The sequence below is a fragment of the Homo sapiens genome, chromosome Y, assembly GCF_000001405.40.
Source record: "Homo sapiens chromosome Y, GRCh38.p14 Primary Assembly".
Classification (NCBI taxonomy): domain Eukaryota; kingdom Metazoa; phylum Chordata; class Mammalia; order Primates; family Hominidae; genus Homo; species Homo sapiens.
In genome coordinates this window covers 25,057,413-25,129,501 of record NC_000024.10, presented here as the reverse complement: position 1 = coordinate 25,129,501, position 72,089 = coordinate 25,057,413, and the positions used below count along the sequence as shown (strand labels likewise).

The 72,089-nt window shown below is 41.7% G+C and overlaps 1 long non-coding RNA gene across 1 annotated transcript; it reads left to right on the top strand.

Annotated features, from left to right (window-relative positions):
* Window positions 1-29,609: 29,609 nt before the first annotated feature.
* On the top strand, window positions 29,610-66,419 carry TTTY4C (testis expressed transcript, Y-linked 4C). Its single transcript, NR_002177.1, has 4 exons — window positions 29,610-29,770; window positions 56,781-56,856; window positions 58,661-58,768; window positions 65,419-66,419. It is a non-coding gene; the product is annotated as a testis expressed transcript, Y-linked 4C (long non-coding RNA).
* The last annotated feature ends 5,670 nt before the right edge of the window (window positions 66,420-72,089 follow it).

Below are 72,089 nucleotides of genomic sequence, written 5' to 3'. Positions count from 1 at the left end.
TCCCACAGGTGGGATTTTGATATATCACCAAAAACAGTATCCAGTTGATGTGATTCTTCTTTCAGAGTCCTGCCCACAAGATGGATTGTGACATCTCACAGGACCAGCACCCACCCAGGTGATGTGACCTTCCCACTTGCTCTCCACTCACAGCCGATGTTGTGACATATACCTGAGATGAGATAAGAGGACTGACTAATCATGACTCTTAAATATGGAGCCAGGTCATATGCTATATGGTGACTCCCATTCCTGAAGCATTTCACTAATGTTATTGCGACATACACAATTGTCCAGCTCCTGAGTGATTTAATAATCCTGCCAAGGTGTAGTCCACAAGTGAGATTCACCTATATATTTCAGCTGCTCACCTTGGTGATTTGACTCTCCTGTCTTAACAATATCCCCAGGAAGAATTGTAACATGTCTCTGAATCCATCTTCTAGGTTACCTGTCTCCCTGCCTTGCCTCCTCTGCCTGGACTCTGCTTCCACAGGGATTGTAGCATTTTTTTCTTTTCTTTTCTTTTCTTTCTTTTTTTGTTACCTAGGCTGGAGTGCAGTGGTGTGATCTTAGCTCATTGCAACCTCTGCCTTGGGGATTGTAGCATTTCTAAGCACTGCATGCAAATGACATGACTCTCCTGACTGGTTCCTTCAACAGAAGGCATGGTTGCACATCTCTCGGCCAATAATTTAAGTTATATGACTCTCCTCTTCTGCCTAGACACTGCTTAAAAGGGGCATTGTGTCATACATCTGGTTGACACCCCCAAGTTATGCAACTTTTCGTCCAGGAACTTTTCTACAAGTAGAATATTTGAAAAATTCTTGTTCAATAGTTAGGTGACTTGGCAGTCACACCTGCTTCATTACCACAGAGTAAATTGTGATATATAACTAGGCACAACTCACAGGCATAATAATGACTCTCATACCCCACAAATAGGAGTAATTTTGACTCTCACTACTTGCTTTAGAAACATGAGTGATTGAATCTCTCTGCTTTAAAAAAAGGCCACAGAAGATTATAATAGCCTCAGAAATTTTATAAAGCCCTTGGCTTGTACAGAGAGTGCAATAACAGAATACAACAGAGAGTGTGATAACAGAATACAGAGAGTGCATGGTGAGTCTCATACACACACTCAGCTGGCAGTAAAGACTGTCACCATCTCATATATATGAAGCCACATGTCACTCCTGAAAACAGGATATGTGTGGGATTGTAAATCTCATCCTGGGAATTTTCTGTAAGTGTGAGATAAATATTTGCCGAGTACCTTGTGATTGGACTCTCCAAACTTTTTTCATCCCACATATGTAATTGTGATATGTACCTTGAATAACCTCCAGGTGATGTGACTGTCCTGCCTGAGCCTTGCTGTCAGTAAGAATCATGACATACCACTAGATCCAGCACCCTGGTCATGTTACATTTTTGCCTGAGCCCTGCCTACAGAAATCACTGTGACATATCACTGTGTCAACAACTTAGGTCACATAAATCTCCTCATTAGAATGGTCCCTGTGCACTGTCAGGGGCAGTAACATACAGTTGGGCCAGGCACAAAGCTGATGATACTCTTTTGCTAGGGCCATGTCCTAAAAAGGGCATTATGACAAATTTCTGGGTCTTCACATAGGGGATTTTGCTCTACCGCTTGGGTCATGCTTACCTGTATAGTGACATGTTGCTAGGCTAGGCACAAATGTATTGTTATTCTTTCACCAGGGCCAAGTCTCAGGGGGATATTGTGAAATATCTCTGGCCCTATCACTTAGGTGATGTGACTCCCTGCCTGGGTCCTGCCAACATAGAGCATTGAAACATAGGGGCAAAAACTGCACCTATTTGCTCTAACTCTCTTGCCTGGGTCCTGTCCTAAGGGGACCTTGTGAGATAGCTCAGAATCCAGCATCAACGTGATGTAGCTCTTTTGCCTGCTTTCACCCCACATGTAAGACTGTGTCATATACCTAGGGAAGCACCTATATGATATGTGTTATGACTCTTCTCTTCTGCTTGAGCCCTGCCTACTTGGAATATTTGGCCATATATCTGAGCTCCTGTCCTAGGTGATGTGACCCTGCTTTTCTGCCAGAGACTTTACGATGAGGTAATGTGAAATATTGCTAAGCTTGATACTTAGGAGATATGACTCTTCCTTTTTTCCCAAACTGTGCCCGTGAAAAGGAATTCTGACATATTGCTGGGCCCAGCACCCAGATGATGTTCCTCTGCTGCCTTGGTCCTTCACAGAGAATTATGGCATACAGTTGGGCCCCCAACCCCGATGATGTAAGTTCCTGCCTGTGCCACAGCAACAGAAAGTATTTTAGCATATCTTGGTCCCATGTTGTAGGTGTGTTTGCTCTCATGATTTATCTGTTTTTCTTCCATATTCGGGATTGTGTTATATTGCTGGGTCTAGCACCCAGTTAATGTAACCCCCATTTCTACACCCTGCCTAGAGAGGGCATTGTGACACATTGCTTGGCACAATACCTAAATTGTGCTACCTTCTTGTCAAGTTTTTTCCTACAAATTGGATTATTAAATTTACATTCCTTCTATTCAGAGGGATGATGGTCAAATTTTAATTGGGATTACACCAATAATAGATATGTTGCCTCTCATCACTATGCTTATGGCAATAGGTAAGGTTATGAGTTGCATATTTGTACAAAACTCACAGAATGTTACAACACTAACTCATATTCTATAAACTTATTAGGACAAGGCCCAGCAAAAGGTTAAGATCATGATTCTTGGTTTCACATGCAGGTGAGAGCAAAAGTTATCACCATCCCACATTTACAGAGGCCACTGTCAAAGTACTGAGTATAACAAGTAAATAAAGAACAAAGATGGAATTTTGACTTTCATATATGGATCTTGCTACAGATGAGATGGTGGCTCATTTCTGGACCCAGATCACAGGCATAATAATCAGTCTCCCATCTGAACCCAGTCTATAAGAGAGATGCTGACTATCATAACTGGGTTTAAAGCAGTATATAAGATTATGAGTCAATACGAGCATGTATGCCTTAGAGTAGGTTGCTACTCTTATGCATGTTGCATAAAGCCTTCGGATGCTGCAGAATGTGTCATACGATGATCTAGAAAACACATGAGATTGTGACTCTCACATACACACCAAGCTAGCCCTTAAAGGTGTCACCCTAAAAGATGAAGAGATTGTGTCATATCTCTAGGCCCAGTACTCCTAGGTGTTGAGAATTTTCGGCTTAAATTCTTTACCATGGGTGCATTGTGACACATCACTGGGTTAAAATGATGAAAAGGTGACTCTTCCGCTTGGACCCTGGCACCAGGGGATATTATCACATATCTCTGGGTCTATCAGGTAGGTGATGTGTCTCTCCTCCCAGTGCCCTGCCCACAGGGGACACTGTGACATATTGCTAGATACAACATCTAGATAAAGCGAATCTCCTCTGCTGCCTGGATCCTGCCCACTGAAGAAATTGTGACATACCACTGAGTATAAAACCTAGATGATGTGACAGTACCCTTTGTTATGTACTCTGTCAAGAGAGGGAATTTTAATATGTTGTTGAACATGGCACCTGGAGGTGTGACTATCCACTATTTTTTCAACCATGTATACAGTGGGCATGATGACATATTATTTGAGATTGTACCCAAGTGATATAAGCCTCCGGTCTGGGTTGTGCCTACAGAGGAGATTATAAGGTATGCCTGGCTAAGGACCCAGATGATGTGATTCTACTGTCTTGTCTCTGCCCAAACATAAAATTGGGACTTACTCATGAAATCAGTTCATATGTGTAACAAAAACTTTCAAACGTTGACGCAGCCAAGGGAGATATTTTGGTTCTCGTTGCCAGTCTTATGGCCATGGATAAATTCTGAGACCTCCCACCTGTAACAATTCAGAGAAAACTGTGCTACTCAGGTATATCACATAAATCATGAGTGGTACAAAGAGTTTCATAACAGGCACCAACAACCAGGTGCTATTTTGAGTCTTGGATGCACACCCAGCTGACACGATTTTCATTCTCATACATAAACAGAGCCTACAAATGAGGTACTAAATTTCACACACATAAGCAGTTGAAATCTTAAAATTGTAACTCTCATACATGAATCTGATCCGCAGTTGGTTTGGTGGCATTTGAACGATGATTCAGCAAGCCTGTGGTGCTTTGAATCTACTAGTGGAGCACAATCTTCAAGTGGGATTGGGGCTCTTATACATGCATCTTGCCCATTGTTGAGACTCTGATGTCTGTACTTCGACCCAACTCACAGGAGATGTTGACTCTTACACCCGAAGGCAGGACTTGTGTGGGACTATGAAATGTATTTCTGAACATTTTCGAGTGTGTGCTTTAGAAGTATGACTTTGCCCAGTATCTGACTGTTTTGAATCTCCTTTCTAGGCCCACAGCACAGTTCGGATTGTGACATATGTGTGCTAAGCACCTAAGCAATATATGATATCTTCTTTGGCAGAGGGACCAAGGACATCTTTACATATCCCTGAAAGAAGCACCCAGCTGATGCAAAACCTTGGCCGGAAGCTTGCCTACAAAGAGCACTGTGGCTTTCATCAAGGTCCATCATATAAGTGATGTGACTTCCTTCTACTGCCTTGGCCTTGCACTTCTAGTGCATTGTTACACATAACTGGGTACTGCACCCATGTGATGGGACCCTTTGTTTGGAGGGGGTAGATTCTACCAATATAAAAACTGTATAATATATCACTTGGCTCAGCACCTAGGTGATGTTTCTTCTCTCTTGACTGAGCCCTGACCACCAGAGAGATGGTGACATATAGGTGAAACCAGCACAAGGTGAGTTCACTCTCCTGCCTTGGTCATAAACATAGGGGCCATTGTGACATATACCCAAGCCAATTGCCTAGGTGAGGTTTGTGTCCTCTCCTGCCTAAGCCCTGCCCACAGGGGGTTTTAGATATATCACTGAAACCAACATCCGGGTTAAGTGACTCTTCTTCTAGAGGCCTGTACACAGCAAGGATTGTGACATTCAACTAGACAAGCATCCACTCAGGTGATGAGAATTTCCTTTTTTCTCCATGTTCACAGGTTATATTGTGTCATATATGTGAGAGCAGATCAAAGGCCTAATAACGACCATTGCACCTGGAGCCTGAAACTTTTTATAGGTGTTATTGTGACACTTTCCTTTGCCAATCTCCTGAGTGATTTAATAATCCTACTCAGTTATAGCTAACAGATGACATTTTGACATATACCTGGACAAAAGCGTGATGATTTGACTCTCATGTTTTAACAGTGTCCTCAGAAGGGATCATAACATATTGCTGGATTCATCCTCTAGGTTGTGTGTCTCTCCTCTCCTGCCTGAATCCTGATTCTAGTGAAGATTTTAGCATTTCTATGCACTGGATCCAAATGACACAATTCTATTGCATGGGCCCTTTTCAACAGGAGGCATTGTGACATATCTCTGGGGCCATGATTTAGGTGACATGACTCTACTCTCCTTCCTGGGCATTCTCCACAAGGGGTATTATGCCATAGGGCTTTGCTTAAAACCCAAGTTTTGTGAATTTTCTGTTAGTGTCTTGCCTTCAAAGAGAATATTGGAATAATTCTGACTTAAAATTTAGGTGATGTGACTGTCCTGTCTGTTTAATAACCACAGAGGTAATGATGACATTTACCTAGGTACAGCTAACAGGCATGATAATGACTCTAATATGGGAACCCAGGCAATAAGGTAAATTTTGACTTTTGTCACAAGATTTTGAGACATGAGTGATGTTAAGGACCTTCATCTGGTAAAAAGCTCACAGAAAATCATAACAAACACACATAATTTATAACAACCTTGGGTTATATAGAGTGTCATAATAATGCCTAGCAGACAGAGAAAACTATGAGTCTCATATGCACACCCAAATAACAGTAAGGGCTTTCAACATCAAAGATGAATGAAAGCAACTATCCTACATAAAAAGAGGACATGTGTGGCATTGTAAATCTAATTCCTAGAATTTAATTCCATTGTGAATGTGATATAAATCTTTCCCAAGCACCTGTGTAATTTCACTCTTCAGATTGGGTCCAGCCTATATATGGAATTTTGATATCTACCTGGGCCAATTTTCAAGTGATGTGACACTTCCGCCTGGGCTGTGCTCTCAATAAGAATTGTGACATCACTGGATCCAGCACCCAGGTGATGTTACATTCTTGCTGCACTATGCCCACCCCCGATAATTCAATGTTATTTCACGTAGGTTCTTTTCTATTTCCCTAAGTGTTGGCTGGTCTGACAAATAAAGGGAAAGAGTACAAAAGAGACAAATTTTAAAGCTGGGTATCCGGGGGAGACATCAGACGTCGGCAGGTTCCCTGATGCCCCCTGAGCCATAAAACCAGCAAGGTTTTATTAGCAATTTTCAAAGGGGAGGGAGTGTATGAATAGGGTGTGGGTCACAGAGATCACATGCTTCAAGGTCAACAAAAGATCACAAGGCAGAAGGTCGGGGTGAGATCATGAGATCAGGGCAACATTAGAATCACTAATGAACGTCCATGTCCAGCTGTGCACGCATTGTCATCTTAACAGGGTTCAAGGGCAGAGAACCGGTCTGACTAGATTTTGCCAGGCTGGCATGTCCTAATCCTAGCACGCCTGGGGATGCTGCTGGAGACTAGGGTGTATTTCATCCCTATCTATATCTGCATAAGGCAGACACTCCTAGGGTGTCCATTTTAGATGTTCCCCCCTGGGAATGCATTCTTTTCCCAGGGCTGTTAATTATTAATATTCCTTACTGGGGAAAGAATTCAGCGGTATTTATCTTACCCGTTTTCAGTAATAAGAGAAATATGGCTCTGTCCTGCCCAGCCCACAGGCCGCCAGACTTTAAGGTTATCTCCCTTGTTCCCTGAAAATCGCTGTTACCCTGTTCTTAAGGTGCCCAGATTTCATATTGTTCAAACACACCTGCCCTACAAACATTTTGTGCAGGTAATGCAATCATCACAGGGTCCTAAGGTGACATACATCCTCAGCTTATGAAGATGATGGGATTAAGAGATTAAAGTAAAGGCAGGCATAGGAAATTGTAAAAGTATTGATTGGGGAAGTAATAAATGTCCATGAAATCTTCACAATTTATGTTCTTCTGCCATGGCTTCAGCCAGTCCCTCTGTTCGGGGTCCCTGATTTCCCTCAACATCATTGTGACATTTCACTGTGTCCATCACTTAGAAGAGGATGCCAGGGTCATGTAACAAGAGGGCATTTTGACATATCATAGGCCTATCATGTAGGTGATATGGCTCTTCTGCTTGGGACCTGCCCACTTGAATAGTGACACATTGCCAGGCCAGGCACAAAAGTGATTGTACTCTTTTGCCAGGGCCATGCTTTAAAGAAGGCTTTATGACATATCTCTGAGCCTATCACCTAGATTATATGACTTCTTGCTTTGCCTTGTCCACATGGATCTTTGTGATATAAGGGTGGAATCTGCACCTAGGTGATATAACTCTCTTGTCTGGGTCCTGTTCTAAGGGGGACTTATGAACATGTCAGGGCCCAGGACCAGATGATGTGGCTCTTTAGCCTGGTTTCTGCCCACATATTAATTTGTGATATATGCAAAAAGAAGCACCTATGTAATATGACTCTCTCTTTCTGCCTGAGCCTTGGCTACTTGTGACATTGGGCCATATCTGAGCCCATCATGGAAGTGATGTGAATCCCTTCTGCTGCCTGGGTCCTTCATTTACAGTGCACTGTGACACAGAAGTGGGTACTGCACACAGGTGATGTGATTCTCCTTTTTGGGTTCTGCCAACAGGAAGTGATGTAACACATCACTTGGCTCAGCATGTAGGTGATGTTTCTTCACTTTTGCTTAGGCCCTGACCACACGGAGATTGTGGCCTGTTGCTGGACCCAGAAACAATGTGAAGGCACTCTCTAACATTGGTACTGCACATCAAAGACATTGTGAGACATATCTAGATAAATTCCTTAGGTCAAATGAGTGTCCTCTCTTGCTACAGTCCTGCCCACAGACGGGATTTGGATATGTCACTGCAGTCAGCATAAAGGTGATGTGGCTTTTCTGCCAGGGTCCTGCCCAGAAGGTGGATTGTGACATCTCACTGGTGCCACCTCCACATAGGTGACGTGACTTTCTTGCCTTCTCTATGGCCACAGTTGATATTATGCAATATACCAGAGAAAATTACAAAAGTCTAATAACAACTCATATGCCTGGTAATTGTGACAAGTACTTTTGCCCAGCTGCTGACTGACTTAGTATTTCTGCCTCTGTATAGCCCATAAATGAGATTTTGACAAATAACTGTGCCGCACATATTAATGATTGCTTGTGTTATCTTAACAGTGTCCGCAGGGGGGAATTGTTAACATATTTCTGGACACATATTATAGCTTACATGCCTCTCCTTTCCTGCCTGGACCCTGCTTCCTTTGGTAATTGTAGCTTTTCTAAACACTGTATCCAAATGATATGAATTTCTTGCTTGGGCCCTGCCAAAATGAGGCACTGTGACATATATTTGGGCCCACGATTTAGGTCATATAACTCTCCCCTCCTGCCTCGATACTGCTACAAATGACATTGTACCACATAGCTGAACCTAGAACACAAGTTATGTAAAATTTCTGACAGTACCCTGCCTATTAAGAGAATATTGAAATATTTCTAGCCCAGTATTTAGGTGATGTGGCTGTTCTGCCTGCTTCATAACCACAGAGGGAATTGTAGCATATACTAGGCATGGCTCACAGGAATTATGACTCTCATATGTGGGCTCAGCCAATAGAAAATATTTTGACTCATAACTAACTTTAGGGACATGCGTGATGTCTTGGATCTCCTTTTTCTGCAAAGATCACAAGAGATTACAACACTCCACATATTTTACAAGGTCTTTAGTTTATACAGACAGCATCAAAGCAGGGCTTGGCACACAGGTGAAATTGTGAGTCCTGTATACACACCGAGCCGTGTGTAAGGACTGTCATTATTTCACAAGGATTAAGCCAGTTGTCACACATAAAAGCAAGATGTGTGGTATTGTAAATCTCACCTTTGGAATTTTCTGAAAATGTGATTTTGATATAAATTTTTGCCAAGCTCCTGTGTAATTTGAGTCTCCAGGGTGGTCCTAGTCCATATATGGGATTCTGATATCTACTTAGGCCAAACTCTAAGTGATATGACTCTCCTTCACAGGCCCCTCTCTCAGTAAGGATTGTGATATATCACTGGATCTAGCACCCAAGTAATGTTACATTCTTGCCTGTGCCATGCCCACCCAAATTATAGTGACATATTTCTGTGTCCACCTCATAGGTGATGTAACTCCTTTCTCTGGAATGGGCCGTGCACAAAGGAAGGATAGTGACATATTGCAAGGCCAGGCCCACAGGCAAGGATACTCTTTTGGCAGAGCCTTGCCCAAAGGAGGGCATTTTGACATAACTCTGGACCTATCACCTAGGAGATGTGGCTCTCCTGCTTGGGACCTGCCAACCTCGAGGTGAAATATTTCTTGGCCATGCACATAAGTAGTAGTACTCTTTTGCCAGGGCTATGCTTCATAGAGGACATTGTGATATATCTCTGGACCTATCTCCTAGGTGAAGTGACTCCTTTTTTGGGCCCTACCCACATGGAACATTGTGGCATAAGCAGAGAAACTGCACCTAGGTGATGTAGCTCTCTCTGCTGGGGGCTGTTTTAAGAGAGCCTTGTGCTATATCTCAGGACCCAGCACCCAAGTGATGTGGCTATTCTGCCTGCTTTCTGACCACATATTACCTGTGACATATTCCATGGAAAGAACATAAGTGATACGGCTCTTGTCATCTGCCTGAGTCCTGCATCCTGGGGACATTGTGACATATCTCTGAGCCCATGACCTAAGTGATGTGACTCTTTTTCTGCCTGGGCATTCACAGTAGGAGGATTTGGGCACATTACTAAGCCCAGCACTCACAATATGTGACTCTCCCTTTTTTCCTGAATTATGCCACAATAAATGAAATTTTGACCTATTCCAGGGTCCATAGCCCAGATGATGTCACTCTACAACCTTGGTTCTGCATAGAGAGAAAATTATGACATATGGCATATTGCTGGGCCAAGCACCCTTATGATGTGACTCTCCTGCCCGTTCTTGAGCCAATGAAGGTATTTTGACATATCTTAAGTCCATTATCTAGGTGTTTTGGCTCTCATAACTTGACTGGGTTTTTTCTGCATGTGGGATGGTGTCATAATGATGGGTCCAGCACCCAGTTAATTTGACCCAATTTCTTATACCAGACATGGAAAAAGCATTGTTACATATTGCCTGGCAAAGCGTCTAAGTGATGTTACCCTTCTGCCTAGTTTTTTGCTCATATATGGGATTATGACATATGCCTTTCTTCAGTTCACAGGCATAATGATTAAACTTATATTTGGATTCAGCCAATTAAAAAATCTTTTGCCTCTCAGTGTTAGGCTTAGGGCAATAAGTAAGGTCCTGGGTTGCATATTTTTCCAAGCTCACAGAAGTCTACAACACTAACTTATATTGTATAAACTCTGCTGGTAGAGAGCTTTATAACAGAGCCTGGCAAAAAGTTCAGAATGGGACTCTCATTTACACACCCAGATGAAATTAAAAGTTGTCACCATCCCACATTTATAATGCCCACTGTAGAAGTTCTGAGTCTAATGAGGGAATACATCACAAATTTGAAATTGGACCTTTTTTTTTTTTATTTGGATCTGGACACAGATGGGATGGTGACTTATTTCTGAACCGAGCCCACAGGCATAATAATAGGTGTTCCTGGCTGGGTGCGGTGGCTCATGACTGTAACCCCAGCACTTTGGGAGGCTGAGGCAGGTGGATCATGAGGTGAGGAGATCGAAACCATCCTGTCTAATACGGTGAAACCCCATTTCTACTAAAAATACAAAAAATTAGCTGGGCATCGTGGCACACACCCCTAGTCCCAGCCATCTGGGAGGCTGAGGCAGGAGAATCCCTTGATCCCAGAAGGCAGAGGTTGCAGTGAACTGAGATGGCACCACTGCACTCCAGCCTTGGTGACAGAGTGAGAATCCATCTCAGAAAAAAATAAATAAATAATAAAAAATAAATTAAAATAAATAAAATAAAATGGATCTTCTCTTTTAACACTGCCTATAGGAGAGATGTTGAGCATCATAACTCAGTTTAGGATGATAGGTAAGACCGTGAGTCCATATGAGCAAATAGGCCTCAGAGAGGTTTGAAACTCTCACACGGGTTTTATAAAGCCCTTAGATGTTTTTGAGAGTGTAATACATTGGTCCAGCACACACGTGAGATTGTGACTCTAATATACATGCTCAGCTAAAGGTTAAAGTCATCCTCAAAGATGAAGGGATGGTGTCATATCACTGGCCTAGTATCGTGGTATTGAGACTTTTTGCCTCAAATTACTTTCCATGGGTGCATTGTTACATATCGCTAGGTCAGAATCATAATAATGTGCCTCTTCTGCCTGGGCCCTGGTAACAGGGGATATAATCACAACTATCTGGGTCTATCAGATGCGTGGTTTGTCTCTCCTGCCTGTGCCCTGCCCCCAGAGAACATTTTGAAATACCACTGAAACTAATGTCCAAGTAATGTAACCCTCCTCTCTTGCCTGCATCCTCAGCCCAAAAGAATTGTGACATACGGCTGAATGTAAAAGCTAGGTGACATATCTCTCCTCTCTATGCAAGAGTATATGTTTGTGCTGCATTCTATTTCATTACTTCGTATTCTACCTTTATTCTACCAGTGCCAAAGTGCTTTGATTACTCTAGATTTTTGTATGTGTGTGTTTGGAAATTATTATGTGTAATGCTTCTAATATTTTTCTTCTTTTTAAAGTTTGTCAGGCTTTCCGTGGTCCCTTAAGATCTTACATAATTTTGTGAATTTTTTTCTATTTTTGGAAAACTCAAATTTAAAACTGAAAAGGGTCATGTTTTATATGTGGGTTACATTAAGCCACGAAGAAGCATGGACACATCACAATATTATGTCTTCCAACTCTTAAGAAGAGCATGCTCAAAATGTGTTGTTGGCCAGGTGTGGTGACTCATGCCTGTACTCTCAGCACTTTGGGATGCTGAGGAGGGTGTATGGAGACTTCAGGATATTGAGACCATCCTGGACAACATGGTGAAACCCTGTCTCTACTAAACTATAAAAAATATTTGTACTTTATGGTTGTGTGACTGTATTCTCAGCTACTCAGGAAACACGGTGGTTTGCATGCCTTTAATCCCAGCTACTCAAAAGGGTGAGGCTGGGGAACTGACTGAACCCGGGAGTTAGAGGTTGCAGTTAGCTGAGATTGTGTCAATGCCCTCCAGCCTAGGGACAGAGTGATACTCCATCTCAAAAACAAACACACACACACACACACACACACACACACACACACACACACAAACTTTTCTCTGTTACGAATTTCTAGTTTTATTGCATTTGCACTATAAATACTTGTAAAATTTTAATTTAAAAAATTATGAAGTCTTTTGTGGTGTCACACGTGGTCCACCTCACAAAATGATTTGTTAGCTATTGAAAAGAATGTGTGTTCAGTTTTCTATATATATTTGTTAGGTGTAATTATTGCATAGTGCATTCAACTTGTTCCTTCCCTTATTGATATTCTGTCTTGTTTTATTTATTCCTAAAAGCGGGATATTGATGTACCCTTCCATTATTATATTGCTGTCAATTTTGGCTTCAATTTTGTCAATGTTTACTTAATGTGTTTGAGAAAACTTTCATATATTTATAGATTCTCAGTGAATGATCTCTCTTACTAGAATTGAATGTCCTACTTGGTCTCTTGTAAATTGTCTTAAAGAAAATTTGGGGCGGTTCCAAGTGGCCGAATAGGAACAGCTCCAGTCTACAGCTCTCACATGAGTGATGACAAAGATGGCTGATTTCTGCATTTCCAACTGAGGTACCAGGTTCATCTCACTGGGGCTTGTCAGACAGTGGGTGCAGGACAGTGGGCACAGGTCACTGAGCATGAGCCAAAGCAGGGCGAGGCATTACCTCACCCAGGAAGTGCAAGGGATCAGGGAATTCCCTTTCCTAGCCAAGGGAAGCTATGACAGACATCACCTGGAAAATCGGGTCACTCCCAGCCTAATACTGCACTTTTCCAATGGTCTTAGCAAATGGCACACCAGGAGATTATATCCCACGCATGGCTTGGAGGGTTCCACACCCATGAAGCCTCACTCGTTGCTAGCACAGCAGTCTAAGATCAAACTGCAAGGTGGCAGCAAGGCTGGGGGAGGGGGATCCGCCATTGCTGAGGCTTGAGTAGGTAAACAAAGTGGCACAGAAGGTTGAACTGGGTGAAGCCCACCACAGCTCAAGGAGGCCTGCCTGCCTGTGTAGACTCCACCTCTGGGTGCAGGGCATAGCTGAACAACAGGCAGCAGAAACCTCTGCAGACTTAAAAGTTCCCATCTGACAGCTTTGAAGAGAGTAGTGGCTCTCCCAACAAAGAGTTTGAGATCTGAGAAAGGACAGACTGCCTCCTCAAGTGAGGCCCTGACCCCCAACTAGCCCAACAGGGAGGTACCCCCCAGCAGGGACAGACTGCAGCAGGGACAGACTGACACCTCACATGGCCGGGTATCCCTTTGAAATGAAGCTTCCAGAGGAACGATCAGGCAACAATATTTGCTGTTCAGCAATATTTGCTGTTCTGTCACCTCCACTGCTGATACCCAGGAAAACACGGTCTGGAATGGACCTCCAGCAAATACCAACAGACTTGAGGATCCTGACTGTTAGAAGGAAAACTAACAAACAGAAAGAACATCCACACAAAAACCCCATCTGTACGTCACCATGATCAAAGACCAAAGGTAGATAAAACCACAAAGATGGGGAAAAAACAGAGCAGAAAAGCTGAAAATTCTAAAAATCAGAGCACCTCTCCCCCTACAAAGGAATGCAGCTCCTCACCAGCAATGGAACAAAGCTGGATGGAGAATGACTTTGGTGAGTTGAGAGAAGAAGGCTTCAGACTTCTCCAAGCTAAAGGAGGATGTTTGAACCCTCCACAAAGAAACTAAAAAACCTTGAAAAAAGATAAGACAAATGGCTAACTAGAATAACCAGTGTAGAGAAGTCCTCAAATGACCTGATGGAGCTGAAAACCATAGCACAAGAACTACACAATGAATGCAGAAGCTTCAGTAACTGGTTCAATCAACTGGAAGACAGGGTATCAGTGATTGAAGATCAGATGAATGAAATGAAGTGCAAAGAAAAGTTTAGAGAAAAAAGAGTAAGAAGAAATGAACAAAGCCTCCAAGAAGGATGGGACTATGTGAAAAGACCAAATCTACGTCTGATTGGGGAGAAGGGAACCAAGTTGGAAAACACTCTGCAGGATATTATCCAGGAGAACTTCCCCAACCTAGCAAGGCAGGCCAACATTCAAATTCAGGAAATACAGAGAACGCCACAAAGATACACCTTGAGAAGACCAACTCCAAGACACATAATTGTCAGATTCGCCAAAGTTGAAATGAAGGAAAAAATATTAAGGGCAGCCAGAGACAAATGTCGGGTTACCCACAAAGGGAAGCCCATCAAGCTAACAGCTGATCTCTCAGCAGAAACTCTATAAGCCAGAAGACAGTGGGAGCCAATATTCAACATTCTTAAAGAAAAGAATTTTCAACCCAGAATTTCATATCCAGTCAAATTAAGCTTCATAAGTGAAAGAGAAATAAAATCCTTTAGAGACAAGCAAATGCTGAGAGATTTTGTCACCACCAGGCCTGCCTTACAAGAGCTCTTGAAGGAAGCACTAAACATGGAAAGGAACAACTGGTACCAGCCACTGCAAAAACATGCCAAATTTTAAAGACCTTCGATGATAGGAAGAAACTGCATCAACTAATGAGCAAAATAACCAGCTAACATCATAATGACGGGATCAAATTCGAGCATAACAATATCAACCTTAAGTACAAATGGGTTAAATGCTCGAATTAAAGACAGAGACTGGCAAATTGGATAAAGAGTCAAGACCCATCAGTGTGCTGTATTTAGGAGACTCATCTCACGTGCAGAGACACACGTAGACTCAACATAGATGGATGGAAGAAGATCTACCAAGCAAATAGAAAAAAAGGGGGGTGGAAGGGTTGCAATCCTGATTTCTGATAACACAGACCTTAAAACAACAAAGATCAAAGGAGACAAAGAAGGCTGTTGCATAATGGCAAAGGGATGAATTCAATGAGAAGAATTAACTATCCTAAATATATATGCACCCAATACAGGAGCACCCAGATTTATAAAGCAAGGCGTTAGAGACCTACACAGAGGCTTAAACTACTACACAATAATAATGGGAGACTTTTTAACACCCCACCATCAACATTAGACAGATTAATGAGACAGAAAGTTAAAAAGGATATCCAGTAATAGAACTCAGCTCTGCACCAAGCGGACCTAATAGACATCTACAGAACTCTCCACCCCAAATCAACAGATATATGTTCTTTTCAGCACCACATCACACTTATTCCATAATTGACCACATAGTTGGAAGTAAAGCACACCTCGGCAAATGTAGAAGAGCAGAAATTATAAAAAACTGTCTCTCAGACCATAGGGCGATCAAACTAAAACTCCGGATTAAGAAACTCACTCAAAACTGCTCAACTACATGGGAACTGAACAACCTGCTCCTGAATGACTACTGTGTACATAAGAAAATGAAGGCAGAAATAAAGATGTTCTTTGAAACCAATGAGAACAAAGACACAACATATCAGAATCTCTGGGATACATTTAAAGCAGTGTGTAGAGGGAAATTTATAGCACTAAATGCCCATAAGAAATCATGAAAGATCTAAAGCTGACACCCTAACATCACTATTAACAGAACTAGAGAAACAAGAGCAAACACATTTAAAAGCTAGCAGAAGGCAAGAAATACCTAAGATCAGAGCAGAACTGAAGGAGACAGAGACACAAAAAACACTTCAAAAAATCAGTGAATCTGGGAGCTGGTTCTTTGAAAATATCACCAAAATTGATAGACTGCTAAGCAAGACTACTAAAGAAGAAAAGAGAGAAGAATCAAAGAGACACAATAAAAAGTTATATAGGGGATATCACAACCGATCCCACAGAAATGGTAACTACCCTCAGAGAATACTAGAAACACCTCTATGCAAATAAATTAGGAAATCTAGAAGAAATGGATAAATTCCTTGACAAATACACCCTCCCAAGACTAAACCAAGAAGAAGTTGAATCCCTGAATAGACCAATAACAGACTCTGAATTTGAGACAATAATTAATCCCTATGAACAAAAAAAAGTCAAGGACGAGACAGATTCACAGCCGAATTCTGCCAGAGGTACAAGGAGGAGCTGGCACCATTCCTTCTGAAACTACTCCAATCATTAGAAAAAGAGGGAATCCTCCCTAATTCATTTTATGAAGCCAACAACATCCTGATACCAAAGCCAGCCAGAGACAGAACAAAAAAGAGAATTTTAGACCAATATCCCTGATGAACATCAATGGAAAAATCCTCAGTAAAATACTGGTGAACCGAGTTTAGCAGCACATCAGAAAGCTTATCCACCACGATCAAGTTGGCTTCATCCAGGGGATGCAAGTCTTGTTCAACATATGCAAACCAATAAACGTAATACAACATATAAACAGAACCAAAGACAAAAACCACATGATTATCTCAATAGGTGCAGAAAAGGCCTTTGACAAAATTCAGCAGCCCTTCATGCTAAAAACTCTCAATAAATTAGGTATTGATGGGACGTACCTCAAAATAATAAGAGCTATTTATGACCAACCCACAGCCAATATCATACTGAATGTGCAAAAACTGGAAGCATTCCCTTTGAAAACTGGCACAAGTCAGGGATGGTCTCTCTCACCACTCCTGTTCAACATAGTGTTGGAAGTTCTGGCCAGGGCAATCAGGCAGGAGAAAGAAATTAATGGAATTCAATTAGTAAAAGAGGAAGTCAAATTGTCCCTGTTTGCAGATGATATGATTCTATATTCAGAAAACCCCATTGTCTCAGCCCAAAATCTCCTTAAGCTGATAAGCAACTTCCACAAAGTCTCAGGATGCAAAATCAATGTACAAAAATCACAAGCATTCTTATACACCAATAACAGACAAACAGAGAGCCAAATCAAGAGTGAACTCCCATTCGCAATTGCTTGAAAAAGAAGAAAATACCTAGGAATCCAACTTACAAGAGATGTGAAGGACCTCTTCAAGGAGCTCAAATCACTGCTCATTAAAATAAAAGAGGACACAAACAAATGGAAGAACATTCCATGCTCATGGATAGGAAGAATCAATATCGTGAAAATGACCATACTGCCCAAGGTAATTTATAGATTCAATGCCATCGCCATCAAGCTACCAATGGCTTTCTTCACAGAATTGGAAAAAATTACTTTAAAGATCATATGGAACCAAAAAAGAGACTGCATTGCCAAACGATCCTAAGCCAAAAGAACAGAGCTGGGGGCATCACACTACCTGACTTCAAACTATACTACAAGGCTACAGTCACCAAAACAGCATGGTACTGGTACCTAAATAGAGATATAGACCAATGGAATGGAACAGAGCCTTCAGAAATGATACCACACAACTACAGCCAATTGATCTTTGACAAACCTGACAAAAACAAGAAATGGGGAAAGCATTCTCTATTTAATAAATGGTGCTGGGAAAACTGGCTAGCCATATGTAGAAAGCTGAAACTGGATCTCTTCATTACAGCTTATACAAAAATCAATTCAAGATGGATTAAAGACTTAAATGTTCTACCTAACACCATAAAAACCCTAGAAGAAAACCTAGGCAGTACCATTCAGGACACAGACATGGGTAAGGACTTCATGTCTAAAACACCAAAAGCAATGGCAACAAAAGCCAAAATTGACACATGGGATCTAATCAAACTAAAGAGCCTCTACACAGCAAAAGAAACTACCATCACAGTGAACGGGCAACCTACAGAAGGGGAGAAATTTTTTGCAATCTACTCATCTGACAAAGGGCTAATATCCAGACTCTACAAAGAACTCAAACAAAGGTAAAAGCAAAAACAAACGACCTCATCAAAAAGTGGGTGAAGTATATGAACAGACACTTCTCAAAAGAAGACATTTATGCAGCCAACAGACACATGAAAAAATGCTCATCATCATGGCCAAAAAAGAAATGCAAATCAAAACCACAATGAGATACCATGTCACACCAGTTAGAATGGTGATCATTAAAAAGTCAGGAAACTGCATGTGTTGGAGAGGATGTGGAGAAATAGGAACACTTTTACACTCTTGATGGGACTGTAAACTCGTTCAACCATTGCGGAAGACAGTGTGGTGATTCCTCAAGGATCTAGAACTAGAAATATCATTTGACCCAGCCATGCCATTACCGGGTATATACCCAAAGAAGTATAAATCATGCTGCTATAAAGACACATGCACACGTATGTTTATTGTGGAACTATTCACAATAGCAAAGACTTGGAACCAACCCAAATGTCCAACAATGATAGACTGGATTAAGAAAATGTGGCACATATACACCATGGAATACTATGCAGCCATAAAAAAGGATGCATTCGTGTCCTTTGTAGGGACATGGATGAAGCTGGAAACCATTATTCTCAGCAAACTATTGCAAGGACAAAAAAAACAAACACCACATGCTCTCACTCATAGGTGGGAATTGAACAATGAGAACACTTGGACACAGGATGGGGAACATCACACACCAGGGCCTGTCGTGGGATTGGAGATAGGGGGAGGGATAGAATTGGGAGATATTCCTAATGTAAATGATGAGTTAATGGGTGCAGCACACCAACATGGCACATGTATACATACCTACCAAACTTGCACGTTGCGCACATGTACCCTAGAACTTCAGGTATTAAAAAAAGTAAATTTTATGAAATATCAGAGTTTTCAACTTAATAACTTGTTTCCTCTTTTCCACTCATTGGGTTAACACTTACATGGAATGTATTTCTCATCCTGTCATTTTCTGTCTTTTTTTAAATTAGATCTGAAGTGATTCTCTTGAAGACATGACATAGTTGATCTTAATATACATCATGATATAGTGAGAATTTTTTTTTTTTTTTTCGTTTTGAAGGTTACTTTTGCTGGGTGTGGTATTCTTGCTTAGACTCTTTTTTTCAGTGTTTTAACTATGTCATCCTGCTCCCATCTTGCCCAAAAAATTTATGTTCATAAATTTACTTGTAATCTTGCAGAAGCATGCATACAAATAACACATCTCTTTTATCTTCTTGCATTCCAGATTCTCTTCTTGTCTGTGAATTTCAAAATATTGTTTATGTTGTGTCTTATTAGAAATATTTTTGTGTTAATCTTCATTGTTATTTGCTGAGCTTCTTGATTTCTTATATTTTTTACTAATGTTGAAGTCCATGTTAGTTTTTTTTTGGTACTTCTACTCTACAATTTTTATTTCTTTTTGTGATCTTTATCTTTGGTGAATTCCTTTTTGTTATTTCATTTTTTATCTTTATTCTCATTTTCTCTTTCAGATGGTAATATTGATTTTTAGGGTAATTTTTTTCTTTTAAATATAGATCTAGACTTCAATTCAAATTATCACAGCTAATTTTTAAAACTCCATCTTTAAATAATTGTTTTCTGTATATTCCTTTTTATGTTTGATTGATCCATATTATCTTGATGTATTTCAATGTTTGCCTCACTGTCTAGGTGGGGAAGTTATCATGGATGATATTCCAAAATATGTATTTCAAGTTGTTTTCATTCCCCCCATCACTTTCAGGCACTCTCTTTAATCATGTATTTGGTTACTTTACATAATTAAATATTTCTCAGAGGTTTTGTTCATTTCTATTTATTCTTTTTTTACTATTCTTGTCTCTATTATTTCAGAAAGCCAGTCTTGAAACTCTGAAATTCTTTCTTCTGCTTAGCCAATTCTGCAGTAATATGTGTGAATAAATTATAAAGTTTTGTATTCTGTTTTTCAGCTTTATCACACTGGCCACATTTTCCTCCAGATTGTTTGTTTTATCTGTCAGTTTCTGCAATTTTCCCTTCCTTGCATTGGTTTGCAACTTACTTTTGTAGCTCAATGAAGCTTATTTCTATTCACATTCTGAATTCTATTTCTGTCTTCTTAGGTCTTGCTGGAAATGTAGGTTGGTTATTTGGATTAAATAAGTCACTCTAGCTTTTTTTTTTTTTTCCCCAGCAGTTTTGCATTGATTTTGTCTCATCTTTGTAGGCATATATTTGAGGTTGCTGAACTTTGAATGAAGATTTTTTAATCATATTTTGATGTTCTTGAGTATCTGATTGTGGCATAAGGTGCTTTCATCCAACAGGCTTTGTTCTTGGGAGAAGTTTTTATTTTTTTATTTTTATTTTTTATATTTTTTGTGGAGGGGTTGGGGGAAGTGCTCAGCTCACAACTCAGAGGCTTCATACTCAGCGGGAATTGTATTGAGCCCCAACTCTCTTCCCTGTCTCTTTGATATTTGGAGTCTGCCACCCTGTTGGACTAAGTTTCTGCAGCTTCAGCAGAGTGCTAGTGGATATGGAGTTTCTGCCTGTCTTCACTTATTCATCTCAGTAGCAGGAGCAATGTAGCTGGGATGGGAGTAGGTGCACCTGCTGGAGACTGTGTGCTGTTGCAATAAATGTGGTGTTAGCATGTGGTAGGATGCTGACCAATGAAGGTTTGAAGCCTTCTTTTTGCCCCCTAAAGAAGAAGTGATTGTTCAGAATGTGGGAGGATACACTGTTCTCTGCACAGTGTTAGCATAAAGTTAGCAGTGAGTCTTTTTGGCTCTCTGCCCACCAAAGCTTTATCTACAATGGCAGCTGCTGGGTTGGCAGGAGCATACTGCATTCCCGTTTGCTAGTGGGCCAAGCAAAGCCAAATCTGCCTTTGAAGACATGTGCCAGTAAAGTAATATGAGGAGTTGCCATGTTTTCGAGGGAAAGTGCAGTGTGGGAAAGAAACATGTGGGCTGCTGCAGTCATAGGGGCTGCCTAGCTGTTGCTCTTCAGGAGTTATATGTGACCTACCAGTGCAGATGGTATGGTATGGGCTCTCAGTGTGCCTGAGACTGGCCTGTAAGGATCTGGGTGCCTGGGAGAGGCGGTAAACCACGGAGTGCTCAGTTAGACAAGCTTCTGATTTTCAAAGCTATAGTACAGTAATTAGGTCCAACACTTCCCTAGGGCAAAACTCTCTTATGTGAAAAAGTTGCTGGTAGAGAAATGGCCATCACTGGCCACACCTTACTACAGATGCCCTTGCACCAAACCCTCTGGTCACCACATAAGCTGGCTTGCTGCCCTACCTCTTTGCTGGTTTTCTGAAGGCTGCATCTAAGAGAGATGTAGGTCAGCAATCCCTCAGTACAGTCAGCCCATGATGAAAGATCTGTGATTTTGGTCAAGTTAGGGGTCAACTGTCTGGTGAGGAGCAGTGGGTAGTTTGTGGGACCCATGGTGAATGAACTGGCCTCCTCTCCTTGGGTAAACTGAAGCTTGTTTGATGTTTGAATAAGACACTCAGGGTTTTGGATTTTTCACTAGTCTAAGGGTAGCAAGGAAAGTTCTACTATAGAGGCAGTGGCAGAAATATTTTCAGTCGTTACTGGGGTCCCTGTCCAGGGAGTCGCTAAGTTGCTACTATCTCAATACCTCTGGCAGTGATTGGCTAGTGGCCCAGGCCTGGAGAACCTGTCCAGTGAGAATATATGAGAACAGGCACTCACATAACAGTATGGCCACTTTTCTGAAGGGCTGCCTCAGTATGCGAGGTGTCCATTGCCATTCCTAGTCACCTAAGATTTTCCAGTACTTGAAGTTACCACCACTGAATGTTGCTAAACTAAATAATTGCAGCGTGCCTTTTTTTTTCTGGGTGCTCAATCCCAGGGAGGTATAGACCTCTTTCCAACCCAATAGCACCTGTAAGAGGTAGCTGGAATCCCTTGTTGAAATTTCTTACTCAGTAAAGAGAACGTAATTGGGGAGCCACTTAAGAAAGCAGTCTAGCAACATTTTCATAGTACGTCTCTGCTGTGCAGAGGTACCACTTCCATCCACAGTTTATTTGGATTCTCCAAAGCCAGAAGGCTGGAACAGCCAAGTCACACACATAGGAAAAATTGCTGCTCACTCTTCCCTCTAGCAATTATATCACAAAGAGGTTTCAAAATTCCATCGACCAAAGATCGTGGTCTTTGATCACAGCTACTACCAGTGGTGGTAGCTGCTCACTCTGGTTAGGAAGTCCTTTCCAGTTGCAAGAAATGAGATTGGGTACCTGATTTAACAGGCATTCTGGCCATGTCTTTTTAGAGCACCTATACTGTGCTAGGAGATTCTTTATTCCCCACGTTAGCTTGGGCTTTTTAAAGCCTGAAGGCTGGAATGCCTAAGTTGCCCAAGCAGCTAAGGTGGTGTCCCACTCGACTTTCTGATAGCTCCATGCCAGGGAGGTCCAGTGCTGCTACCAATGGGCTGACCAGAATGCTAAGCCAATAAGTCTTACCCTGTGGGGCACTGTGGGCATGGGTCCTAAGACCTAAGACCATGACTGGTCAGCCTCATGGATTCTGCCTCTTTTCTATGAATACTTACAGAAGTACAGATTCCTGCTTTACTGGAGTTGCAACTACTTTTTCTGGGAAGCCTGGAAAAACTGAGTACCTAAAGTTCTTGAATCTCTGCACAGGCCTCAGCAGCTGATCTCTGAGACTCCACGTAGCTCTGTGTGTTCAACTGAAGGCCTTGATGAAGCAGGTTCATGAATAGATCTCCTCACCTGAGGGTTGCAAAGATCTGTGGGAGAATCGTGGGTTCCCAGGGTCACACTTATACCCACTGCTTTATTGAGTGGGAATGTTTTCTTGGTTCCATGTTGTTCCCAGGTGGTTCACTGTCCTGCCTTGCTTTATTCCATTCTCCATAACTTAAGTTGTTTGATTTTTCCCAATGCAAGCACCTGGGTGTTTCAGTTGAAGGTGATGTATTTATGCACAACTTGCATTCCTCTCTATGAGAACTACACAGACTAGCTGCTTCTCATCAGCAGTCTTGATCACTTTCCTATAACAGGGACCTAGTTTTTAATATTAAAATAATTTAATATTTTTCAAAAGCAAATATTGATGTAATTTAACTCTTACATTTGTTGCTATGTCTTCATATCTAAAATATATGGGAAAGAACATGGACAATTGTTGCTCCACCAGAGTTATGAGAGGTTCTTCCATATTAGATGGACAGATTTATCTATTTTGCAATGGAAGACTAAGAAAACTGAAATCTAATATACATGAAAAATTTCTAAGTGAAAAGGGCAAGTACTGGTTGGTTTATAACAGTATCATAGTGACAGGATGATAGGAGTGTGGTAAGTGCTCAGGATAATATTATGCATAGTAATAGGAACAATTTGAATTTTAAACAAAAATTGCTTTACCATTTGCAAATTAAGGTAATTAAAATACAGTGAATTTAAAAATACCTTTTTAATGACAATGTGTGGACTTAATTTTTTTCAAATTAACCAGAATTGTTGTTATTGTGTTAAGGCTATTTTATATTGAATGTGTGTCTTGCCACTGATGTTATCGTATCTTACTCAAAGCTGTAAGTAACAGATGGTGACAATTTGCTATAGGGTCACAGTGAAATAACGTCTGTAGTCATTCTTTTGTCAGTGGTCTTTAACTTAAAATAATTTGGAAAATATGGTTTTTACAACTTACATTTATGTTTTTCTTGTAACTAAAGGTGATTATGATGGCTCTAATGGAGATTATATGAGTATAATGGAGCTACAGTCTTCTGAATTCTGAACAAGTGTTTACAAAATTTTATCCTACTTTTTTCTATTAAACATATGACTTCTCTGGTCTGCTAAACACATAAAGACCTTTAGCTTTAGTTTACATGAATTTAAATATAAGAGATATATTACTGTAAAATAAACTTTAGGTGTGTAACAGATCTATAGCAAGTAATGAGAGTTATTTATGGCTGTGTATCTACTTTGAGAAGGAAAGAAAAATGTTAGAATGCAACAGATAATTTTACAAGTGTTGATAACTTATCACCAAATAAAAAACTTCAACAATTTTGAAAGCAAATCTATTTTCTCAGCTTTGTGTTAAACTCATTTATTTAAAATATTATTGCTCCTGGCTTAGAAAAATCTTGGGCAAATTCTGCTTTTTATGTTTGTCCCTTTGCCTGTTGCTAACTGTAGACATAATGTATAATTCTCTTTTCAGAAAATTCCGCAAAACATTCTTTGGTGTGGGTGCAGTGGCTGACATCTGAAATCTCAGCACTTTGTGAGGCTGAGACAGGTGGATCACCAGAGACCAGGGGTTCAACACCAGCCAGGCCAACATACTGAAAGCCCATCTGTACTAAAAATACAAAAATTATCTGGGTGGGTGCGTGTAATCCCAGCTACACAGGAGGCTGAGGCAGAAGAATCACTTGAAACTGGGAAAGAGAGGTGGCAATGCACCTTCTGGAGCTGCAGGGTGGGCACTGCGCAGTGGCTTGGTAAAAGGAGGGTGAGCAGCCTCTCACTGAGGGGATTTCATTGCCCCTTATTCTGATGGGCAAATTGAGCCCCCAAAGCCACAAGCCAAGAGGGGCAAAAGCACTCATCTGAGGCAAGAACCTTTTTCTTTACAGGCTCCCTTAAGTTTCAGACTTCCCTGGGCTTGCCTGAATCCTCTCTGGGCTTGCCTTTAGAAAAAAGATTCTTCTTCCTTCTGATTGTAGGCAGAGAAGCAACCAGTCAGTTGTGGTAAGCCCACCCACAGCTTCTTTTGTGGGCCAACCTGGGCCTCTACACTCTACTGGACTGTAAAACAGAAATTCTAGAGTCCAGAATTCACATTTTGTTCTAGAACAAGAGTTAAGCACCCAGGCCAGAGCAAAAGTGGGCCTGTTAATTCCGTGGCACAAATCCCAAATCAGAGAACTGGCTTGACTGTCCAGCTACACCCAGGCAGGGTTTGTACTGTTTCAAGTTGGTCCCATTCTCTTCCTGCCTCCTCAGCTACACCCAGGCAGGGTTTGTACTGTTTCAAACAGGTCCCATTCTCTTCCAGCCTCCCGTAACTTGCCATCTGTATCAGCTGTTTCTCTACCCTCCACACCCTATAATTTTTGAAATTCCTCTGAAGACTGCCTGAGCCAAACATCAAGGGTCACAGAGCTCTAGCCTACTCAGGCTGTGCCAGGAAGGGAGAGCTCACAACCTACCTTGACACTTAAGAGTCATGTACAAATAGTAGCAACTCTAGGAGGAGGACTGTCACATACTCAGATCCTTTTCTGGTCTCCATAACAAAAGATATGTCAGAATGGCAAGGATAATAATACACAACCCTGGCAGTTCTCCCTTTTAAAGGGCAGCCTCAGCCTGGTCATTCTGAACCACAATTTTAGGGTTTATTTCAGCATGTCCCACCTTGTAAAATAGTACTGGAGCCCCAGAATGATATGATTGAGTGAAATTCTGGAGAAGGAGCACCTCAGCAGCCTGAATGAACCTATAATAGGAACAGATCCTACCAGCTAAGAAGCCATCTCATTAACTTAGATATCCATACCAGCAACGTGCACACACATCAGCCCCTTAAATAAAATCCTGTCAATGGAGTGATTCAGGTAAAAGCAAAAATTTGTTTATCTAGAGTCTCAGGAAGAAGAACCTCTGTTGTCTGAATCAGAATATATGATGGATGCAACTGACAGTGTTAACTTTACTTGGGGATAGCTGGACATTAACCTTACATTAAAAGTGCTTCTGAGTGTTAAAACTTCCAAGTGACAAAAATCAAATTGTGGCCTGGCTGGGAGCAGTGGCTAATGCCTGTAATCCCAGAACTTAGTTAGTCCAAGCCAGGTGGATCATCAGAGGTCAGGAGTTCAAGATCAGCCTGACCAACATGGAGAAACCTCTTCTCTACTAAAAATACAGAGTTCAAGATAAGCCTGACCAACATGGAGAAACCTCTTCTCTACTAAATATACATCAGCCAGAGATTGTGGAACTTGCCTGTAATCCCAGCTACATGGGAGGCTGAGACAGGAGAAGATCATGCCATTGCACCCCAGCCTGGTCAACAGAGTGAGATTTTGTCTCAAAGAAAAAAAAAATCTAGTAGTGGCCAACCTAGAAGTTATTCTTTACCTATGAGGAACGTCTGAGACCCTGGTCTGTCCTATCCTGTGGCATGGAACACGGGCCACACAGAGGATTGAAGCCCTTTCATTTTTTGTTAAATAAAGGCTGACAGATGAAAGGTTGTTCAGACAAATGTGTTAAATAAAAATACTATACTAACTATAGGCTTTTTGCAAGTGGCTGTTGTTATCCTACTAAGCCCACTGACACTGGACTTTCTCCACTTTATGTAAGTCCAAAGTAAAACTCCATATCTCATTCACTGGTTCTGAGTCTATTCTTTGACATCTTGAACCTCAAAACTCACCAAAGCATCAGCTATAGATGCAATTGTTCTCTTTACTACTCTCATTCAAGCCTCTTTTTTCAGATAAACTTTCAGTGGAATACCAAGAAAGATGAACATGAAACACATCGTGGTCAGATGTAAGATTGATGCCAGAATAGGCAGTGACCACTTTCAAAGCAAAAGGGAGCATTTTTCTTTCCCCATGAGCAGCTCTCAACTTCTGTCATCATTTTCTGGTTTCAGTAATGGTTACATCCTGGCTCTGGAGGAACCATTGGCCCTGGGTAATAAACATCTTCACTTAATCCTGGTGCAAAAAAGCTTTCTTTTGACAAATATGTCCTCTGTGATCACGAGCTTCTAAGCAATCTGGACAATGCCCAAACCAAAAAAAAAAAAAAAAAACTATGAAAGAGAGATGAGTAGGTGTTAGGGAAACAACTTTCCACTTTTTTCTTTTGGCAAATTCAAACAATTTTGATGGTAGACAGATGTGCAGAAGAGGACAGCATAGTATAATTCCTCATCACATGAGTTTACAACCAAGAGTTTTCAGTCCTAACTATGAGAGCTCCAGATGAAAACCAGAAGTTACTTCACTGTACATCTATTAATGTCTGATTGCACAGCTTTTTTTTATCATACTGAGGAGCCTTCACTGAGTATTTTTCCATTGAACATGTAGAGATAAACAGGAAAAGATAAAATAACAACTCCATAAATTTATTAAACAAGGTGTAGAAATGTTTATCTTCTCATATTATTACCATTTTCACACACACATAATTGCATGTATATCTACCCATAAAGCTGAAATTTTCATAATAAATCTGTTATATGTCAAGTTTAAATTCAAAAAATATTTTTCAGTCAGTCGTGGTGGCTCACACCTGTAACCCTAGTACTTCAGGATCCTGAGGTGGATGGATCACTTGAGGTCAGGGGTTTCAAACCAGCCTGGTGAAACTATGTCTCCACTAAAAATCCAAAAAAAAAAAAAAATTTTCTGGGGATGGTGGTACATGCCTGTAATGCTACTTGGGAGGCTGAAGCCAGACAAGTTCTTGAATCTGAGATGTGGAGGCTGCAGTGATCCCAGATTGTGTCACCACACTGCAGGTGGAGTGACACCGCAAGATTCTGTCTCAAAAACAGACAAACAGAAAAATATTTTTTCTTTCTTACAACAAAAAGACACACATGTGTTCTAGATATGCCCTGGTGGAGTGGAGTGGGTGTGGAGCCTGTCTTTGTAAAGAAGGAAGAAGGGCCAGTACCCAGGATTATGTGTGAAGGATGAATTGGCACACAAATAAAGGGGCAGCCAGGCCCTTGGCCTAGCAACACTGAAGCTTACAGGTGGCTTCGGAAAGCAGGATAAATAGCCCGTGGACTTAATGCTAGATGGCTCTGTAACAATGAAACATCTGCCCAGGGATCTTAGCAATCCTGCTAGAAGGCCCTGACTATACCCTGGATTGGAGATACCTGAGGTAGAGTGGCTGCCAGAGAGCCTGAGCAAACACCAGTTTTGACCACTATGGCTGGGTCAATCTAAAATAGCTTATCTCTTCTGATTTACAATACAAAATATAGAAAAATAAAGTGAAAAAAGTAAAATCAAGAGAAAAAAATTAAAAAATAAGTTTAAAGTAATTAAAAATAGTAAAGACAAATAAACTGAAACAAAATAGAGAAAAATAAAGAGAAATGTAATTAAGATCAGGGAAAGTAAATAAAATGAAGATGAAGAAAATAAATACAATAAAATTAAGAGAAATAAACAGAAATGAAACAATTTGCAATAGAATAAAATAAAACTTTATGAATCAGGAGAAAAAATAAAAGTAAAAATAAAGATAAATATGGAGAAATAAAATAAAATAATATAAAGGGATAAGAATGGGAGTAAATAAGATAAAAAAGAAATTAAATAAAATGTTTCAAACAAGACACAAATTGGAGAACATTTGAAATGAAGAGACAATAATATAAAAAATAAAAGATAGAAACAAATTTAAATGCATAGAAAAAATGAAAGTAAATAAAAAATAAAAAAGAAAAAGAAAAATATATAGAAAAATAAAAGTTAAAGAGCAAAATAAGACCTGGGGATAATCTACAAAATGTTTCACCCAACAATTGCATAGTACATATTTCTATATACATTTGGCATGTTTTCTTAGATAGGCAAACTTTTAAGCTAGAATGCAAGTTTTAGCATATTTAAACTGACGGTAATCACAAAAAATATTATTTCTGACTACAATAAAATATAACTGGAAGTAAAAACCAAAAGAAAACTAGTATATCTGCATATACATGAAACCTAGACAAATTCTTGAGCATACTATTTTTCAAGAGTTAGAATAGGCAAGTTTCTTTAGATGTTAATTGTTTGGATTCACTCAGGCCGCTGGCAGAAATATTACAGGGAAGTATTAGGAAAAGTTATAAGGAATAGTAACAAACCTTTTTGGCAGGCTAAAAGGCTAAAATTATTATATAGCTTGTAATAATTGAACAGGCTGAAGGCAACCTCTTCTTACCTTAAAGCATTAGGTCATAGGGTAAATACTAGGGACAACTGAGGCTTCTCCAGTTAAGTCTGTTTACTCTACCTCCACTAACTAAGATGGCTCTCTCCAGGGAGTTCGACCAGAGAAATTGCCCCCAATGGTATTTACTTTAGACTGTGGTAACTGAGGTTTAATCATTCACAGAACTATTCTCTTAACAATGTTAATTATCCACAAGTGTGTTTACTCAAAGCTTCTGTGATTAATTCTATACTAAATAAATGCCTGGAGGGTGAGTTGCTCAGGGTGGGCCTCCATTCTTTACAGGACTCTCCGTGGAGTCTGGGAGTGGCCTCGGACCCTCTGCTGCTGGCAAAGCAGGATATCTGTGTGTCAGGTAGTTTATTCACCCATCGCCAGGTCTGCAGTTGGAGCCCATTGTGTGAGGCAGTCTGTGAAGGAAGTGTGAGAACCACCCTCATGAGGAAAGCTGTAGAGGAAGAGTGAGGAATGCGACAGACTCCCTGAAAGCAAAGGTGGAAAAAGAATTCACGTGGTGAAGTCAGTGACTAATCAGTAAGTCATTGGTGCCCACTCGAGGTTACCAAGTTCTGGGAGAAGTTGGGTCAAGCTGAGGTATTCTCATGGGACAACATTTATCAGCTCAACAGAAACAGTATATAAAAGTGTTGAAACAGTTGCTTAAGGCTAGTGGAGCATCAGTTTTGCAGGCTCAATTAGGGGACATAATGCAAACTGTTGTAATCCTGAGAGGTAAAACTGGCTGGGCTTTGGGTGGGGTGGGGACTTGGAGAACTTTTCTATCTAGCTAAATGATTGTAAATGCACCACTCAGTGCTCTGTGTAGAGCTAATCAGGTAAGGGACTTGGAGAGCTTTTCTGTCTAGCTAAAGGATTGTAAATGCACCAATTGGTGCTCTGTGTCTAGCTAAATGTTTATAAATGCACCAATCTGCACTTGCTAAAAACAGACCGATCAGCACTCTGTAAAATGGAACAATCGGCAGGATGAGGGTGGGGACAAATAAGGGAATAAAAGCAGGCCACCTCAGCCAGCAGTGGCAACCCACTCAGGTCCCCTTCCACACTGTGGAAGACCTGTTCTTTTGCTCTTTGCAATAAATCTTGCTGCTACTCAGTCTTTGGGTCCACACTACCTTTATGAGCTGTAACACTCACCATGAAGGCCTGCAGCTTCACTCCTGAAACCAGCAAGACCACAAACCCACCGGGAGGAACAAACAACACTGGATGCACCACCTTTAAGAGCTGTAACACTCACTGTGAAGCTCTGCAGCTTCACTCCCGAAGTCAGCGAGACCATGAACCCACTGAGAGGAACAAACAACTCCAGAAACACCAACTTTAAGAGCTGTAACACTCACTGTGAGGGTCTGCAACTTCACTCCTGAAGTCAGCGAGACCATGAACACCTGAAGGAACAAACTCTGGACACACTGTCTTTAAGAACTGTAACAGTCACCGTGAGAGTCCATGGCTTCATTCTTGATGTCAGTGAGACCAAGAACCCATGGGAAGGAATCAATTCCAGACACACTTTGGTGACCACAAAGGGACTATTGCCTATTGCCAAGCAGTGAGTACCATCGACCCCTTGTGCTTGCTATTCTGTCCTATTTTTCCTTAGAATTCTAGGGCTAAATAGCAGGCACCTGTCAGCCAGTTAAAAGCAACTAGCTTGGTCACTGAACTAAAGACATGGGTGCCAGGCTTTCTGGGAAAGGGCTCTCTAGCAACCCCAACTCTTCGGAGTTGGGAGTGTTGGTTTGCATGGAACTAGCTTCCACTTTCCCTGTACTTCTGGGCTGAGATGAGGGTTGATAGGAAAACCATTCAGCTCCATGGTCCCAACAACAAATTGGTTGACCCTGCAGCCATGGCGGAACTCTTAGTCATGTCGCCCAAGCGAGACTCTCCCATCTATCCTATCTATCCTGAGCCTTGCCTCCTGGGTCCTAAAGCCTGTCAGACAATCTTCCTCTTGCTTCTGTTCTCTGAGGCTAGTCCTGCTTCTAAAAACCACTCCCTGTCTCTGGTGCTTTTCTAGTTTCTCCTGTAAGAACTATTTCTGGTATAAACTCCAGGACTCTATTCCCTTCTCCTGGCACTCAGGCTCAGCAATCAGAAAGAGAGAATTTTTGCCCAAAGCCCCATTTTAAGGGGGACTATCTGGAATTTTAGGATCCCTCCTCAGACAAACAGGCTTAACAAAACCTATTCCTGAAGCTAGGATATGGGACGCCTCAGAAATTGTATCTTTCTTATTCATATAAGTGAGGACAAAAGGCATCACTCTTCTGACTCTGGTGATCTCTTCCCTCCCTCAGGGTATGGCCCTCCACTTCATTTTTGGGGCATAACATCTTTATAGGACAAGGATAAATTCCCAATATTAACAGGATAATGCTTAGGACTCTAACAGGTTTTTGAGAATATGTCAGTAAGGGCCACTAAATCCGATTTTTCTCAGTCCTCTTTGTGGTCTGGGTGGACAGGCAAGGCTGCAGGTTTTGTTGTGGTCCAGGAGGAAAACCAGTGTTTCTGCTGCTGCATCAGTGAGCACAACTATTCTGATCAGCAGGGTCCAGGATCCATTGTGGGTTCTTGGGCAGGTGGAGAAACAAACAAACAAAAAGAGTGGGCCGTTTTCTCTTTCGGATGGGAAACACTCAGGCATTAACAGACCCACTCTTGCAATGCATCCTAAGCCATTGGGACCAATTTTACCCACAAACCCTGAAAAAGTGGTGGCTTATTTTTTTCTGCACTATGGCCAGGACCCAATATTCTCTCTCTGATGTGGAAAAATGGCCACCTGAGAGAAATATAACTTACAATACTATACTGTAGCTTGACCTTTTCTGTAAGAGGTAAGGCAAAAGGAGTGCAATACCTTAAGTCCAAGTTTTCTTTTCATTGAAGGAGAATACAAAACTATGCAAAGCTTGCAATTTACATCCCACAGGAGGAACACTCAGCTTACCTGCATATCCTAGCCTCCCTATAGCTCCCCTTCCTATTAATGATAAGCCTCCTCTAATCTCCCCTGCCCAGAAGGAAACAAGCAAAGAAATCTCCAAAGGAACACAACCCTTCCCCGGGCTATCGATTACATCCCCTTCAAGCTCTAGGGAGAGGGGAATTTGGCCCAACCTTGGTACATGTCCCCTTCTCCCTCTCTGATTTAAAGCAGATCAAGGTAGACCTGGGAAAGCTTTCAGATGATCCTGATAGGTACATAGATGTCCCACAGGATCTAGGGCAAAGCCTCGATCTCACTTGGAGAGATGTCATGCTATTGGTAGATCAAACCCTGACCTTTAATGAAAAGAATGTGGCTTTAGTTTTAGCCTGAGAGTTTGGAGATACCTTGTATCTTAGTCAAGTAAATGATAGAATGACAGCTGAAGAAAGGGAAAAATTCCCTACGGGTTGGCAAGCCATTCTCAGTGTGGATCCCTATTGGGACCTTGACTCAGATCATGGGGACAAGAGTCATAAACATCTGTTCACCTGTGTTCTAGAAGGACTAAGGAAAATTAGGAAAAAGCACATGAATTATTCAGTGATATCCACCATAACTCAGGGAAAGGAAGAAAATCCTTCTGCCTTCCTTGCGTGGCTAAGGGAGGCCTTAAGAAAATATACTGCCCTGTCACCCAAATCACTCAAGGGTCAATTGATTCTAAAAGATAAGTTTATTACCCAATCAGCCACAGACATCAGGAGAAACTCCAAAAGCAAGCCCTGGGCCCTGAACAAAATCTGGAGGCATTACTAAACCTGGCAACCTTGGTGTTCTATAATAGGGACCAAGAGGAACAGGCCCAAAAGGAAAAGTGAGATCAGAGAAATGCTGCTGCCTTAGTCATGGCCCTCAGACAAACAAACCTTGGTGTTTCAGAGAGGACAGAAAAGGGAGCAGGGCAATCACCCGGTAGGGCTTGTTATCAGTGTGGTTTACGAGGACACTTAAAAAAAAAGATCATCCAGGCCGGGCGCGGTGGCTCACGCCTGTAATCCCAGCACTTTGGGAGGCCGAGGCGGGCGGATCACGAGGTCAGGAGATCGAGACCATCGCGGCTAAAACGGTGAAACCCCGTCTCTACTAAAAATACAAAAAATTAGCCGGGCGTAGTGGCGGGCGCCTGTAGTCCCAGCTACTTGGGAGGCTGAGGCAGGAGAATGGCGTGAACCCGGGAGGCAGAGCTTGCAGTGAGCCGAGATCCCGCCACTGCACTCCAGCCTGGGCGACAGAGCGAGACTCCGTCTCAAAAAAAAAAAAAAAAAAAAAGATCATCCAATAAGAAACAAGCTGCCCCCTTGTCCACGTCCACTATGTCAAGGCAATCACTGGAAGGTGCACTGCCCCAGAGTACAATGGTTCTCTGGGCCAGAAGACCCCAACCAGAGGATCCAACAACAGGACTGAGGGTGCCTGGAGCAAGTGCTAGCTCATGTCGTCACCCTCACTGAGCCATGGGTATGCTTATCCATTAATGGCCAGGAAATTGGCTTCTTCCTGGACACTGATGCGGTCTTCTCGGTGTTAATCTCCTGTCCTGGACGACTGTCCTCAAGATCCGTTACCATCTGAAGAATGCTGGGACAGCCTGTAACCAGGTATTTCTCCCAACTCCTCAGTTGTAATTGGGAGACTTTGCTCTTTTCACATGCCTTTCTTAATATGCCTGAAAGTCCCACACCCTTATTAGGGAGGGATATATTAGTCAAAGCTGGAGCTATTATCTACATGAATATGGGGAGCAAGTTACCCATTTGTTGTCTGTGGCTTGAGGAGGGAATTAACCCTGAAGTTTGGGCATTGGAAGGACAATTTGGAAGGGCAAAATGCCTGCCCAGTCCAAATCAGGCTAAAAGATCCCACCACTTTTCCTTATCAAAGGCAATTTCCCTTAAGGCCTGAAGCTCATAGAGGATTACAGGATACTGTTAAACATTTAAAATCTTGAGCCTCAGTAAGGAAATGCAGCAGTCCCTGCAGCACTCCAATTCTAGGAGACCAAAACCCAGTCAGTGGAGACTAGTGCAAGATCTTAGACTCATCAGTGAGGCAGTAATTCCTCTATATCCAGTTGTACCCAACCCCTATACCCTGCTCTCTCAAATACCAGAGGAAGCAGAATGGTTCACAGCTCCGGACCTCAAGGATGCCTTCTTCTGTATTCCTCTGCCTCTGACTCCCACTTTCTCTTTGCCTTTGAGGATTCCACAGATCACACGTCCCAACTTACATGGAACGTCTTGCCTCAAGTGTTTAGGGATAGCCCTCATCTGTTTGGTCAGGCACTGGCCCAAGATCTAGGCCACTTGTCATGTCCAGGGACTCTGGTCCTTCAGCTTGTGGATGATTTACTTTTGGCTACTGGTTTGGAAGCCTCATGCCAGCAGGCTAGTCTAAATCTCTTGAACTTTCTAGCTAATCAAGGGTACAAGGTGTCTAGGTCAAAGGCCAAACTTTGCCTACAGCAGGTCAAATATTTAGGCCTAATCTTAGCCAGAGGGGCCAGGGCCCTCAGCAAGGAATGAAAACAGCCAATACTGGCTTATCCTCACCCCAAGACATTAAAACAGTTGCGGGGGTTCCTTAGAACCACCCACTTTTGCCGACTATGGATCCCCAGATACAGCAAGATGGCCAGACCACTCTGTACGGTAATCAAGGAGACCCAAAGGGTAAATACTCATCTAGTAGAATGGGAACTAGGGGCAAAAGTACCCTTTAAAACCTTAAAGCAGGCGCTAGTACAGGCTCCCGGTTTAAGCCTTCCCACAGGACAAAACTTCTCTTTATATGTCACCAAGAGAGCAGGGATAGCTCTTGGAGTTCTTACTTAGATTTGTGGAACAATCCCCCAACCAGTGGCATACCTAAGTAAGGAAATGGATGTAGTAGCAAAAGGCTGGCCTCACTGTTTATGGGTAGCTGTAGCAGTGGCTGTCTTAGTGTCAGAGGCTATCAAAATAATACAAGGAAAGGATCTCACTGTCTGGACTACTCATGATGTAAATGGCATACTAGGTGCCAAAGGAAGTTTATGGCTATCAGACAACCACTTGCTTAGATACCAGGTGCTACTCCTTGAGGCACTGGTGCTTCAAATATGTACATGCGTGGCCCTCAACCCTGCCGCTTTTCTCCCAGAGGATGGGGATCCAATCAAGCATGACTGCCAACAAATTATCGTCCAGACTTATGCCGCACAAGATAATCTCTTAGAAGTCCCCTTAGGTAATCCTGACCTTAGCCTATATACTGATGGAAGTTCATTTGTGAAGAATGGGATACAAAGGGCAGGTTATGCCATAGTTAGTGATGTAACTATACTTAAAAGTAAGTGTTTTCCCCTAGAGACCAGAGCCCAGTAAGCAGAAATACTGGCACTTACCCAAGCCTTAGAACTGGGAAAGGGAAAAAGAATAAATGTGTATACAGATAGCAAGTATGCTCATCTGATCCTACATGCCCATGCTGCAATATGGAAAGAAAGGGAGTTCCTAACCTCTGGGGAAACCCCCATTAAATGCCACAAGGAAATCATGGAGTTATTGCACACAGTGCAAAAACCCACGGAGGTGGCATGGCACTCTTACACTGCCAAAGCCATCAAAAGGGGAAGGAGAGGGGAGAACAGTAGCATAAGCAGCTGGCAGAGGCAGGGAAAGACCAGCAGAAAGGAAAAAGAGGAAGAGACAGAAAGTCAGAGGGAGAGAGAGAGAGGAAGAGACAGACAGACAAAGAGGGAGTCAGAAAGACAGAAAGAGAGAGATGAAGGAGAAGTCAAAGAGAATGAAAGAGATATGGAAATAGTAAAGAAAAAACAGTATACCCTATTCCTTTAAAAGCCAGGGTAAATTTCTAAATATCTACCCAGCCAAGGCATATTCTTCTCCTGTGGAATGTCAAACTATATCTGCCTCCCCACTAACTGGACAGGCACCTGCACCTTAGTCTTTCTAAGTCCCAACATTAACATTGCCCCAGGAAATCAGGCCCTATCAGTGCCCCTCAAAGCTCAAGTCCATCATTGCAGGGCCATACAACTAATACCCCTACTTATAGGGTTAGAAATGGCCACTGCTACAAGAACCAGAATAGCAGATTTATCTACTTCATTTTCTTACCATCACACACTCTCAAAGGATTTCTCAGATAGTTTGTGAGAAATAACAAAATCTATCCTTACTCTACAATCCCAGCTAGATTCTTTACCAGCAGTGACACTCCAAAACTGCAGAGGACTAGACCACCTCACTGCTGAGAAAGGAGGACTCTGCACCTTCTTAGGGGAAGAGAGTTGTTTTTACACTAACCAGTGAGGCATAGTACGAGATGCTGCCTGGTGTTTACAGGAAAAGGCTTCTGAAATCAGACATCTTTCAAACCCTTATACCAACCTCTGGAGTTGGGCAACATGGCTCCTCCCCTTTCTAGCTCCCATGGCAGCCATCTTGCCATTACTTGCCTTCGGGCCCTGTATTGTTAACCTTCTTGTCAAATTTCTTTCTTCTAGAATTGAGGCTATCAACCTAGAGATGGTCTTACAAATGGAACCCCAAATGAGCTCAACTAACAGCTTCTACTGAGGACCCCTGGACCAACCTCCTGGCCCTTTCTGTGGCCTAAAGAGTTCCCCTCTGGAGGACACTACAACTGCAGCATAATTCTTTGCCCCTATCTAGCAGGAAGTAGCTAGAGAGGTCATTGGCCAATTCCCAACAGCAGTTGAGATGTCCTGTTTAGAGAAGGGATTGAGAGGTGAAGCTGGCTGGGCTTCTCAGTCAGATGGGGACTTGGAGAACTACTTTGTTTAGATAAAGGATTGTAAATGCACCAATCAGCACTCTGTGTCTAGCTAAAGGTTTGTAAATGCACCAATTAGTGCTCTGTGTCTAGCTAATTGGGTAGGAGACTTGGCGAACTTTTCTGTCTAGCTAAAGGATTGTAAATGCACCAATCACGCTCTGTGTCTAGCTAAAGGTTTGTAAACACACCAATCAGCACTGGATAAAAATGGATCAATCAGCACTCCGTAAAACAGACCAATCAGCACTCTGTGAAATGGACCACTCAGAAGGATGTGGGTGACACCAGATAAGAGAATAAAAGCAGGCCACCCGAGCCAGCAGCAGCAACCTGCTTTGGTTCCCTTCCATGCTGTGGAAGCTCTGCTCTTTCACTCTTTGCAATAAATCTTGCTGCTTCTCGCTCTTTGGGTCCGCACTACCTTTAGGAGCTATAACACTCACTGTGAAGGTCTGCATCTTCTTCTTGAAGACAGCAAGACCAATAACCCACTGGAAGGAATCAATTCTGGACACAATCCCAAGATCATGGTTCCCAGAAAAAGGAACACTGGATGTAGTACTCTGAGAACAAGTGGGGATAAATCTTCAACATCAGACACAAAGGCAACAGGTCCCAGCTGTTATGGGCTTTCATTACAGCAGCCCTGTCTCCATTATACACAGAACAGACTATAAAGGGGAACGAGGAGGAAATGTCACCTGCCTTATCACCTCCTCTTCCGTCAGCCCTAATATTACTGAGCCAAAATAACAAAGAAGAAACAGATATTTTACCTGAGCCTTTTTCTTCAATACGTAAGAAAAAGGACCAGGAATACCCTCCAGTTATTAGTCCCTGTCTTCAGCTGGCAGCAATAAAAGGAGAGTTATTAGCCTGCCCGGTAATGCAAAATCAGCCAAGTAATCAGGTACATAAAGGGTTAAGAATAATCACTAAAAGCCAGAGCCACAGGGCCAGGACAAGGAAGCAGTAAGTAGAAAGAAAAACTCCACCCACACTGTGACAGAAGCAACAAAGAGCCAAGCTGCAGCCAGAGCTAGCCTGCTGCGAGTGGAACAGAAGCACACGTGACAAATTCCACCCAGGCCACATGTGTCCCACAGCTGGGGAAGGGAGCCAGCACAGGCAAAAAATGGCACAGGCAAAAATGGCGACTTTATAAATGTAAAGCAGTCACAGCGCCGGGACCTGCCTGCTCCTTTCTCTAACTCCACAGGCTATCCAAGACAAAATCTCATGTGCTGCTTGTTTACAAGCAACATCACAGATTATAGTTCTCAGCTAAAATTTAAGTAAAATGTAAGAATTAGAAAACCTCTTTCTAATAACCTCCACTGTTGTCATCTCTCTTCCACCCTGATGAAGCTCACCAAATTCAAGTAAAACAGTAACGTTTAAAGGTTGAGACATTACAAACAACCCATGAGTTAGTTTAGAAGTAGTTAAAAGCAAACTTTGTTTTTTAACTAGTAGAAAAAAAATTCCTGATTACATGATTATTCATTTTATGGATGATATTTTACTAGCAGCCCCAACGGAGCCAATACCTTTAAATTTGTTTACCTCTGTCATAAGGAATACACAACTGAAAAGTTTAGTCACTGCACCTGAAAAAGTACCCATGTTCCCTCCTTGAAAATATCTTGGATATCTGTTAATCTCCTGGTCAGTAAGACCTCAAAAGTTTAACCTAAGTACTAACAACTTACACACATTAAATGATTAGCAGAAATTATTGGACAATGTTACCTGGATTTCTCCCATTGTTGGAATTCCTACCAATAAACTACAAAACCTGTTCTCTATCTTAAAGGGCAACCCAGCCCTCAATTCTCCCAGATATTTAACCCTTGCAGCAAAAAGGGAAATCAAGGAAATTGAGCAAGCCGTCTTTCAAAGGAAGCTAGATCGCATTGATCCACCGTATTCCAATCAGCTATTTATTTTTTCCACCTAACACTCCCCTACAGGGTTACTAGGACAAATGACTCCCAGGCTATGTTTCCTAGAATGGGTTTTTTGCCCCCATACCGGGACTAAAACACTGTCTCCTTATACTCAGTTAATTACTAAAGTCATCTATTCAGGTCACAAACGTTAAAAATCAGTTGCGACATAACCGATATCATCATGATTCCTTTAAGTAAAGAGCAATTCAAAGCTTCATTATCTTTGTCAATACACCCACAAATAGTTTTATCTCATTACACAGAGCAAATAAAGCACATCCTCCCTGCTGATAAAGTCTTTCATTTCTTATCTCATACTCCGGTAATAATGCCTACAAAAAGAGTTTACTCCCCTGTAACTAATGCTTTAACACGGTTTACTGATGGGTCCGCAAACATGGAAAAGCAGCAGTCTGGTAGAGACCATATAATTCAATCATGCAATCTGAGTTTACTAGCAAACAGAAAGCTAAGGTTACTCTGTTTATTTATTAAAGAAGTTTTACAGCCTTAACTCTATTCTGGAGCCAGGACGGTTTACTCTTTCTCCAACTTCAGCAATTGGCTAGATCAACATACAAGTCCCATTTTTATTACACATATTTGAGCCCACAGCTTACTTCCTAGCCCATTGGCTTATGAGCAGTGATCAAGCAAACCTACAGGTTAAGCCATCACTGCTAGACCAAGCCACCCAATCGCATGAATTTTTCCATCCAAATTGAAGAAACTTATCAACTTACTCAGAGACTGGCTAAATAAATTATCCTACAATGCCCAGATTGCCAGCTCACAGGTAAGTCCCCTCCTTCAACAGGTGTTAACCCTAGGGAAACAGAACTTAACCTGCTATAGCAAACAGATGTTACACCCATACTTGAATTTGGAAAACTTAGATATGTACAAGTATCTATTGATACCAACACTCATTTAATTGCTGTCCAAGATCAGAGAGAAACAGAAAGGTTAAAGAGAGAAATAGAGGGGAAAAAAAAGAAAGACTAGAAAAACCAGAGGTCAAAGTCACAAAAAGTAAGACAAAGAAAAGACATAAAGAGAAAGAAATGTTAAGAAAGTTATAACCATTAGACTGCACCTTTATTAAGGAAGGTTATGAAAGAAATAAAGTTAAGGCATGTTGAAAATTGTCTGTGGAAGTCATAAAAACATTATAAAAAGAAAACTATTCAGGACATGTTGTATAATTTTGTTTTGAAAGTCTAAGCAAGTTTTAAAATGTTAATTGTTAACAAAATTCTCTGAGTAAACATATTGACTAAAGTTAAAGATGTGTCATCCAACAATCATAGACTGGATTAAGAAAATGTGGCACATACACACCATGGAATACTATGCAGCCATAAAAAATGATGAGTTCATGTCCTTTGTAGGGACATGGATGAAATTGGAAATCATCATTCTCAGTAAACTATCGCAAGAACAAAAAACCAAACACCGCATATTCTCACTCATAGGTGGGAATTGAACAATGAGAGCACATGGACACAGGAAGGGGAACATCACACTCTGGGGCCTGTTGTGGGGTGGGGGGAGGCGGGAGGGATAGCATTGGGAGATATGCCTAATGCTAGATGATGAGTTAGTGGGTGCAGCACACCAGCATGGCACATGTATACATATGTAACTAACCGGCACATTGTGCACATGTACCCTAAAACTTAAAGTACAATAATAAAAATAAATTAATTTAAAAAAGATGTGTCATCCAGTTTTTCTGTAAACAAGACATTAAAAGCACAAGTTTTTCTTAAAGCACTAACCTGCTCTTTAACAAAGATTATGAGAGATATCTTAGCACAGACACAATCTCTACAATTTCCAATACACAAGCACCAGCCAAGACACTGCATCCTCATCAAAGGATTAAAAGAAGAAAAAACTCGAGCCAGCCTAGGAGAGACCCTGCAAGATGATGCAGCTTTATCAGAGAAAGATGACTCAGAAGGCTATGCAAATCCTGCTTCTTTTTTATTCTCTCACTTTGTCTACTACCTGTATCTGCCAAGCTCTATTAAGCCCATCTTGTAACCTCCTTTGTTCTACCCTAGTACTTAGACTAACACCCCCTTTCCAGCTTCTAACAACATCACTGCTTAAATAAAAGGAAATCAACATTCCCCCAGTGAGGTTCCTCATTAATAGCACAGAGTGAACTCAGATGGCAAGTAACTCTGCAAGTCACTCTGACTGGAAGAAGTGTTGTTAATTATACTCATGATTGTTTTGTGTTATTTGCTATTTATATGATGCAAAGCTGGAATAAGATCAGTGACCACCTCACCTGACAAACCTATGACTGCACATATCTGTGCTCTGCAATCAAAAACCTGATGCAGAAAAGAACAGAGAGGAGGATTTTGAGATTCACTCAGGAGGATGGCAGAAATATTAAAAGAAAATAATTAGGGAAAGTTATAGGGAATAGTCACAGACTTTTGGAAGGCTGAAAGGTTGCATAGCTTGTAATAATTCAAGGGGCTGAAGGTAGTCGGTTTTAACCTTAAAGCATTTGGTCATAGGGTAAATGCTAAGGACAATAGAGGCTTCCCCAATTAAGTTTTTTTACCCCACCTCCATTAACTAACCTTTAAGCCAGATGGTCCTTTCTGGGGAATGTCAACCAGGGAAATTGCCCCCACTGGCATTTACTTTAGACCGTGGTGCCTGAGGTTTCGTTATTCACAGAACTATTCTCTTAACCAGGTTAATTATCCACAAGTGTGTCTACTCAAAGCTTCTGTTAATAATTCTATACTAAATAAATGCCTGGAGTGCAAGTTGCTCAGGGCACAGCTGCCACTCTTTACAGGACTCCCTTTGGAGACTGTTAGTGGCCCCAGACCCTCAGCTGGACTTGAAAAGCAGAATATCTGTGTGACAGGGTACTTTATTCATCTGTCGCTCGGTCAGGGGTCTGCAAGGGACAGACTCCCTGCAGCTAATGCCCTCATGAAAAGAGTGGTGCCTCAGTTAATGGTATTAGAAATGATCTACAGGTCAATGAGAACTCTTTCAAAGAGCCAATAGTTTTTTTTGTTGTTGTTGTTTTTGTTTTTGTTTTGCAGAAGTAGTAAAATATTCTAAAATGTTTGAGTCAATATTTAGCTGTGTCACCCAGGCTGGAGTGCAATGCTATAATCATGGCTCACCATAGCCTTGACACATCAAGCTCAATTGATCCTCCCACCTCAGCTCCAGAAGTAGCTGAGACTGCAGGTGCATGCCACCATGCTCAGCAAGTTCTTGTATTTTTTGTAGATACAGGGTTTCACCATATTGCCCAGGCTGGTGTCAAACTACTGGGGTCCTGCAATCCACCTTCCTTGGCTTCCCAATGTATTGGGATCACAGGAGTAAGCCCTCAAATATTGCACTATAATTTATGTAAACACTCAAAAACAAACAAAACAAAAAAAGTAGCAAAACAACTTTGGAAAAAAAGAATATACTTAGATAAATACTTTTTATTTCAAAACATATTGCCAAGTTACAGTAATCAAAATAGTGTGGTGCTGGCATAAAGACAGTTAAATCAATGTTAAGGCAAATAACAGAGGCCAGAATGAAACCCACATGCATAAAATTCAGCTTATCTTAAACAAACGTTCTAATTCCTCATGTTGCAGAACGTTCTCCTTCAGCAAAATTGGGTTCTTGTCACATGACTAGGAAAGATTAGGCTCAGGGACACTCCTGAAGGATAAAGAGTAGAGCTGATTGGGTAAAAGAAAAGAAAAAAAGAAAAACTCTCAACGAAGTGAGTGGGAGTCGTGTTTACCAGGCCCCCACTTCACGGATTGCTGAACACCAGACCATCACACAGGAACTGATGAAGCCAGGCTCCTCCTCCCTGCACAAGGGGTAAAGTTTCCATGGCCTTCCAAGCCTCCACTCCCTTCCCCCAGTTTTCAGATGGAAATTATTCAAAGAGAATCTGTTGGAAAAAGGCAGGCTTCATCTAGCACAAGCACTCGATTTTTCAGCCTTCAGGCTGTTTTAGGCTTGAAGATGGGGTTTTGTCCAAGACACTTGGCTGTTTTCTAACTCTGTTATTTTCCACTGTCAATAAGTATATCTAACTGCTGTTAGAATAAGGATAAAGATGAGGACAAAAACCACTTTTAAGTGCTTCCTGATGACAGGGGGCACTGTTGTGAAATAAATGGCAGTCAGTTATTCCTTAGAGGCCTAAGTGTCTCCAGTGAAAGGGGCCATTGTCTCAGCCTATGGTAGTGTGACTGTTTGAAGTTTGATAGCCTGAAGGTGAGGAGAATCAAACTGTGTTACTAAAAAGCACGTATTAAAATGAACCAAGGGAAATGTGGAAGAGACAGCTCAAAAAAAATCCAGGGTTTTCACCAGTTTGCATAGGTAGAGGGAGGCCAAAAGCCCAACAGGAAAAAATAAAAGAAAGAAAGAAAAAGAAAAGAAAGAAAGAAAGAAAGAAAGAAAGAAAGAAAGAAAGAAAGAAAGAAAGAAAGAAAGAAAGAAAGAAAGAAAAAACTTTTACCCTTTTGACGGCATATGAGACTTCTGGGTTCTTTTCTCCTGGGTCCAATCCTAAGCTGTCCAGTTTAATGTTTGGGAAATTAACTCTTCCAAACTTGGAGGATGCATTGAAGAGGAATGTCCCAAAACATGGAGATGTGATTACCTATCTCTAAACAGCAAACGGAGGAGAAAAAATGAAAAGTTAGCATTTTTTCAAAGGAGTTCCAAGGGTTCAGGATGCATTCAAAATGGGTCTAGACTAAAAATGAATGGTTACTTATCTTGAAAGAGATAGAGGAGCAGGAGTCCCTGGCTCCTTTCTCTTCCTAGCAATTACCCAGGGTGTGTTGAGCTATAGGAGAAAGAATATTCTTTTTCCCACTTCAATCCTTGTATCCCCAAGTCCCACTGATTGTAACAGGGTGCCTCCCATGGGTGTCGAGGCAGCTTTCACCAATGTTAACAGGGAGGCCTAAGGGGGTGGATATATCTGCTCTTACACATGTGTACCCTTTCTTCCCTGCTGTCAGTAGCTCTGGAGTTCACTGGACCTCATTTATGGCATGGATAGTAGCATAATCTTTATCCATGAAATCGGGGGCTTGGCTTAATCCCTGGGAATTAGTTATGCTCACCAGCATTGTGCTTTTTTACCTCCATTATCACCTGCCTCTGGATTTCTCAAATTTTTTACTTTTTTCTATGGTGTCAAACAGAAGCTTAGAATTGAGGCTGGGGCAAAAATGTGTCTCAGGGCATTGCATGGACTCTTTATCATGAGCTGAATGCTAAGATGAAGCTGTGGAATTGAGTTCTTCTTCTACAAGGGTGAGAAAAGAATGACTGTGACATACTGAGGAAACTAGTGGCTATAGTTGTGCTTCATAAAATTTAGGTGGGCACCCTATATATTCCCATCACTCTGCAGAATTTGCAGGATAATTGTCCAGAATTATAATGTTAATCCAGATTTTCATGTGTACCAATTCATTTTTGTTTATTGTGGGCTGCAGTTGAAGATCATTAGTGGGGTCACAGAAATAAGCAAGATTGTTCTAAAAAGTAGGCAACAATGCAAAACTTGTGAGTTTAGAATTTAATGACAAATATATAATAAGTTGTGAAACATAAACTTTATCCAGTCCTCTTCTATTAAAAAATAAATCATGATAGGACTGAGTTGTTTGTAAAATAAACTTTATTCTGATACTGGGCCTGATTATTTGCATAAAATGCAGCAAGAATAATTATTTCTAGATAGGTCTTTTACATTGGCTTTGATGGAACTCTGTTCCACAAGAAATTTCAGATGGGACTTTCTAAAGTCAAGCCCAGCCACGGGTTTGTACAATCAGATAATTTTTAGTTGGGTGATTCTCTGCTCTTATGGTCCCAAGATAAACTTGGAGCTCCTGGGCCTGTCAGAAAGTGTCATTATTTAGTTACCACAGATCAGGAACCCTGCTAAAGGACTGTTTAGATGAGGTATAAAGCCAATTTTTCCACTGGGATTTTCTTGGTTCTGCAAGTTGATCTTGACTCCTTAAAGGGAAGCTTATTTTTTAGTCAAGGCCTTGTTCAAACAACCAGTTTCTCCAGTTGTGTTCTGTTGGAAGAGAAATTGGACTGTTATTGCACTGATACAAACACCTATATTGCCACAAGTTAAGAACACTCACAACTATTTTTCGAATTCAGGAGAAGTCCTGCCGAGAAAGGCAAACGTGATCCAAATTGTGCACACATGAGTACACCTTGCTCACATATTAAAGGCTGTAAGTATCTCAAGATGTTTCCTTGACTCTGGTAAATAATACAAGAATGAGTAATGTCTCAAACAAAAGTCAGAAGGGCTACTTCAATTTTCTATTAGTCCGGTCCATTCAGTCAACTCTTCTTTTGTTTGATATTCATACATATTTTAGCTCTTTGAGAGTCCTGTAAGTTTTTCCTGTATTTCAATGTCACAAGCTCCAAAGTTATCGGAAGCCTGCAATTGAGAGCACCTATTAAAGATCTATAGCTGATTAAAAAGCACTTCATAAAAAAATCAAAAAAGGAATAATTATCTGTGTATTACAAAGTGTGCAAGGTAGTTACAGTCAGAAATATGACAAAAATTTTCGTTATCTATATGGTTTGCAATAAATTAACCTAACAACCTTAATTGTGGATGATAGCATATACTTCAGACATTAGAATTTTAGAAATCCCATATAATTTTAGAACATGTATTAGTATTAGTCACCAAAATATCACCTAAAAATATTGAACACCATTTGGCAATTCCGTGTAACTAATCATGCCATATAATCCTGTTTATCTCTCTTGTTGATACTCTATGGGCCCTCTGTAGCATCCAAAAGCTAGAAATAAAGAAAGATAATTTTGTAACTACAGTGTGGTTTTGAGAAGGATGTTACAACTTAGAGGTTTAAAAATCCTGAAATAAAATTCCAGATTTTCCTAAATTACTTATTTAACAAAAATGATGACTTAGAAATGGAAAAGATAATTTTTATAAATTATTTTATAATTCTTTACAAATGTTGGTAAGGAACAGATTAGTGCCTTAAGAGTACCTTGTTGGGCTTTTATTTCAATGTTCAATTTACAAACATCTCACAGACATGGTAATGACTGTCATATGTGGGCCTCACACATAGAAGTATTTTCAACTTCCATAAATTGCTTTTGAAACATGAATGATTAAATCTCTTTCTGGTAATAAAAAAGTTCAAAGAAGACTATAGCAGCCTCAAGTATTTTATAATGTCCTCAGCTTGTACAGAAATTGTTATGATGGAATGCAGCAGAAAGGCATAATTCTGAGTCTCATATGCACACTGATCTGACAGTAAGGAATGTCACCATCTTAAATATATGAAGCCAACTGTCACTCATAAAAACAACTAATGTGTGGTATTGTAAATCTTACCCTGGGAGTTTTCCGCCAGTGTGCTTGTGATTTAATATTTTGTGAATCACCCATATGATTTGACTCTCTGGAAGGGTTTCAGCCCACATATGTTATTGTGGTATCTACCTGGGCCAACCTTGAGGTGATGTGACTCTCCCATCTGGGACCTACTCCCAGTAAAAATCACGAAAAATCACTACCTCCAGCACACAGGTCATGTTATATTTTTGCCTAAGCTATGCCCACAGAAATTATTGTGACATATCACTGTGTCAGCCCTGTAGGTGATGCAACTCTCCTCATTAGATTGGGCTGTGCACAGAGTATGGTATACTCACATATGGCTGCACTAGGGTCACAGATGATGGAACTCCTTTGCTGGGACCTTATCCTAAAAAGGGTATTGTGACAAATCTCTTGGCCTATCCTCTAGGTGATATAACTTGCTGCTTGAGTCCTGCCACATGGAGCATTGTGACATAAGTGTGAAAACTGTAACTATTTGTTGTAACTCTCTCACCCATGTCCTGTCCTAAGGGAGCATTGTGACATATCTCAGGAACCAGCATAAAGGTGAAGTGACTCTTTTGCCTGACTTCTCCTGATATGTTAGATTGTGTTATAAACCTAGGGAAGCACCTAGGTGATATGACTCTTCTCTTCTGCCTCAGCCCTGCCTACTTGAGACATTGGGTCATATATCTGAGCCTGTGTTCTAAGTGATGTGTCTGTTTTCTTCTGCCTGAGCCCTTACCGTGGGATGCTGTGACATATTGCTAAGCCCAATACTTAGATTAAATGACTGTTCTTTTTCCAAATCATGCCAATAAAATAAATTTTGCTGTATTGCAGGGTACAGCACCCAGATGATGTACCTTTTCTGCCTGAGTCCTGCAGAAAGAGATAATTATGGCACATTGCTGGGCCCATCACCCTGAAGATATAACTCTCCTGCTTGTACCAGAGCAACTGAAAGTATTTTTATATATCTTGGGCCCATCCTGTAGGTGTTTTTGCTGTCCTTATTTGTTTGGGCTTGTTTTTCCACATTTGAGATTGTGTCATATTGCTGGGTCCAGCACTCCAGCACCCAGTTAATGTAACCCTCATTTCTAGACCCTGCCTAGAGAGGGTATTGTGACATATTGCTTGCCACAGCATGTAAGTTGTGCTACTTTTCCACTAAGTTTTTTTTTCTACAAATGAGATTATGATACTTACATTGCTTCAACTCAGTGGCATCATGATCAAACATAATTGGCATTCCACCAATAGTAGACTTTTCCCTCTCATAGCTGTGCTTAGGGCAATAGTTACAGTTATGAGATGCATATTTGCACAAAGCTCACAGAAATTTACAACACTAACTCATAGTCTATAAACTTGGGTGGTACACAGAGTTTTATAATAGAGCTCAGCAAAAGATTAAAATTGTGACCCTTGATTACAAATGCAGGTGAGAGAAAAAGTTTTTAGCATCTCATATTTATAAAGCCCACTGTTGAAGTTCTGACTCTAAGAAGTAAATAAAGTACAACGATGGAATTGTGACTCTCATATGTGGATCTTGCTACAGATGAGATGGTGACTCATTTCTGGACCCAGATTATAGGCACCATAATGGGTTTTCTGTCTGAACCCAGCCTATAAGAGAACTGTTGATTATCATAACAGGGTTTACATCAATATGTATGTTTTGGGTCAAACGAGCATGTAGGCTTCAGAGTGGTTTGTAACACTAAGGTATTTTGCATAAAGCCTTCAGATGTTGTAGAGTGTCTCATAAGATGACTGAGAACACACTTGAGATTGTGACTCTTACATACATAACAAACTAACAGTTAAATGTGTCACCTAAAGGATAAATTGATAGTGTCATATGACAAAGCCCAGCACCCCGGTGTTGAGAGTCTTGGCTTAGATTCTTTCCCATGGGTGTATTGTGAAATATTGCTGGGTTAGAATCATAAAAAGGTGACTCTTCTTCACGGATCCAGCCAACAGGGGATATTGTAACATATCTCTGGGCCTATCAGCTAGGTGATATGTCTCTCCTCTCACAGTGTTCTCTCACAGGGGACACCGACATTTTGCTGGATATAGTATCTAGGTAATGTGCTCTCCTCTCCTGCCTGGATCTCACCTACCTAGGAAATTGTGACATACCACTGAGTGCAAAACCTAGGTGGTGTGACTCTCCTCTTTGTGCTGGAATCTGCTATAAGAGGGAATTATAACATATTGCAGAGCCCAGCACCTAGGGAATGTGACTACCCTCTATTTTTTCAACCCTGTATACAATGGTCAAGATGATATATTATTTGAGACTGTACCCAGGAGATATGAGCCTTCTGACTGGATCCTGCCTAAAAAGAAGATATAATGTATTTCTGGCTAAGGACACAGATGATGTGACTTTTCTATCTTGTCTATGTCCAAAGATGAAATTCTAACATATACCTGGATTCAGCTGATATGCACAATAATAACTCATGCATGACCCATCCAAGGGAGATATTGTGAATCTCAGAGCCAGTTTATGGCCATGAGTAAAGTCTCAGATCTCTGTAAAATTAGATGTCTGTAAAAATTCAGACAAATGTATCCTACTCAGGTGTATCATTTAAGGTCTGTGTGGTACAAAGTGTGTCATAACAGGCACCAGCAACCAGGTGTTACACACATCGAATTGTCACAGTTGTCATTTTCACACATGAACAGAGCCTATGAATGAGTTAAAAAATCTCACACACATAAGCAGTTGAAGCTGGAATTTGTTACCGTCATATATGAATCTGATCCACAGATGCTGTGGTGAAATTTACCCATGATTCTCCAGACCAGTGGTGCTTTGACTGTCCTACTGGAACACAACCTTCAATGTGATTGGGGCTGTTACACATGTATCTTGCCCATTGTTGAGATTATGACTTCTTTACTTCGACCCAACTCGTAGGAGGTGTTGACTCTCATACCCGAAGCCAGAAGTTGTGTGGGCCTGTAAAATTTATTTCTGAACATTTTCAAGTGTGTGATTGTGAAGTTTGACTTTGTCCAGCATCTGAGTATTTTGACTCTCCTTTCTAGGCCAAGCCTAGAAATTGTGACATACATGCACCAGCACCTAAGCAATGTATAACAACTTTTTGTCAATGCAACTAGGGGCCCTTTTACATGTTACTGGTACCAGCAACCAGCTGGTGTGAAATGTTGGCCTAAACCCTGCCTACAAAGAGCATTATGGATTTTATCCAGATCCATCATGTAAATAATGTGAGTTCCTTCTACTGCCTTGGCCCTGCAATTATGCTGTATTGTGACACACTGCATTCAGGTGATGTGAGAGTTTTTGAGGGGAGTTCTGCCAATAGAAAGCTATGTAACAAATCACTTGGCTCAGCCCCTAGGTGCTGTTTCTCCTCTCTTGCCTTGACCCTGACCACCAGAGAGACTTTGACATATTGCTTAGCCCAGCACCAAGGTGAGTTCACTCTCCTGTCTTGATCCTGCACACAATGGCCATTGTGACATATATCAAGGCCAATTGCCCATGTGCAGTTTGTCTCCTCTCTTGCCTAAGCCTTGCCAACAGAGAGGATTTAGATATGTCACTGAAGCCAGCATCCAGGTGATTGACTCTTCTCCAAGAGTCCCACCCACAAGGAGAATTGTGAAATTTCACTGGACGTGCACACACTTAAATGATGTGACTTTCCTTACTTTCTTCTCCTTCCCCACAAGTGGTAATGTGCCATATACTTGAGAACAAATAAAAGGTCTAATAATGACTCTTGTACCAGGAACCAGGTCACGTGCAGGATTGTGACTCTCAACACTGAACCTTTTCACAGGTGTTATTCTGACGTTTATTTTTGCCCAGCTCTTGAGTCACTTAATAATCCTGCCTATTTAGAGTCCAGATGTGACATTTTTACATACAATTGGGCCAAAACCTTGGGGATTTGACTTTTGTCTTAACAGTGTTCTCCGAAGGGATCATAACATATCTCTGGACCTATGATCTAGGTTATGCGACTTTCCTCTCCTGACTGCACGCTGATTAAAGCAAAGAGTGTGGCATTTCTAAGCACGCATCCAAATGATATGACCCTTTTTCCTGGGCCATTACAACAGAAGGCATTATGATATATCTCTGCACCCATCATCTAGGTGATATGACTCTCCTCTCCTGCCCGGACACTCTTCACAAGTAACATTACAGCATAGAGCTTGGCATAACACCTAAGTTCTGTTACTTCTCCGTTAGGGCCTTGCATACAAAGAGAATATTGGAATATTTCTGGCTTAGGATTTAGGTGATGTAGTGTCCTGCCTATTTAGTAACCACAGAGGGCATGGTGACATATACCTAGGCACAGCTAACAGGCATGATAATGACTCTCATATGTGGACACAGCCAATAGGAGAAATTTTGACTCTTACAACTAGGTTTAGAGACATGAGTGACATGAAGCATCTCCTACTGTTAACAATGTCACAGAAGATTACAACACTCACACCTTCTTATAACACCTGTAAGTAGTATAGAGAGTGTCATAGCAGGGCCTAGGATAAAGAGGAAATCGTGAGTCTCGTTTGGACACCCAGCTGACTGGAAGGATTTTCACAATCACAGATGTATAAAAGCTACTGTTCTACATGAAAACAAGACACATGTGGCATTATAAGTCTAATCCCTAGAAATTTATTTTATCATGACTGTGATCTAAAACTCTTCCATGCGCTTTTTTGATTTCACTCTTTGGACTGGTTCCAGCCTACACATGGAATTTTGATATCTACCTGGGCCAACATTGAAGTCTTGTGATTCTTCTGCCTGGCCTGCTCTCAGGAAGAATTGTGACATCATTGGATGCAGTACTTAGGTGACGTTACATTCATGCTTGCCCCATGCCCACACACATCCTTGTGACATATTATGTTGTCCATCACTGAGGTGATATAACTTTCCTCTCTGAAACGGGCCCTGCACACAGGGCAGGAGAGTGACATATTCATAAGCCAGGCACACAGGTAATGATACTTTTCTTTGCCAGGGCCATGCACAAAAGATAAGATTATGACATGTTACAGGGCCTATTGTATAGGTGATATGGCTCTCCTGCTTGAAAACTGCCCACTGGAATAGTGACATATTGCTAGACCAGGTGACAAAGGTGATTGTACTCTTTTGCCAAGACCATGGTTTCAGGAAGGTTATGTGACATATATCTGGGCCTATCACCTAGGTGATGTGAATTCCTTCATAGGCTGCCCACATGGAGCATTGTAACATAAGGGTGGAACCTGTTCCTAGGTGATGTAACTCTCTTGCCTAGGTCCTTTTCTAAGGGGGATTTGTGAATATCTCAGGACCCAGGACCAGGTGATGTGATTCTTCAGCCTGGCTTCTTCCCACATACTAAATTGTGACCTATACCTAAAGAAGCACCTAGGTGATACGACTCACTTTTTTTGCCTGAGCCCTGCCTACAAATGACTTTGGGTCATATCATTGAGCCCATGACCTAAGTAATTTGACTCACTTCTTCTGTCTGTAGTTTTACAGTGGGAGAATTGTGATGTATTGAGAAGCCCCGTACTTAGGTTGTGTGACTCTCATGTTCTTGCTAAAGAGTGCCCATGAACAGGGCTTTTGCTGTATATCAGGACCCAACACCCAGATAATATTACTCTTCTGCCTAGCTCATGGATAAAGAGGGAATTGTGGCATATTGCTTGGCCCAGGACCCTAAGAATATGACTCTTCTGTCCATGCCAGGGCCACAGAAGGTATTTTGACATGTCTTTTGCTCATTCTGTAGGTACTTTGGCACTAACCAGTTTGCTGGGTTTCTTCCACGTATTTTTGTGTCACATTGTGGGTTCCAGCCCCCGGTTAATGTGACCCCATTTCTTAGGCTCTGCCTAGGGAGGGCACTATGATATATTGCTTGGCACAACACCTAAATGGTGTTAACCTTCTGCCTAGTTTTTTGCCCACAAATGGGATTATGACATACACTTTGCTTCAGCTCCAAGGCATGATGATCAAGCTTATTGTGGGATTAAGCCAATAGGGGACATTTTACCTTTTACCCCTAGGTTTAGGTCAATAGTTAAGGACCTTCATTTCATATTTGTTCAAAGATCACAGAATTTTACAACATTAACTCATATCCTACATTCACAAAGCTTATTGCTGAAGTCCTGAATTGATCAAGTCAATAGAACCGAAAGTTTGAATTGTGACTCTCATAAGTGAATCTGACTACAGGTGAAATGGTGGATCATTTCTACACCCATCTCACAGGCCTAATAATGGTCTCAACCCTGATGCCAGCCTGTAGGAGACATGTTGCCTGACATACCTCAGTTTAGGGCAATATGTAAGATTATGAGTCCATATAAACATGTAGCCCACAGAAAGTTTTGCAACACTCATGCCTGTTGCGTAAAGTTTTCAGATGTTGTAGAGAGTATCATACAATGGCAAGCACACTTGGGAGATTGTGACTGTCATATACACAACTAGATAACAGTTTATGATGTCATGCTTAAAGATGAGGAGATTATGCCACATCCCTTGGCTTAGTATACCGGTATTGAGACTTTTTGGTTTAAATTCTTTTCCATGAGGTCATTGTTACATATCACTGGATCAGAACCATGACAATGTGACTCTTCTATCTTGGCCCTGCAAAGAGCAGATATTTTCACATATCTCTGCATCTATTGGCTAAGTGACATTTCCCTCCTGCCAGTGCCCTGCCCACAGGGGACACTGTGACATATTGCTACATATAGCATCTAGGTAATGTGACCCTCCTCTCCTGGATGGATCCTGTTGACTGAAGAAATTGTGACATACCACTGAGCACAAAGTCTAGGTGACATGGCTCTCTTCTTTGTTGTGTACTCTGCCAAAAGAGGGAATTATTACATATTATTGAGCCCAGCATGCTCGTGGTCTAATTCTTTTTTTTTTTTTTTTCTTTGAAGATGTCTACATTGGGCATGGTGACATATTACTTGAGGCTATACCCAGGTGATGTGGCTCTTCTTCCTGGTTTCTGCCCACATGTTAGATTGTGACATATAACTAGAGAAGAATATAAGTGATATAACTCTTCTTTTCTACCTGAGCCCTGCATACAGGGGCACCGGGATGTTTCTCTGAGCCCATGACCTAAGTGAAGTGACTCTCTTCTCCTGCCTGGTCTTTACAATGAGAGGATGGTGACATTGGTGACATATGGCTGAGCCCAGCACTCGGGTTATTAGACAAACAAAGATTTTGACCTATTGCAGGGCCAAGCATGCAGATAACATTACTCTTTTGCCTGGGTCCTGCACATATGAGGGATTATGGCATATTTCTGGGCCCAGCACCCTAATAATGTGACTCTCATGGCTGACCCAAAGCCACAGAAGGTATTGTGATATATCCTGGGCCCATTCTGTTGGAATTTTGGCTTTCATTTCTAGGTTGTCTTTTTCCACATATGGGATTTTGTCATATTGCAGTTCCAACACCCAGTTAATGTTACTCTAATCCCTATACCCTTCTTAGAGAGGACATTGTGACATGATGCTTGTCACAGCACCCAAGTGATGTTACCTTCCTGACTCACTTTTTGACCACAAATGGGACTATGTCCTACACCTTACTTCAGTTCACAGGCATGATGGTCAAACTCATGCTGGGATTCAGCCAGTAGGATACATTTTGCCATTCATTACTAGGCTTAGGGAAATAGATGAGGTCCTGGGTTTCATATTTGCATCAAACTCAAAAACTTTACACTAACTCATAATGTATACATTTCTTGGGTTGTAAAGAGAGTTTTATGAAAGAGATCATCAAAAGTTTAGATTAGGACTCTCCGTTAGACACCCAGGTGAAAGCAAATGTCGTCACCATCCCACATGTACAAAGCCCACTATTAAGTTCCTAAGTCTAAAAGTGAATAGAGAACAAAATTGGAGTTGTGATCTTCATATGTTGATCTGGCCTCAAATGGGAGGGTGACTCACTTCTGGATCCAGCTTACAGGCAAAATAAGGGGTCTCATCCCTGAACCTAGCCTACAGAAGATATGTTGACTATCGTATCTGGGTTTATGGCAGTATATAAGATAATGAATCCATACAAGCATGTTGGCCTCAGAGTGGTTTGCAACTCTCACGAATGCTGTATAAAGCCTTTGAAAGTTGTAGAGTGTGATACAATGATCCAGGAAACACATGAGATTGTGTTTCTCATATTCACACCCAGCTCACAGTGAATCATGTCACTCTGAAAGACAAGGAGTTCTGGCATATTACGAAGCCTGTTACCAAGATGTTGAGACTTTTTGGCTTAAATTCCTTCCCATGGATTCACTGTGACATATCACTGGGTTAGAATCATAATAATGTGACTCTTCTGCCTTGACGCTGCCAAGAGGGAATATTATCACATATCTCTGGGTCTATAAGCTAGGTGATTTGTCTCTTCTTTTTGTGCCCTGTCCCCAGGGGACATTGTGAAATATCGGTTTACATAATATTTAGAAAATGTGACTATCCTCTCCTGCCTGGGCCCTGCTCACCATAGAAGTTGTGACATACCGCTGATTGCAAAATCTAGGAGATGTAGCTCTCCTTCATATTCTAGACTCTTCCAAAAGAAGGATTATTACATATTGCCGAGCTCAGCATCTAGGTGGTGGAACACTCCTCTTTTTCTTCTTTCCTGTCTTTAGTGGGCTTGGTGACATACTGTTTGAGGCTGTACCCAGGTGATGTGACTCTTCTGACTAGGCCCAGCCAAAAAATGAGTATATACTGTATCACTGGCTCAGCACTCAGGTGATGTGATGTTACCCTTCTGATTAGCCCCAGACTACAAACAAGATTATACTATATAACTGGCTCAGCACCCAACTGATGTGACTCTCCTGGCATTTTTTCTGCTCACAGATCCAGCTGTGACATGTACCTTGTTTAAGCACACATGCACAATAATAATTCTCATACCTGGACCCATCCAGTAGAGATAACTGACTCTCACAGCCAGTCTCACAGCCATTGGTAAAGTCCTGGGCTTTTCACTTGTATAAATTTCACGAAGGATTATAACACTCAGGTATATCACATAAAGCCTTAATGATACAAAGAGTGTAATAACAGAAAGCAGCAATGAGGTGAGAACACTTGTATGTACACCTAGCTGACACGATTGACATTCTCCCACATGAACAGGGCCTAGGAATGAGGTAATAAATCATGCACATAAAAAGCAGTCAAAGATTGAAATAATTACTCTTATACATGGATCTGATTCACAGGTGGTTTGGTAACATACGAACCATGATTCAACACACCTGTAGTGCTGACTCCCCTACTGGAAAACCATCTTCAAGTGAGATTGGGGCTCTTATACATGAATCTTGCTCGTTGCTGAGATTGTGACTCCTCTGCTTCAACCCAACTCACAGAAAAATTGAATCACTTACACAAAAGAAATACTTGTGTGGGATGTGGAACTTATTTCCAAATCTTTCTGAGAATATAAAAGGGAGAGGTAACTTTGCCTAGCACATGAATCGTCTGACTCTCTTTTCTAATCCCAGACTAGATTTTGCCATATGTGAAACAAGCACCTAAGAAACATATAATAGTTTCCAGAACTCCCACTGCAAAGGTCACTTTTATATATCACTGGGACAATCACCTAAGTGATGTAAATTATCTGCTGAAAACTGCCTACAAGAATTGTGTCTTAAATCTAGGTACATCACATAAGTGTAGTGAGTCCCTTCTACTGTCTTGGCCCTGCACTTACACTGAAATGTGACACATAACTGGGTGCTGCACCCATGTGACATGATTCTCCTTTTTGAGCTCTGCTAACAGGAAGCATTGGAACATATCACTTGGCTCAGCACCTAGGTGATGTTTCTTCATATTTTCTCTGGGCCCTGACCATGGGGAAATTGTGACATATTGCTGCACCCAGCACTAAGTTGTGGTCACTCTACAGCCTTGGTCTTGCACATGAGGGTCATTGTGACATATATCTGCACCAGTTGCCTAGGCTAAGTGGTTCTCCTCTCTTGCCAAAGTTCTGCCCACATAGTGAGTTTTGATATGTCACTGCAAGCAGCATGCAGGTGATGTGGCTTTTCTGCCAGGGTCCTGCCCGCAAAGTGTATTGTGACATTTTACTGGACCCGCACACACATAGCTGATGTGACTTTCTTGGCTACTCTCTGGCCACAGGTTACATTCTTGTCTGCAGCATGCCCACAAAAATTATTGTGACATATTTCTGTGTCCACCTCATAGGTGATGTAACTTTCCTCTCTGGAATGGGCCCTGCTCAAAGAAAAGGTAGTGACATGATTCAAGACTGAGAACACAGGTGAGGCTACTCTTTTGCCAAAGCCATGCCCAAAGGAGAGGATTCTGATGTATCTCTGGTTATGTGGCTCTCCTGCTTGGGTATTGCCAACCTGGAGCGTGACATGTTTCTAGGCCAGGCACACAGGTGATGGTACTCTTTTGCCAGGGCCATGCCTCATAGAGGACTTTGTGACATATCTCTGGCCCTATCACCTAGGTGTAGTCCATTCCTCCTTAGGCACTACCCACATGGAGCATTGTGGCATAGGCAGAGAACCTGCATGTAGGTGACGTAACTCCATTGTCTGGCAGCTGTTCTAAGAGAGCCTTGTGAAATATCTCAGCATGCAGAACCCAAGCTATGTGGCTCTCCTGTCTGTTTTCTGCCCACATGTAACATTGTGATATATTCCTCAGGAAGCACCTAGGTGATATGAATCTCCTTGACTGCCTGAGCCCTGCCTACTGGGGTCATTGGGATATATCTCTGAGCCCATGACCAAAGTCATATGGCTCTCTTGTACCAGGGCCTTTAAAATGGTGGGATTGTGACATGTTTCTGAGCCCAACATTTACATCATGTGACTCTACTCTTTTTTCTGAACCGTGACCGCAAAGAAATTTTGACCTATTGCACTCAGATGATGTTATTTTTCTGCCAGAGTCCTGAATAAAGATAAAATTATTGCAGATGGTCAGCTGAGCACCCTGATGATGGTACTGTCCTATCTGTGCCAGAGCCACAGAGAGTATTTTTGACATGTCTTCGGCTTTTTCTGTAGGAGTTTTGGCTCTTATCCCTTGGCTAATATTTTTCACATGTGGAATTCTGTAATATTGCTGGGCGCAGCACCCAGTTAATGTAACACTCCTTCCTAGGTTCTGCCTAGAGAGGGCATTGTGACATGTCGATTGCCATATCGCCTATGTGATGTTACTCTTTTTCCTAATTTTTTGCCCACAAATGGTATTATGACATATACCTTGCTACAGCTTACAGGTATGATGGTCTCTTATATTAGGATTCAGGCAATAGAAGATATTTTGCCTCTCATCGCTAGGCTTAGGGCAACATGTAAAATTCTGGGTTGGAAATTTCTTCAAAGCTCACAGAAGTTTACAACACAAATTTGTCTTGTATAAACTACTTGGGTGATACAGGGTTTCATAACAAGGCCCAGCAAAGAGTTAAGATTGTGACTGTCAATTACACACCTAGGTGAAAGTAAAAGTCGTCACTATCCCACATTTACAAAGCCCACCGTTGATGTACTGAGTCTAACAAGTGAAAAGAATATAAAGATAAAATTGTGGCTCTCATATATGGATCTGGCCACATGTGCGATTGTGACTCATTTTTGACCAAGCTCACAGACATTCCTGACATCAGCCTAAATAAGAGATGTTGGCTATCATACCTGTGCTTAAGGCAATATATAAGACTGTGATTTCATATAAGCATGTGGGCCTCAGAGTAGTTTGCAACTCTCACGCATGCTATATAAAGCCCTCAGACATTACAGAGGGTGTCATAGCATGGCCCAGCACACACGTGACATTGTGACTCATATACACACCAAGCTAACAGTTAAAGGTGTCACTCTCAAAGATGAGGAGATTGTGTCTTATCGCTGGTCCTAGTACCCAGGTGTTAAAACCTTTGCATAAATTGTTTCCCTTGTTTGCATTGTGATATATCCTGGGTTCAGAATCATAATAATGTGACTGCTCTACCTGGGCCCTGCCAAAAATGTATATTATCACAGATCTCTGAGCCTATCAGCTAGGTAATTTGTCTATTTTGCCCATGCTTTACCCTCAAGGAACATTATGACATATCTTGAAGTAACATCTGGAAGTGTGACGCTCGTCTCCTACCTGGGTCCTGACCGCAGAATGAATTGTGACATACGACGGAGTACAAAACCTAGGTAATGCAACTCTCCTCCTTGTTCCAGAGTCAGCCAAAAGAGGTAATTACTACATATTGCTGAGCTCAGCACCTAGGTGGTGTGACTCTCCTTTTTTTCTTCAAACCTGTCTACAGTGGACATGATGCCGTAGTACTTGATACGGTACCCAGGTGATGTGACTCTTCTGACTTGGCCCTGCCTTTGAAGGAGTTTATAATGTATCCTGAGCTCAGAATCCACCTTGCTTCTGCTCACAGGTTAAATTGTGACATATAACTGGGTTCAGCTCACATGCACAAATAAAATTGTCATACCTAGAACCAGAAAGGAGAGATTTTTTGACTCCTATAGCCAGTCTTATGGCCACAAGTAAAGTACTGGGTCTCCTAATGGTATAAAGTTCACAGAGGATTATGACACTCTGGCATATTATATAAAGCCTGAGTGGTAAAAACAGTGTTATAACAGGGAACAGGAAGGAAGTATCATTGTGACTCTTGAATGCACAGCCAGCTGACCCGGTAGTCATTCTCTCACAAGAACAGGGCCTGCAAATAAGGCATTAAACCTCACAAAGAGAGCAGTCAAAAGTTAAAATTGCTCCTCTTCTATATGGGTAGTTTGGTGATGCACGATTGAGCACATCTGTGAGGCTGTGACTCCTCTGCTGGAACACATTCTTCAAGTGGAATTGGGCATCTTATACATGAAGCTTGCCCACTGTTGAGACTGTGACTCCTCTGCTTTGACCCAACTCACAGGAAGTGTTGACTCACATACAAAAATCCAGAACTTGTGTGGGACTGTGAAACTTATTTCTAAATATTTACTATCATGTGGTCAGGACATAAAAGTTAGCTGATCCCCTGAACAATTTGACGACCAAACACCTAAGTATAGATGCCTGGGTGTGCATACAAAGGGCAATTTTACATATTACAGGGATCAGCACCCATGTGATGTGAAATATTTGCCTTATCCCTGCCTATAAAAGACTTTGTGGCTTATATCTAAGTTCATCATGTAAGTGATGTGACTGCTTTCTACTGCCTTGGCCCTGCACTTATAGTGCATTGTGACACATAACTGGATACTGCACCCAGGTGATGTGACTCTGCATTTTGGGTTCTGCCAACAGAAAGCTTTGTAACATATCACTTAATTCAGCACCTAGGTGATGTTTCTCCTTTCTTGTATCACCCTGACCGAAGGGGAGATTGTAACATTGCTAAACCCAGCACCAGGTGAGATCACTTTTATACCTTGGTTTTGCACATAGCGGCCAGTGTGACATATGTCTAAGCCAATTGCCTAGGTAAAGAGGGTCTCCTCACTTACCTAAGCCCTGCCCACATGGGGGATTTTGATATATCACTGCAACCAGCATCCAAGTGATGTGACACTCTTTCCAAGGCCCTGCTTACAAGAAAGATGACTACATCTCACTGGACCAGCACCCACCCAGGTGATGTGACCTTCCTCCTTGCTCTCTGTTTACAGGTGATATTGTGCCATATACCTGAGACCAGACAAAAGGACTAATCACGACTCTTAAATCTGGACCCAGGTCATATGCAAGATGGTTATTCCCATTCCTGGAACTTTCAACCAGTGTTATTGTTATATATACTTTTGCCTAGCTCCTGAGTGATTTAATAATCCTGCCTAGGTGTAGCCCACAAATGAGATTTGGAAATATACCTCGGGTGATCACCTTGGTGATTTGACTCTCCTGTCTTAACAATATCCTAAGGAAAGATTGTAACATGTCTCTGGACCCACCATCTAGTTACCTGACTCTCCTCTCCTGCCTGGACCCTGCTTCCACTGGGGATTATAGCTTTTCTAAGCACTGCATCTAAATGATATGACTCTCTTGCCTGGTCCTTTCAATGGGACACATTGTGAAATATCTCTGGGCCTATTATTTAGGTGGTATGAGACTCCTCTTCTGTCTAGACACTGCCCACAAGGGGCATTATGCCATACATCTGGGTGTAACACCCAAGTTACAAAACTTTTCTGCAAGGAACTTGTCTACAAGAAAAATAATGGAAAATTTCTGGTTCAGCATTTAGATGACTTAGCTGTCATGCCTATTTCATTACCACAGAGTAAATTGTGACCTATACATAGGCACAACTTACAGGTATAATGACTCTTTTATGTAGACCCCACAAATAAAAATAACTTTGACATTTCTAACTTACTTTAGAAACACGAGTAAATTATCTGGTCGTGGTGGCTCAGGCCTGTAATCCCAGCACTTTGGGAGGGTGATTCAGGTGGATCACAAGGTCAAAAGATCGAGACCATGCTGACCAACATGGTGAAACACCATCTCTGCTAAAACTACAAACAGTAGCTGGGTGTGGTGGTGTGCGACTGGAGTCCAAATTAGTCAGGAGGCTGAGGCAGATGAATTGCTTGAACCCAGGAGGTGGAGGTTGCAGTGAGCAGAGATTGCAGCACTGCACTCCAGCCTGGGTGACAGAGCCAGACTCTGTCTCAACAACAACAAAAACAACAACAAAAACAAGAGTGAATAAATCTCATAAATCTCTTTCTGGTAAAAAAGAAAAAAAAAAGGTCAAAGAAGATTATAACACCCTCAGATATTTTATAATGCCCTTGGCTTGTACAGAGAGTGTAAAAACACTATTCAGCAGAAAGGTGAAATTGTGAGTCTCATATACACACCCAGCTGACAGTAAATACTGTCACTGTCTGAAATATGTGAAGCCAGCTCTCACTCATGAAAACAAGACATGTGTGGTAGTGTAAATCTCATTTCAGGAATTTTCTCCCAGTGTCATTTTGAAAAAACATCCTTGCTGACCATCTGTGTGACTTGACTCTCCAGACTGGTTCCAGCCTGAGGTTGTTATTGTGATTTCTACCTGGTCCAACATCTAGGTGATGTGACTCTCCTGCCTGGGTCCTGCTCTCGGTAAGGGTCATGACATATCACTAGGTCCACCACCCAAGTCATGTTAAATTTTTGCCTGTGCCATTCCCACAGACATCATTGTGACATATCACTGTGTCGTATGTCATACAACCACTTAGGTGATGTAACTCTCCTCATGACAATGGGCCCTGCACACAGTGGGGGATAGTATCATATGGCTGGGTCAGGCACGTAGATGACAGTAATCTTTTATTAGAGCCGTGTCCTAATGAGGGCATTGTGACAAATCTCTGGTACTATCACTTAGGTGATTTTGCTCTCCTGCCTGGGCCCTGCTTACCCTGATAGTGACACATTACTAGGCTAGGCAAACAGGTGATGGTACTCTTTTGCCCGAGCCATGCCTTAAGAAGGATATCGTAACATATCTCTGGCCTATTACCTAGGTGATCTGACTATCTTTTTGAGCCCTGCCCACGTGGAGCATTGTGACATAATGGTACAACCCGCACCTATTTGTTATAACACTCTTGCATGGGTGCTGTCTTAAGGGAGGCTTGTGTGATATATCTCAAGAGCCCACATCAAGGCGATGTGGCTCTTTTGCCAGCTTTCACCTCATATGTTAGATTGTGTTATATACCTAGGGAAGCCCCTATGTGATATGACTCTACCCTTCTGCCTGAGCCCTCCTTACTTGAGACATTGGGTCATATATCTGAGCCTGTGTCTTAAGTGATGTGAATCTTTTCTTCTGCCTGAGTCTTTGCAATGGGGTGATTTGACATACTGCTAAGCCCAATACTTAGGTACTATGACTCTTTTTTCCCCAACCATGCCCAAGAAAAAGATTTTTGAGGTATTGCAGGGCCCAGCACCCAGATAATCTTTCAATTCTACCTGGGTTCTGCATAAAGAGATAATTATGGCATATTGCTGGGCCCCTCACCCTGATGATGTAACGCTCCTTCCTGTGCCAGAGCAACATAAAGTATTTTTACATATTATAGACCCATTCAGTAGGAGTTTTTGGTGTCATCATTTGTCTGGGTTCTTTTTTTTTTCCACATTTGGGATTGTGTCATATTGCTGGGTCCAGCCCCCATTTAATGGATCCCTCACTTCTATATCATGCCTAGAGAGGGCATTGTGACATATTGCTTGACACAGCACCTAAATTGTGCTACCCTCCTGCCAAGTTTTTTTTTCTACAAATGGGATTTTGAAATTTACCTTGCTTCATTTCAAAGGCATAATAATCAAACTTATATTGGGATTGCACCAATAGTAGACACTTTGCCTCTCATTGCTACACTTAGGGCAATAGGTAAGGTTATAAGTTGCATATTTGCATAAAGCTCACATATGACAACACTAATTCAAATTCTGTAAACTTTTTGGCTGGTACACAGAGTTTTATAACAGGGCCTAGCAAAAGGTTAAGATCGTGACTCTTGATTACACATGTCATGCAGGAGAGAGATGAAGATTTCATTATCCCACATTTAAAAAGACCACTGTTGAAGTCCTCAGTCTAACAAGTAAATAAAGTACAAAGATGGAATTGGGACTTTCATATGTGTGTGTTGCTACAGTTGAGATGGTGATTCAGTTCTGGACTCAGATCACAGACATAATAATGGGTCTCCTGTCTGAACCCAGCCTATAAGAGAGATGTTGTCTATCATAACTGAATTTAAAGCAATACATAAGATTGTGAGTCAACAGGAGCATGTAGGCCTCAGAATGGATTGCAAATCTCATGCATGTTACATAAAGCCTTTGAATATTGTAGAATGTGTCACACAATGACCCAGAACACGTTACATTGTGACACTTACATACATACCAGTAAAAAGTGTCACCCAAAAAGATAAGGAGATTGTGTCATATCACTATGCCTGGTAACCCTAGGTGTTGAGATTAGTGGCTTAAATTCTTGACCATAGGTGGATTTTGAAATATCGCCGGGTTAGGATCATAATAATGTGTACTCTTGTTCTTGGACCTAGCAAACAGGAAATATTATCACATATCTCTAGTCCTGTTTGCTAGGTGATGTGTCTCTCCTGCCAGTGTCTTGCCCACAGGGAACACTATGACATACCACTAGATATAGCATCAAGGTAATGTGACTCACCTCTTCTGCCTGGATCCTGCCCACTGATGAAATTGTGACATACCCCTGAGTGCAAAACACAGGTGATGTGACTCTCCCCTTTGTCCTGGACTCTGTTAAGAGCAGCGATTATATCATATTGCTGAGCCCAGCACGTAGAGGATGTAACTATCCACTATTTTTTCAACCCTGTATGCAGTTGTCAAGATGACATATTATTTGAGATTGTACCCAGTGATATGACCCATGTCACTGGCTCCTTACCACAGAGGAGATTATAGTGTATCCATGGCTCAGTATGCAAATGATGTGACTCTTATGCCTTGTTTCTGTCCAAAGGGAAAATTGTGATACATACCAGAAATCAGCACACTTGCACAATAATAACTCTCATACATGAACCCAGCCAGGGGGAATATTTTAACTCTCATAGTCTGTCTTACAGCCACGGATAAATTCCAAATCTCCCACCTATAAGAAATCACAGAAAAGTAGCCTAGTCAGGCATATCATATAAATCCTGAGTGGTACAAAGGGTGTCATAACAGGCACCAGTGACCACGTGCTATTGTGACTCTTGGACGCACACCCAGCTGGCATGTTTGTTATAAACAGGGCCTATGAATGATTTACTAAATCTCCCTCCCATAAGCAGCTGAAGCTAGAAATTGTTACCTTATATATGAATCAGATCCATAGGTGGTTTGGCGATGTTTGAACCACAACTCAGCAGACCTTTGGTGATTTGACTCTTATCCTGACACACAATCTTCAAGTGGGATTGGGGCTCTTATACATGCATCTTGCCCATTGTTGATATTGTGACTCCTGTACTTTGACCCAGTCATAGGAGATGTTGAGTCTCATGCATGAAGCTCAGACTTGTGTGGGACTGTGAAACTGATTTCTGAACACTTTTTAGTGTGTGAATGAGAAGTGTGACTTTGCCCAGCATCTGAGTGTTTTGACTCTGCTTTCTAGGCCCAGAGCAGAGTTGAAATTGTGACATACATGCAACAAGCAACATATAACACCTTTAGCAACGTGACAGGGGGCACTTTTACATGACACTGAAACCAGCATTCAGCTGATGTAAAATCTTGGCCTGAGCCCTGCCTGCAGACAGCACTGTGGCTTTTTTCTAGGTCCATCACATAAGTGATATGACTTCTTTCTACTGCCTTGGCACTGCACTTATGGTGCATTGTGACACATAACTGGGTACTGCACTCAGGTAATGTGACTCATTTTCCTGTGGCGCTCTGCCAATAGGAAGCTTTGTAACATAACACTTGGTTCAGCACCTCAGTGATGTTTCTTCTCTCTTGCCTGAGCTCTAACCACTAGAGAGATTATGAAATGTTGCTGAACCCAGCACCAAAGTGAGGACACGCTCCTGCCTTGGTCCTGCACATAGGGGCTATTGTGACATATCTCCAGACCAATTGCTTAGGTGAATTTTGTCTCCTTTCCAGCCTAAGCTCTGTCCTTAGGGTGGATTTTCATATATCACTTAAACCAGCATCCAGGTGACGTGACTCTTTTCCAGGAGTCTTGCCCACAAGGAGGATTGTGACATTTCACTGGACCAGCACCCACTGAAGTGATGTGACTTTCCTTTCTTCTCCTTGCCCACAGGTGAAATTATGCCATATACCTGAGACAGATCAAAGGAATAATAACAACTTTATACCTGGAGCCAGGATGTGCAGAATGGTGACTCTCATTCCTGAACATTTCCACCAGTGCTATTGTGACATACACCTTGGTCCAGCTCCTCAGTGATTTAATAATCCTGCCTAATTATAGCCTGCATATGACATTTTGACATATACCTGGACCTAGAACCTTGGTGATTTGACTCTCCTGTTGTAGAGGGTCCTCAGAAAAAACTATAACATATCTATGGGCCCATCATCTAGGTAATGTGATGTTCCCCATTTGTCTGAACCTCCTTTCAGTGAAGAGTGTGGCATTTCTAAACACTGCATCCAAATGACATGACTCTCTTGCCTGGGCCATTTCAACAGGAGGCCTTGTGACATATCTCTGAGCCCATCATTTTGGTGATATGACTCTCCTCACCTGCCTGGACATTGTCCACAAGAGGCATTATGCGATAGAGCTGGGACTGGCACCAAAGTTTTCTGACTTTTCGGTTAGTGCCCTGCTGACAAAGAGAACGTTGTAATACTTCTGGCTTAGAATGTAGGTGATGTGTTTGTTCTATCTCTTTTATAACCAAAGACGGGATGGTGACATATAACTAGGCACAGCTAATAGGCATGATAATGACTCTCTTATGTGGACCCAGCCAATAGAAGAAATGTTGCCTCTTATAACTAGGTTTAGGGACATGAGTGATGTAGAATCTCCTTCTGGTAAAAAGGTCACAGAAGATTGCAACACTCACACATATTTTTTAACACCCTTGTGTTGAATAGAGGGTGTCACAAAGCACCTAGCACACAGAATAAATTGTGAGTATTGTATGCACACCCAGCTGACAGCAAGGAATTTCACCATCACAGGTGGATGAAGGCATCTGTCCTACATGAAAACAGGACATGTGTGGTATTCTAAATCTAATCCCCAGAATTTTATTTCTTCAAGACTGTGATATAAATCTTTGCCAGTTACCGGTGTGATTTCACTCTTCAGACTGGTTCAAGCCTACATATGGCATTTTGATATTTACCTGGGCCAACCTTGACATGATGTTACACTTCTGCCTGGGCCCTGCTCTCAGTAAGAATTGTAACATCACTGGATCCAGCATCCAGGTGATGTTACATTCTTGCCTGTACCATGACACACACGTTATTGTGACATATTACTGTGTCCATCACTTAAAAGAAGTAACTCTCCTCTCTAGAATGGGCCCTGCACACAGGGCAGGATAGTGACGTACTCCTAGGAGTGGCACAGAGGTGATGATACTATTTTGACAGGGCCACGCCCCAAAGAGGGCATTTTGAAATATTGCAGGGCCTATCATAGAGATAATATGTCTCTTCTGCTTGGGACCTGCACACTTGAATAGTGACATATTGCTAGGCCACACACAAAGGTGATGGTACTCTTTTGCCAGGGACATGCTTTAAGGAAAGCTTTGTGACATATTTCTATGCCTATCACCTAGGTGATGTGACTTCCTGCTTGGCCCTGCCCACATGGAACATTGTGACATATATGTGGGACCTGCACCCAGGTGATGTAACTCTCTTGACTGGGACCTTTTCTAAGGAGGGCTTGCAAATGTCTCAGGACCCAGGACCGTGTGATGTGGCACTTCAGCCTGGATTCTGCCCACCTATTAAATTGTCTAGGTATGTGAAATATACCTAAACAATTGACATATTGTGACATATTGAGCCCACCACTTAGGTAATGTGACTCTCGACTGGTTGCCGAACAACGCCCATGAACAGGCCTTTTGCCATATTTTAGGGCTCAGCACCCAGATGATGTTACTCTTCTGCCTAGGTCGTGCATAAAGAGGGAATTATGGCATACTGTTTGGCCCAGCACCGTAATGATGTGACTCTCCTCCCTGTGCCAGAGCCACAGAAAGTATGTTGACATATCTTTGGCCAAATCTGTAGGTATTCTGGCTCTCATCACTTTGCTTGCTTTCTTCCATGTGTGGTTTTATCATATTACAAAGCTCCATCCCCCAGTTAATGTGACCCTCTTTACTAGCCCCTGCCTAATGAGGGCGTCATGATATATTACTTCACACAGAACCTAGGTGATGTTAAACTTCTGCCTAGGTTTTGCCCCCACAAAAATTGGATTATGACATATACCTTGCTTCAGTTCAAAGGCATGATGATCAAGCTTATATTCAGCCAATAGGACATATTTTTCCTCTCATCACTAGGTTTAGGTCAATAGGTAAGTTCTTTCATTGGATATTTGTACAAAGCTCACAGAAGTTTACAGTATTAACTCGTATCATAAATACTTCTTGTGTGGTACAGGGAGTTTCATAACAGGGCTCATCAAAATATTAAGATTGTGACTCTCAACTACACATTGAGGTGAAAGTAAAAGTTGTGACCATGCTATATTTACAAAACTCATTGTTGAGGTCCTCAGTCTAACAAGTGAATACAGTACAAAATTGGAATTGTAATTTTCGTAAGTGAATCTGGCCACAGGTGGGATGGTGACTCATTTCTGGAGCCAGCTCACAGGCATAATAATGGTCTCATTCCTGAAGCCAGCATATAAGACAGATGTGGACTGTCATACCTTGGTTTAGGAAAATATCTAATATTGTGAGTCCATAGAAGCATGTAGGCCTCAGAGTGGTTTGCAATGCTCATGCATGCTGTTTAAGGCCTTCAAATGTTGTAGAGGGTCATACAGTGGCCCAGGAAACATGTGAGATTGTGACTATCAGATACACAACCAGCTCACAGTTAATGGTGTCACCCTCAAAGACAAAGAGATTTGGCATATTGCTAGGCAGAGTACCAAGGTGTTGAGACATTTTGGCTTAAATTTCTTCCCATGGGTTCATTGTGACATATCGCTGGGTTAGAATTCATAAAAATGTGACTCTTTTGCTTGGACCCTGCCAAAAGAGGATAGTATCACATATCTCTGGACCTATAATCTTGGTGATTTGTCTCTTCTGCCTGTGCCCTGCCCCCAGAGGACATTGTAAAATATCATTTGGCTTAACATCTAGGTCATACTACCTACCTCTCCTGTCTGGGTTCTGCTCACCAAGTAAATTGTAACATACTGCTGATTACAAAACCTAGGGAATATGACTCTCCTTCATATTCCTTGTTAAGAGAGGGGATTATTACATATTGCAGAGTGCAGCACCTAGGTTGAGTGACTCTTCTCTTTTTCTGTCAATCTCCGGATTAATGACATACTATTTCAGTCTGTATCCAGCTGATGTGACTTCAGACTATGCCCAGCCTACAAATGTGATTATACTGTGTAATTGGCTAAGCATCCAGGTGATGTGACTCTTCTGGCTTCTTCCTGCTCATAGGTGGAATTGTGACAAATGCCTGGGTTAAGCAATCCTGCACAATAATAACTCTCATACCTGGACAGAGCCAGTATGTTGTGATTCACTCAGGTTTGTGGCAGAAATATTAAAAGGAAATACTGGGGAACGTAATAAGGAAGAGTCACAAAGCTTTGGAAGGCTGAAAAGTTACATAGCTTGTAATAATTGGACAGGCTTAAGGTGGCCAGTTCTTACTTGAGAATATTAGGTCATAGGGTAAAATGAGGGACAATATAGGCTTCCCCAGTTAAGTCTGTTTATTTTACCTCCATTAACCAGTCTTTGAACCAGATAGCTCTCTCAGTGGGGAGCTCGACCAGGAAAGTTGCCCCCTAATAGTATTTATTTTAGACCATGGTACCTGACCTTAATCATTTGTAGAACTACTTTCTTAACCATGTTAATTATCCACAATTGTGTTTACTCAAAGCTTCTGTTGTTAATTCTATATTGAAGAAATGCCTGGATTGCAAGCTGCTTAGTGCCAAGTTTGTCATTCTTCACAGGACTCTCCTCAGAGTCTGAGTGGCCTGGGAGCCTCAGCTGGACTGGCAAAGCAAAATATCTGTGTCATTCTCACACATGCACAATTGTCATTCTCACACATGCACAGGGCCTACTAATGTAGCCCTTGAATCTCACACATAAAGAAGCACTCAAAAGCTGAAATAATTACTCTCATAAAGGAATCTGATTCACAGGTGGTTTGGTAACATATGAACCATGATTCAGCACACTGCGGTGATGTGACTCACCAACTGAAACACAATCTGCAAGTGAGAATGGGCTGTCATATATGAATCTGGCTGATTGTTGAGATTGTGACTCCTCTGCTTTGACCCGGCACATAGATAGTGTTTACTCACATACAGGAAACCAGGACTTTGGTGAGACGTGAAACTTATTTTCAAACCTTTTTGAGAGTGTGATTGGGACAGGTAACTTTGCACAGCACATGAATAATTTGGATCTCTTTTATACACCCAGATCACAGAAGAAATTGTGCCATATGTCGAACAAGCATCTGAGCAATATGTAACACATCCCTTGGCTCTTTCTATGAAGGGCACTATTACATATCACTGGGACCATTACCCAGATGATGCGAATTATCTGCCTGAAAACTGCCTACCAAGAGAATTGTGTCTTATATGTAGGTCCATTATGTAATTGATGTGACTCCCTTCTACTCCTTTGTCCCTGCATTTACAGTGCATTGTGACACATAACGGGTACTGCACGCAGGTGAAGTGATTCTTCTATTACGGTTCTGTCAACAGGATTTATGTGACATATTACTTGTTTTACCAGCTAGGTAATGTTTCTTTGCTTTTGCCTGGGCCCTGACCAAAGGGAGATTGTGACATATCGCTGGGCCCAGCACCAATGTGAGGTCACTCTCCAGCTTGGGTACTGCACGTGAGGGCCATTGTGATAAACATCCAGGACAATTGCCCAGGTGAAATGAGCATCCTCTTCTGCCAAAGTCCTGCCCACATAGGGAGTTTTCTAATGTCACTGATGTGAGCATCCAGGTGATGTAACACTTCTGCCAGGATCCTGCCTGCAAGGGGGACTGTGACATCTCACTGGACCCCCACCCACATAAGTGATGTAACTTTCTTTCCTTCTCTCTGGCCACAGGTGATATTGTGCTCTATAACTGAGGTCATAACAAAAGCCTAATATCAACTCATCTATCTGGAGCCAGAATATGTGCAGTATGATAAGTCTTATTCCTAAACCTTTCCACAAGTTTAACTGTGACATATACTTTTGCCCAGCTCCTGAGTGATTTAATAATTTTGCCTAGGTATAGCCCCAAAATGAGATTTTGACAAATATCTGTGCCAGCCACCTTGGTGATTTGACTGTGCTATCTTAACAGTCTCCTCAGAGGGAATGTCACATATTTCTGGACTCATCATCTAGGTTACATGACTCTCTTGTTTGGCCTGTACCCAGCTTCCTTTAGTAATTGTAGCATTTGTAAACACTGCATCTAAATGAGATGACGGTCTTTTCCGGATCCTGTCAACAGGAGGCATTGTGACATATTTCTGGGCACAGGTTTTAGGTAGTATCTCTCTCCTCTACTGCCTGGTCACTGCCCACAAATACATTGTGCCACAGAGATAAATCTAGCACACAAGTTTTGAGACATTTCTGAAAAGACCTTGCCTACAAAGAGAATATTGGAATGTTTTTTGCCCAGCCTTTAGGTGACATTGCTCTTCTGCCTGCTTCATAACCACAGAGGGAATTTTAAGATATACCTAGGCATGCCTATCAGGAATGACAATGACTCTTATATGTGGATTCAGCCAATAGAGGATATTTTGACTCTTATGACTAGGTTTAGGGAAATACATGGTGTCCTGAATCACCTTCTTGCACAAAGGTCACAAAAGATTACAACATTCACACATACTTTACAAAGTCCTTGGGTTATACAGAAGGAGTCAAAGCAGGTCTCGGAATGCAGGTAAAATTGTGAGTCTTGTGTGCACATCCAGCTGACAGTAGGACTGTTATCATCTCACGTGGATGAAGCCAACTGTCACACTCGAAAAAGGATGTGTGGGGTATTGTAAATCTCATATTTGGAATAGTTGGACAGTGTGATTGTGATATCAATCTTTGCCATGCACCTGTGTAGTTTGCCTCTCCAGGCTTGTTCCAGCATGTATATGGGATTCTGATATCTACCTAGGCCCCAATCTCAAGGTGATGTGACTCTTCTGCCTGGGCCATTCTCTAAGTAAGGATTGTAGTATATCACTGGATCTTGCCTCCGGGTGATGTTACATTGTTGCCTGCACCATGGCCACCACAATTATTGTGACATATGCCTGTGTCCACCTGACAGATGATGTAAGTCTCTTCTCTGGAATGTTCTCTGCACAGAGAAAGAATAGCGACATATTGCAAGGCCAGGCACAAAGGCATAGGTGCCTTTTGCCAGCGCCATGCCCAAAAAGGGCATTGTGACATATCTCTGAGCCTATCATCTAGGTTATGCTGCTCTCCCACTTGGGCCCTGCCAATCTGGAGACTGATATATTTCTAGGCCAAGCACACAGGTGATGTTACTCTTTTGCCTGGGCCATACTTCATAGAGGACATTGTCACATATCTCTAGGCCTATTACCTAGGTGAAGCGACTTGCTCCTTGGGCCCTACCCCTATGAAGCATTGTGGCATAAGCAGAGAACCTACTCTGAGGTGACGTAAGCCTCTTGCCTAGCTGACGTCCTAAGAGAGCCTCATG